Raw genomic sequence first — 72089 nt, 5'->3', positions numbered from 1 at the left:
AAAAAAGTGCACTTTTTAAAACTTTACTGAACTTTCCTGTCTTGCTGCTTCCAAACGAGCAAAAGCAAGTAAGCAACTCCAAAAGAAACGGACACAATTCCCCGACTCCCACAACACCAAAATCCTCCAAAAACGGTGATATTGTCGTACATCCCCCCTTTATGTGCACCTGAAAGGATGCAGGTACGTGCCATATTACTCCGATTTTTATTTCAAATTCTGAGGACTAATATGGTACAGTTCATCGGGACCCCACAGAGAGAAACAATACTGTCCAGCAGAAAGCTGGTGAGGGCACATATAAAATGAAACTATTGTGAAAGTAGTTGCATTCCTACAGGGGAACATAATTCAGTAGCTAGAAATCAATGAGAAAAAGCTAGAAAGCCAATCTTTTTTCTCCAACCTGCTTGCTTGCCTGGAAAAATATTGCCATACCACAAATGCTATACAGGTATACAAAACGGGGAACAGCTTGCATTTACTGATTTTTGTCCTGAGTAAAACATGTTTAACATTATTCCTGACTTTGATTAAACATGTAAATTAAAGAATTATTTTCAAACGTGTTGCCATTTTACACTACAAAATCTGCTTAACATTTGAAATAATACAGATTTTCAAAATACATAATAATGAAATATCCACACAGTACAAAGAGTATATCTATACTAATAAAAGGCAAAGCCTTCACTGACTGACTCACTGACTGACTGACTCACTCATCACTAATTCTCCAACTTCCCGTGTAGGTAGAAGGCTGAAATTTGGCAGGCTCATTCCTTACAGCTTACTTACAAAAGTTAGGCAGGTTTCATTTCGAAATTCTACGCATAATGGTCATAACTGGAACCTGTTTTTTGTCCATATACTCTAATGGAGGAGGCAGAGTCACATATCGCGTCATCACGCCTCCTACGTAATCACGTGAACTAAAAACAAGGAAGAGATTTACAGCACGAGTCAATTGCGGGAACGAAGGTAAATGACGTTAATTTTTGAGTGTCTTTTAATACTGTGTAAGCATACATATTAACACGTGCAATTAACGTGTGCATTTACGGGGTGATTTCTCAGGCTTAAAAGCTCGCCTTTTATTAAAAAGGTAAATGCTAACTGTTTTCATTCTGAAGGGCACAAACCACGTTAGATTTCAGCAGTTAAACGCACAAAAATGTCTGTACACCAGATAAATAAGCGCAACAAATTATCAGTTGTATTGTATGCTTACAATACATATAGAAATGTGTTAATCGTTAACTAATAGTATGGGATGGTGTTTTTCGACTTGCGCCTTGATTTAAACGATTCCATGTCTTGGTGGGTTTGCGTAGCTTATTGTCAATATCTTTACAGCTCTTTTTAAGACTTAATTTAAAAAGGTTTTCTTTTCTTCTTAATAAAAATTTAAAAGCAGTACTTCGCCGGTGCGAAGCGCTCACTTCACTCCCTTACGGGAATCGAACCTCGGACGTCAGCGCTAGAGGCGAAGCCCCTAAAATTGCGCCACGGCGTGTGGTTCATTTATTTGACAGCATGTAGATCGGGGTAATTACATTCACGGCATTCGTAGTCTGATTCACAATCTGACTGTATGGGTGGTTACCTACCAGGTAACACTTATGGTTAGCCAGCAAGTCAGCTCGAAGTGATCACTCGAGTAAAGGCAGCTTCACAAAAAAACAGATCCTTAACAAATCGTTATTGGTATATTTTCTCTCAATTTAAAAAGATTTTCTTTTCTTCTTAATAAAAATTTAAAAGCAGTACTTCGCCGGTGCGAAGCGCAGGGATTTGAGCGACTGACGCATACAGACATATTCATGAGTGCAGGTACTTCGGAAAGAAAGCACCGTGTAAACCTAAACTTTAAATTAAGTTCATAGACCTACAAAAGGTTGCCATTGATTTCAGGCAAGATTGCTTTTCTCCTGTACAACTATACGTTGCATTCTCAAGAGTGTGCTTGCACGGCTTGGTCATATTACAACCAGAGTTCTGAACTGACAACGTGGTATACAAACAGAACTATAACAATCGTAAAAAAAGAAAAAAAAAAAGCGAAGAACCCTTGGATTTAATAAAAAGGCTCCTTCCTTGGCGTTCATTTATAAAACAGCGGAAAAGCTGTGTTAAGGCTGCTTCACAAAAAAACTGATCCTTAATATAGATATAGATATATATAGATATAGATATATATATATATGTATGTATGTATGTCTATATATATATATATGTAAGCTTATAAGTACTGCCTTACTTCTCTTTAAGAAAGGAAGATGTAATGATACTTGATTTAAACGATTCCATATCTTGGTGGGTTTGCGTAGCTTATTGTCAATATCTTTACACCTGTTTTTAAGACTTATTGACTGAAACGGGCTTTCACGAAAAAAGTTAGGGCTTTGCTACAGGATACACCCTCCACAAGTTAAGGAAGTAAAAATAAAGGTATATATTTCTGTTTTATTTAAACCTTTTAAGTTCTTATGCATAGCCCCATTTGGCTGTTTTAGTTTTTTTTTTCTTTCTTCAGTAATATTTAATCTCCTTAAAGAAAAAGAACATATGCATTTTACTTTTTTTGTATCTCTTTAGTAATATTTTAGTGTAAAAGGATAACCAGTATTTAAACCTTTTATGTTACTTTATAAAGTTATTTTACACAATGTTGAAAAATTAATAAGAAAGCTACATATTTTGGCAGCTGCTGCTTTAATTTTCAATGAAATGAAAAAAGCTCTCCAAGAGAAAACCTCAATGAAGAAGAAACAGTTTGCACTATCTAAAAATGAGAAACCCTCATTTATAAAGGTTTGCTGCAGATGACTTGACTGAAAATAAATGAATAGTTCCTGTGTGTATAATACATATTTATCTATTTTACTTATGCCTTTATTCCAGCAACTTGCAACATCTGAGGTACAATTTGTTACATTACTTTTGTTTTTTGCAGCACAGGCAGGTGAAGTGACTTCCTCAGGGTCACACAGTGGTGTCAGTACCAGGATATGAACTGACAAGCTCCGGGTTTGCTGAAATATTACTGAAGAATGAAAAAAAATGAAAACGGGCAAATGAGGCTATGCATTCAAATGTCCATCCATCCATTATCCAACCCACTATATCCTAAATACAGGAGCCAATCCCTGCCAACACAGGGCACAAGGTAGGAAACAAACCCCGGGCAAGGTGCCAGCCCACCGCAGGGCGCACACACCCACACACACCCACACACCACGGACAATTTAGAATCATCAATGCACCTAACCTGCATGTCTTTGGACTGTGGGAGGAAACCGGAGTACCCGGAGGAAACCCAGACAGACATGGGGAGAACATTCAAACTCCACGCAGGGAAGTGAACCCGGGTCTCCTAACTGGCACCTTTCACTGCGCCACCATGCCGCCCGCATACAAACTTAAAAGGTTTAAATAAAACAGAAATATAAACCTTTATTTTTACTTCCTTAACTTGTGGAGGGTGTATCCTGTAGCAAAGCCCTAAGTTTTTTCATGAAAGCCCCTTTCAGTCAATAAGCCTTAAAAACAGGTGTAAAGCTAAACTTGCAGCACTGCTAATCAATTACACTTGCCTAACGCCTCTCCTAAGGGGAGATACTGTGGGATCTGGGCATCCGTCAAAGCACCAATCACAGGCCTGATTAGAAAGTGGGAAGCTGTGATTTGTCGTCTCCCTCCCATGTAACAATCACAGCCCGTGTTACAACGCACTATGTATGTATGTATATATGTATATATGAAGAGGATGGATGGATGGATGGATGTATATGTGTGTGTTTATGTATGTGTGTATATGTATATGTATATATATGTTGATATGTGTATATATATATATATGTATATATATATGTGGATGTGTATTTGTATGTATATATATGTATATGTAGATATGTGTATATGTAGATATGTACTGTATATATATGTATATGTATATATATGTTTACATAACCTCTTTAACACACTACTTCTCCGCTGCGAAGCGTGGGTATTTTGCTAGTTTCTCAATAAAATGATTTTAGTAATAACGATTTCCTTATTTTTATAAAAAGTAATTATTTTCATTTTTTGTTTAAAGAACTACCACAGGTAGAGGAATAGGTGTGATGGAGAGATGTTATTTGTGCTGAGGATGGTAACTGTGACATCCTGAGAGGTTCAGATGACTCAATGCAGTTTTAAACAGCCAAAGGGTTTCTTCTTTTCTGATAGTGTCTTTAGGACCAGGTCTGTCAAACCTGGGGCTGCTGCCCTTGAAACGTGACCGTGCAGCAAGTACAGGCTGGCCAATGTTTGTCAGTAACTTTCTAGTGGTATTAAAGTCATTTGGATCTAAGACACTTGCATAGAGGCTACATCTCTGAATGGGGTAAAGCAGATGTAAGTTGTTGAAAGGTTCACCACCCAATACTGAAGAGCAATACTTCATGGTTGCCCAAAAATGTTCTGTATGCTACCAGTGGAGTGGAAGGAGGTATCACTCAGCTTGTTTGAAGAAGGCAGCCAATGTACTGCCCTACTCTTGAAAGTACAGATTTGCTGTGATCTCCTGAAGACAAGTGACCGTTGAAGCTAACACTGATAAGAGTTAGACTTCAAAGTTAGTCCCCTTAGCCTGTGTACAACCCTGGAAGCCAAGCTCAGGGTGGGATGTGTTGGCAAAACAGGTAATTATGTTGAGAACCTTTGTCTTTTCAGCTTTGAATAAAATACATCAACACTTGGACTATTCAGCTATCCTAGGGAAGTGTTCATTCAGTAGGCTGGCATGGAGCCATGATTAGGATCACTCGGTGCAAGATTGAGAGGACACTTTGCCTGATTTATGAGCTCCTTTATAAACACCAGGCTTTCAGTTTGTTAAATAAGACTTATTATATGTTTTATTTTGTATATTTTTGTCTTTGGATTATTTAGGTCAGATTTAGCTTTTAGTTGAATGGACTGTGTGACTAAGATTATAACTATATTACAGAAATTACTACTATATAAATAAAACAATTAACATAAATCTGTCATTCATTTATATTGTTCCCTGTCTTCCCACTTCATCCAGCTCATTTAAAAAAAAAATTCCAGTCACATTTGTATTTGTTAATGACCAGCTTTGTAAGATGAGGCCAACTACTTGTGTACTGGACCCCAACCCCACCATGCTTCTCACATCCTGCCTTCATACCATAATCCTGACTATTACAATGATAATAAATACATCTCTTGACACTGGCTTTGTGCCGCTCACTTTTAAAATTGCTTCTGTAACCCCAGTGTTAAAAAAAAGTCTGGCCTTGATGCTGGCAGTCATAACAGTTTTTGGCCAATTTCCCATTTACTTTTTCTTTCAAACGTTCATGAGCATGTTGCAGCCTCCCAAATCACCAATTATTTAACTTCTAATAAATTGATGGAACCCTTTTAGTCTGGTTTCAGAGAGCAGCACAGCTGTGAAACCGCTTTGCTTCAGGTAACTAATGATTTGCTTATGGCAGCATACTCTTGACAAACCAGCATATTAATTTTGTTAGACCTCAGTGCCACATTTGATACTGTCAAACATGACATTTTACTGACCAGAGTGAAGAACATTCTGGGTATCTCTGACACTGTCCTCCAGTGGTTTAAGTCCTATCTGACTGATAGACAAGAGTTTGTTAGACTTGGCAACTGTAGATCCAGATCAGCACCATTCACACAAGGAGTTCCTCTGGGCTCTGTCCTTGGCCCTCTGCCCTTCAGATCTATATGCTTCCTCTTGGCCATATTATTTATAGCTTTGGTTATCAGATGGTATTCAACTCTATTTCAATGTTAAAAGCAAAACTTCATCAGAGCTTTCTTAGCTCACAACTTGCATCCTTGAAATTAAAACCTGGGTGGAACATAACTCTTTAAAATTAATTTGCAACAAAACTGAACTCCTGCAAATTGGCACTAAAAGTGCAACTTAAGAAAATTCGTTCCTTTTCCATCACTCTTAACAATGATCTCATCAGACCTTCTTCTAATGCAAGGAATCTTGGTGTAATTTTTTATTTCTCTCTTTCTTATTTCACCCACATAAACTACATTAAGAAACTTTATTAATTCCACCTCTGTAACATTCCCTGTGTTCGCTCTTTTGTCTCCTTATCTAATGCTGAGAAACTTGTCCATGCTTTCATCATATCCCACATCAATTATTGTAACTCCCTACTGGCAGGTGCCCATTCAAATCTTCTATCACAGCTCCAGTTGATTCAAAACTCTGCTGCAAGAGTCCTTACAAGAAGCTGCAATAATGAGCACATACTGTAACGCTCATCTTGCTTCACCTTCACTGGCTCCCTGTGTCTTACAGGACTGTATATAAATTTCTCTTAATAACCTACTTTGCTTTAAATAGCCTTGCACCAGACTACTTCAGTGACTACTTCCATCAATATGCTCCTGTTTGGCTAATAAGGTCCTCTGATTTTGGCAGTCTTGTTGTGCCTCACACTAACTTACACTCCGTGGGTGACAGGGCCTTCAGTTGTAGAGTGCAGAGACTTTGGAATGACCTTAAATTGATTAGATCAGCCGACTCAATTCATTCTTTTAAAAAACAACTTAAAACTCATTTGTTCAGGAAGGCTTTTAACTTAACCTAAAATTTGCCTCTTCCTTCAGTTTTGTGGTATTTATTCAGGCTTTTCTTCTGGTATTGAATTTAGTATTTTATTCTGGTTTATTGTCTTTAATTGTATTTAATGCTTTGTATATCCTGTTTTAGTGTTCTAAGCAGAAAACATTTGTATCCAATGTTACATATACCCTGCTGTTCTTTCTGAGACTCTGTGAAGCACCTTGAGCATGGGAAGGGTGCTATAAAAATCACATTTATTATTATTATTACTAATGTGATTGTGTGTATTCAAACAGGTGCCTCATTTGGACAGAAGGTTTGGAGAAAATCAAATACATGATTGTTTGTTCTGACAGGCAGACATTGATCTCACAGATTATGAGCAGCAAAAGGAAACTAATGATTTATTGGACATCATGCTCTTGTAGTATGGGAGAAGTCGCAGAAGGAGACGGAAAGTACAAGAGTCAATGAGAGAGAAGTAAACATTCTAAAGGACATTGTGGGCTAAAGCTGAGAGGACTTCGGAAAAAGGGGCAGTTAAATCTGTTTATCTTTTGAATCAGCAGCTAAACAAATTAACAGATATAACAATGTGTTAATGTGCTGCATTCTGGGATGCATTTATGAAAGTAGATTAAAGAATTTTGGGAGGATATGCACATATAACAGCTAATGTTAAACAAGTGTTTTTTATTTATTAGTGTATATGTTTAGGGTTACAAGTCTGTGCCTTAAGAAGATGCAAAACAAGGGCTCTGGAGTTTTTAAAATGTTTCTCAAAATCGGCTTAAAGTAACTCTGTTGACAAGTAGCAAGGTTGGGAGCATGTGCTGATAGCACGTTGCCACCCCCCCCCCTACCCCCCCCCCCCCCCTTACATGCAAGACCAAGAGAAATTCTCAATTGCTCAATTTTTGACTGATATCATTTATTAAAAAGCCATCAAGCCACAGTGTAAAAGAAAGCACCTCAATCTGTTTGATGCTGATCACATATGGCTTATGATATGAGAAATGTGAAACATGGTGTTGATATGAGAGAGAGGGAGAAGACAGTTGTGAAGATGCAATGAAACATCATGCTATCAGAGGATGAGTACAGCATCACCTACAAAATGAAAGTACACACCAAATGAGAAGTATAGAAAGGCTGCACAATGATGCATATGTTTAACACTAGAATCCCTGAAGCCTACAAAAAAACTTGCAATCCCGGACCACCTTAAATTCCTTCGCACCTTTCCATTAGTGTCTTTTGTTTTGCAAATGTGTTGATCAGCACCGGAAGCAGGCAGCCTGCTATCCCATCCCCCCCACTGACCCAGCTTGTCGTACACAAAGTTCTCCCAGCTGAAGACTTTTTATCTATGGTTTGAGGTGCCTTGAATTGTATAAGGTAAATAATATATCATTATTTGGAATACATACATTTCATGTATCTTCCGTGTCTACAATGATCTGTGTAAATGTAGGATGACAGGAAATGCAAGGCAAGAAACACTGACTGAACATATAACTAGAACAGAAACCTTTTTCATGTTCTACTAATAATTGGCTAAATGGTGACGTGAAGTGTATAACGTGTGAAGACTGAAGTCCAAAAATCAAATAAACACTTTCACAATAGACACAGATATAGCAACACGTGTGCTTTTTTCAAGAATTTAACCAAAGTAAGAGAAATTGGGATAAGGTACAACACACACACCCACATATACGTCTGCTTGGCTAGTGTAGAGGTAAGAACTGTGGCAGATTTGATCCCGGGGCTTTCGTGCATTAACTGTTTTGAGTAGTGGATGTCTATTTATTACTACTATTATAGAAATAAAACATATATTTGATTAATTTGAGTCTGTAACAGACAGTGCAAATATATGGTACTTGTAAAAGTTACTGTTTTGTTTCATTATTCACTTTTATTCTCAGTCACATTCATGCTCCCCACAATCTGACACTGTTAGTTTTCAAATAAAGATGTGCTATAACAGAGGTGAACTCAGATGAAGATGAGGGTTCTACATCGGAGAAAGAGAACAGAAGTCCTCCAGGCAATAAACGTCCACTCAAGCATAAGAACAACGCAGCTGCACCAGGCGTAAAGGTGAAAGATGGCACCATTTGGATGTAGCAAGAGGTCGGGCGTCATCCTGCCAGTGAATCTGCCACACGCATGTCCGTCAACGAAACAGCAAGGCTTACAGAGCTTGCCAAGGTATCGTGCAAAGTCCTGCTTGTGATTATGTTTTGTGATGGTCTTTATATAAAAAACATTTATATGTTACTTATATAAAAACCAGATTGAATATTATTTACCTTGATTTATTTACTTATCTTCCTACAGCGTAAAGTCACAAGTAGACTGCAGAGCTTCCTGTGTTTAATCAACACAGGCATGATGACAAAGTACATGTTCAATACCACCCCTTATTCAGGAAAAGACCCCAGTTGTCCAACGGGAGAGAGACTTTCTGAGACTAAGGTCATAAAGCTTATGGAGCTGTTTCTGGACAAAGGCAGAACTATAACAACAGTTGTATAAAGTGCGACAGAAGTTGCCACCTGCAACTAAAGTAATTCGCATACTGAAGTAGTATATTTGTCAGCATGCCCGTGTCGATCAAACACAGGAACTCTGCAGTCTACTTGTGACTTTACGCTGTAGGAGGACAAGTAAATAATTCAAGGTAAGTAACATTCGATCTGGCTTTCATGGGACACACTTTCCCTTCTGTCCAGATATGACATCATGTCATCAAGAGAATGGGAATGTGATGATGTATGGCCAACATGACATCATGTAAGTAAATAAAGCAAGAATGAAAGCAAATGTAAAACATCAATGAAATTTACACAAACACCCCAAATGAGACAAAAATATATGTACTGTATGTAGAAATGCCTCGATTATACAACTATCTGGTGGTTTCAGTATTGTTGTAGTTTAGTTTAATGTGTCTCTTGGGAGACTTATTGTTAAAAATTTTTACTCAGCTTTGAAAATTTTACTTGCCTTGATTTACAATATTCTTTTTTGATTTTCCTTTTAGTTTTTTTTTTTTAGTTTTTGGTAAGTGATCACTACTAATTATTTCAGTTTTTGAAATATTTCTTTTAGTAGGTTTATTATTCTTGTTTGTTGGTTGCTTTATTCTATTTCTTGCATTATGTTTTTTGTTTAAATGTTTTCCTTATCACTGGTTAATGGTTCTTTTGCTTTACTATTTAATTAAATATATGTTTAGTATCTGTTTTTGACTTTGGGGAGGATTTTCTTAGTTTCGATCTTCTTGTTTAGGATTAAAACATGACAAAAGCATACTGTTTCCAGTGAATATTCTTGTACATCCCTCTAAACTTAATCATTTTAGAACTGTATCAGGACAGTTCAGCTACAGTATCTAGGAGGTGTAGTTATAAAAGAATTCAAAGATCTGTTTAAGTTTTTTTTTTCTGATAAAAAGCACAAAACTAAATCTTCATACCTTATGTTATTTGGGAGAATTAATGTTTTTCCAAAGTGCCTATATTTTTCAGAAAAAAATTGTTTAATTAGATGCTATTAATTTGTTTATTTGGAACATAAAAGGGCCACACATCAAAAAGAACATTTTGCACAGACCTACAGTCAGTAACAGGAGACCGTAAAAGCAACATAATTTCCAATTTTAATAGTAATTTCTGTTAATAATATACTGCATATCTTTGTTGTTGTGGGGTACACAAAATGTACATTTTGGTTTATATTTCCATTATATTCTGTTCAAGACAAGACAACAGATGAACTACATTCAGGACAAATCAAAGCAGGTTTTCTTCCCAGTTATACCCCACTTTTAAAACAGCTGTTCCAACATAGAAAGTAAGACATGCTGGTGGCTCAATTACTTTATAACCTGAGAAAGGATGGACATCTAATTATTTTATAGCCTGGGAAAGGAAGACATAGTGACACCTCAGAGAACATAATTCATTCATCATATTGACAGCCAGCCAATCAGAATATCTAACAATCACATCTTGCAAAACCCCCTGGTAGGATTTTAGAATAAATATGCCTTGTCTGGGGAGGGATATAGTGAGTAATGAAGTAAGGAAGGAGGGAGGAAGAAGAAGGGATGAAGATGTCACTGGTCGTCAGAAAAGCATCATGAGCAACTACGAGTGTTAGATCACAAGCCGCCTGTGACATTCATACTTGTCATGTGTAACTTTTTCATAAGCTTTTTCTAAAGACCATATATATCCAGACTTTTCTATCCGTCCTATTTTCTATTATTCTTTGTTCCACTGGAATTATTTTTATTCTTGTAACAAATTCCAGTGCTGCTTTTTCCTTTCTGTGCTTTGTCTTAAAGTCTATAGAGTGATCGAAGTAATAAGTTAGATTTCTTTGAGCACCTGGTGTGACCAGAGGTTTGCCATTACCTCTGTGCTGTGAGGTTTATAAAGGCTGTGAGTAAGAGCTCCACTCAATAGTAGGGGACAGTACGTAAAGTAAGCCATTCTTGGCTGACAAATGACCTATAGTCAATGATGCTGAGCCTTTGTATTGTGGCACCCGGCTGGGATTCCAACCCGGCCGGGACGCCCGGGGAGACAGGAGAAGGGCTCATGCCTCCTCCAGACCACGAGGGGGCGACCGCCCTGGTTGTATTGGGGGCCACGGGTACAGGGCTTAGAAGCTCAACGCTGTAGGAGCCCGTGGTCACCGTCAGGGGGCTTCCCTGTCCCTGATGAACCCTGGTGAAGAAGTGAGGGAACACCCGGAGTGCTTCCGGGGAGACAGCCGGCACTTCCGCCACACTGGGGCGTGTCGGGTGGAAGATTGCCGGTGCACACCTGGAGCACATCCGGGCATGGATAAAAGGGGCCGCCTCCCTTCATTCGAGACTGGAGTCAGGTGGAAGAGGACAAGGTCTGAGAGAAGAGAGAAGGAGGCGGTCTGAAGCCATACTGTGGCTTTGGCCTGGACTGTTGGGGTGATTGGTGCTATGGCACTGGGTTTGTGCACTTATGGACATTGTAAATAGTGTAAATAAATGTGTGTTGGGACTTAAAATGGTGTCCGTCTATCTGTGTCCGGGCTGCTTCTCACAGTATGTTTAATTGTATTCTTGTAGACCAAAAGTAATATTTAGGTCTGAGATATCATTAAAACATCGTATGTTGTTCGTGCCGATAATAAGTCTCTTGAAGTGCTGAGAGAGTGACAGGCAGTGTTATTCCTAAAGCACTTGTGTGGTTTAAAGTGCTAGAGGTGAATCAGCATGTGTGTGTCATTCATGGGGCACTGTTGTGGTTAGGGTTTGTGTGTATGTGTATAGCTGTGTATGTGTGTGTTAATCTTAAAGTGCAACAGTAGACCATCCTGATAACGAACTTGACTAGTACACTTACCCTTGAAGAAAAACAGGTAAAGGGTAAGTAGAGGGAAATACTATGATAATACAATTGTAAAGTAAAAATAAAAGCTTAAAATGGGAATCAGAACACAAGCATCAGATTTTGGATTTCTGGGTGATTCAAAACTTTAGCCTATTTTAACCTTTTTTTATTTGCCAGTTTGACATACAGTATGTTTTTTTTTCTTTGAAACTGTGCCACTAAGACCAGCATTCCAGAATTGTCTTTTCTCTGTTGTAGATTACATTGGTATATGCCATGTATTTAAATGAAGGAGCCAACTTGAGGACCTGTAAGGTGTCTGTTTACCTTTAGGATATTGGAGTAATGGATGCTGAAATTGGAGTTTACAGTCATATGTGAATCATAAATTAGAAATCAGTCATTTCAAGCAGTAATAGCCATTAGAAACATAGCAATGTCTTGTCTTTTTAAAATCAATTTATTTGTATCTTGATTAAAAAGTATTACATTCTTTCAAATACATTACGATTTCTAGGTAATTTTGAGCTTTTGAATTCTAGTGTACTGTATGCGTGTATATTATCAGGCATACATACCCAGGGGATGTTTACAGGCTTAAGTAAGGTGGGGACAATGGAGGTTGAATGTGGTGTGAAACAGGTGTCAACAGCCTTTCCCTCTTTGCCTTTACAATGGAGCAAGAAATTCAGAAAGACTTGTGATTTTATTTCCCCTTCCACACTGAAACTTTTGCCCTTTCTGCTCCATTTGCTGCAGAAGAAAAAAACAGACGAGAAATTGGCGTTTCCTTGTTGTTTTATTGTGGAATTTCCTATGGTGACACCATTTTCCCCTTTAGGCTCTTTATTGTGTAGACCTTGCCAAGCTGGTCTGGTCTGATGTTCCATCCACCTCACCATAAATTACTCCTAAAAACTTTTTTTTTTGGATGATTAGGTAAACATCAAAGCATCTCAGTTCTCATCACTGAAGTAAACCTAAAACACTAATATTATATTTGCTTTGTCTAGTTTATAAATAAAGACATACAAAATATTTATCAACTTATATGCTAGAAATCAGTCCACCACACTTGTGAACCTGCATTTAAAGGAAGCAAGTCTACATCCTTGGGAACACCCACATTTTTCCAGTTTTAATGGAAGTTTAAACAGTTCAATTTCAGTGAATAACTGGAAATGGTGCAAAGGTCTGTGGTATACTCCCAGATGTTAAAAAAAAGTTTAATTTGCAAAAAACTGAAAAATAATGCTGTATTATCGTAGTATTTCCCTCTACTTACCCTTTACCTGTTTTCTCAAGGGTAAATGTTCTCGTCAGGTTCGTTATCGAGTTGGTCTACTGTTGCACTTTAAAATGAACACACACACACATAGATAAACACACACACACAGACCCTAACCACAACAGTGCCCCATGAATGACACACACACGCTGATTAACCCTTAGCACTTTAAAGCACACATCAGCCTGTCACTCAGCACTTCAAGACACTTACTTATTATCGGCACGAACAACATACGATGTTTTAGTGATATCTCAGACCTAAATATTACTTTTGGTCTACAAGAATACATTTAAACATACAAAGACTCAACACTCTTGACTATAGGCCATTTATCAGCCAAGAATACCTTCTACTTATCGTACTGTCCCTTCTTTTGAGTGGCGCCCTCACTCTCAGCCTTATAAACCTCACAGCACAGAAATAATGGCAAAAAATCTGGCTGTCACCAGGTGCTCACAGAAATCTAACTTATTAATTCAATCACTCTAGACATTAAGACAAAGCATAGAAAGTTAAAAGCAGCATGGTATTTATTACAAGAATAATAGAAAATAGGTACTGATAGTAAAGTCTGAATATATAGATAGTCTTTAGGAAAAGCTTACGAAAAAGTTGAAATGACAAGGATGAATGTCCCAGGGAGGCGTTTGATTTAGCAATGGATGTTCATGATGCCTTTCTGACGAGCAATGTCGTCTTCGTCTGTTCCTCTTCTTCTCCTCCTTCTCTTTGCTTCTTCTCCTTCCTCCTCCTCTTCTCTCTTTCCTCTTTCAAACCAAGGCATATTTATTATGAAATGTCATACCTTGGTTTCACAACACATGCACCTGATTGGCTGGCTGTCAATGTGATTGATGAATTTTGCTCAAACTCTTTCCCAGATAATAAAGTTCTTTGATATTGCCTCAATTTCCCTTTCCAGGCCATAAACCCCAAATGTTCTCCCAGATGTCCATCCATAAAGTAATCAATAGCCTGGGGTGTCAGCACAGCATCCTTTCCCAGGTTATAAAGTAATTGAACCACCAGAAATGTCTTCCTTTCAATGTTGGAAACAGCTGTTTTAAAAGTGAGGTGTAAGAAAACCTGCTTTGATCTGTCTTAGTTCATCTGTTGTCTTGTCTCGAACAAAATATAATGGAAACCAAAATGTACAGATTTTATACACCATAACAAATGCCATTTTCGGAAAATTTACAAAAAGTCTTTTTCAGGGAACAAGTAATGAGTTAACAGCATTTCTATAGCAATGAAAATGAATTAAGCCTTGAAAGATGAAGAAAACGATTACTACAGGTGTCCCAATTTTTGTTGATTACTTACAAACCCTCTGTTTATATAAAAGTTTGTATATAATTGTGTAGTGTGCACATATGTACATTTATATGTGTGTGTGTGTGTGTGTACATAAACACACTACCAGTCAAAAGTTTATATATACTGTAATAAGGCGCTATATTACACCCGACCTGGCACAGACTGATGCAGAGGCACGTGTAAAATCAACATACTTTTTTTCTCCAGCCGTGGGGCACGTCTTCCCCGTGTCCCACAGGTCCAACACAGTCCCAAAGCCCCTCAATACCAACACAGCAGACACTTTTTTTCTCTACCTTGGCACCACCACTCCTCCCTGGCAACCTCATCCTCTTCCTCCCAATTCTGGCTCCTGAGTGGTGGATGCTGACCCTTTTTATAGCCCACCCGGAAGGGCTCCAGGTGCTTGATCACCTGTGTCTAATTGCACTTCCAGGCGGGGCTGTAGAGGTGTCCATAAAGGCTCCAGGATCCATGCAGCACCCCCTGGCGGCCATCCCAGATCCCCACAGGGTTGTGGAGAACTCCATCTTCCATGGAACCTGCAGGAAACTGAGGCACCGTCGTCAGCCAGAGATGCTGCCACTAAGCGTCCCGGGGGAGGTAATGAGATGCCCATGGTTGCTCCCCCGGAATATATGTAGAAGGGGCGTCCCGGCCGGGCATGGGACCCAGCCGCCCGCCACAATACCCAGAAATGTTCATGTTTTTCATACCTCTTTTTTATCAGGGTAAAATTAAATTGATTTTAAAATATAGCCAAGACATTACTAGTGTTTCTAATGGCTCTTACTGCTTGAAATGAATCATTCTTAATTTATTATTCACTTATGACTGCAAAACCCCATTTTCTGCAGACATTCCTTCATTGTTCTAATAGCCAACTCCCTTAGCTTACCCTTAATTAGTATGTTTAAATGTTTACTGGTTATTAGAGAAATTGGTATAATTGCATTAGCATTACTTTCAAAACGAACAGCTTTTTCAAGAAATATGTCATTCTATTTATTTATTTTTTTTGCTTAATTACGGATATACCATGCAGAAGATTGCCAAGAAACTGAAGATTTCATACAAAGGTATCTATTACTGTCTTGAGAGAAGAGGGCAAACTGGATCTAACCAAGATAGAAAAAAAGGGCAAGGCCTAGATGGGCAGCTGCCTTCATTAAATGCACAGCAAGTATCAGTTCCATCTGTAGCAGACAAAAGATGATTCCAGGATGCTCGTGTCTGAGGCAGAGTTTCAAATTGACAAATATAAAGAAAGGTTAAAATAGACAAAATAACACAGACATTGGATGAGAATGACTGAAAAAGTGTATTATGGTCAGTATGCTGGAATCATCTTTCCTCTATTGTAGGTGACATTACAGGTTCTGATGTATTCACCCTCATATACAGTATATGTGTGTGTGTCTGCGTGTATACACATATATACAGATTGTCACACACGTACGATTGGGAGGCAGCTAAAGGGCCTGAATAATAGTAGTTCCACGTCAGACCAGGGGATGGCAAGGTGCACCGACTATCTCTTTCAATCCTCTGCAGACTATCCATGGTAAATCCTGCACAGTTCCAGCACCTTTGATGACATCACTTCCAGTTTCTGCCTCCACAGATGTCGTCACTTCTGGGGCCTCATGTATAAATGGTCAAATCGCGATGAATAAAACCTTAATTTGGCGTAAAGCCACGCACATTTCCACGGTAGCTCATACCCTGTTGTACGCAAGTTCTCTGCTCGATTTTGCAGACTGGCAGCACCCAGCGTCAAAGCAGTGCTACTGTTCTTGTGTGGTTACCCTTTCTTTCTTAGATCCACATTCCTGACGCGGCTTTATAAATACACTGAAACTAACTGCATATTGTTTATTAGTGTAATGCATCTGATTGTAATTAACCTGTAACAATATAATGGTCCAGGAAATAGCCATAGTATTCCAAATACCATAACTGCTTTAGCGTTGTTACCTTCTTTTTCTTCTTTCAGCTGCTCCCGTTAAGGGTTGCCACAGCGGATCATCTTTTTCCATATTACTCTCACTGCACCACTTGGAGTATTTATATCACTGTATCTGAGTTTGGAATCACAGCAGCAGCTGATCGGAAAGAGAATTATCGGGATACAGCATCAAGCACACGCTGCCTCAGCCATGGCAAAACGCTTCAGAGCCTTTCCTGTACGGACCTCGCGGTTCAGAAACAGTTTCATCCCAAGAAATTTAAACGCACTCAATCAGTCCATCAAGTGCTCCTTGTAGAACTGTTTGTACTTATAACTACAATTACCTCACTGTAAACTTGCACAACAGTTATAATATTGCACAATCTGCGCCACTTTATAAAGCGCGTATTTACATATGATGACGGTATCATTTTTAAGATGAAATGCAGCAAAATATGTTGATTATATTATACAGATAAAACTTTAACTTCATTTAAATAATCTATATTGTTAATAATCAAACATGTGAAGACACACAGCGCTAGCTAGTTCATGGATTATTCTATACCTCGTGCTTCATTCTTGCTGGGCTGACGCGACACTGGTAGGATAGATAGATAGAATAATTAAACACATACTACGAAGATATTTCAATGTTCCTTAAACGTTTTGAAGAATCGTCGTTCTAAGCTTACAAATGGCTTAACATCTATTACAGAGCTGATTGTGTGGCGATTGGGTATTTGGAGAAAGAAAAGTAAGGACAAGAATTGGAGGTTAGTATGTTTGAAAGAGACAGTACTGCTGCGATAAATTATTTCATTGAAGGTCGCGCATAGCGCAGCAAGCATCTTGCGTGAGACAAGCACTGCGCCACCGTGTTCCCATGTTTAATAACATGCTTTCATTCCTATCATCATGAAAAAGATATCCCATATACATCTCATTATTTTAATTATTCAGAGAGCTGTAATATCACAAATGTAATGGATTCTGTGTCCTGTCGGAGAAAGAGAAAGCAGGTAGTGATTCACACACATAGAGCACATAGAAGATCAAATACAGAACAATGCATTTAACGTGCTACTTTAGTTATGATGGGATTTGAGAAACTAGTAAATTAAATGATTTTAAGATGAAGTTTATGATGTTCTACTTTAATGGCAAAATAAAGTACGCGATTAAAGTGAAAATTTCGAGATTAAAGTTGACATTTCTTGCTTTTTTCCCCACTGTGTGCCTATTTATTTTTGTCTGTACCCTAATAAGCTTTCATATGACACTCAGACGGTGGGCTACGACTCGCCTTTTCATGGCAACTTTGATATGTGACTTCTTTTTTATTTCGGGCACTGTGCGACTTTGTGAACTTGAGCCTTCAAGTTTCTCCGACACTCTGTCACTCGATCAACTTCCTTTTGTTGATTATACCACTGTTTAAACGAACAAATAGTATGTTTTTCTTTGCCTCCACTTGGTATTCGCTGAAATTCTTATATTTTCCCCCGTGCTTTTCCCATTGTCTTTTCACAGAAAGCTGCGCTTAAGGGCTATTTATATTGATTTGCATATTCAAAGTGGCGTAATTCTGGGAGGAGTTGGGGCGGGGCAGCAGGCACGTGCACGTGCGTTACTTTTCATGCTGATCGGGATTTATGTAGTGGAAGAACGTGAAAGTTGGCGAACGCACAGATTCCTGCATCTGGATTTTTTTGGGCGTAAGTACATTTCCGCTTTAGTGCTTACGTCATGTTATAGTGCAAAGTCTATGCACGGCGTTATGCATGAGGCTCCTGGTCCTGATGACATCACTTCCAGGTCCTGCGCCATTGATGGCATCACTTCAAGTTCTGATAACGTCACTTTCTGTCTAGGCCTTTAAAGTCGCCATCTTTACAACCTTCAGTTCTGTTTTGGACTCAGACTTATGAACAGCTCACAAACGAATTACCCATTTGCAGCCAGGGCACAATATATGGGTGGCTGCCCCAAACCTTTTTTGATGTCTTTTGACTCTTATTGTGACAGTGGCGTAGTTGGCAGGATGCAAGAAGCACAGAAGAAACAGGGACAGACCTGAAAGATAACCAGGTGAGAGAATACTGGGGCCGAGATTCCGAGTGGGGGGTGGGTTCATCCCGTGGTCTGGAAATATACATAACCAGGCTATCAAAGAAACAAGGGGAATGTATGGTGGAGACACACAGGATTATTATGCTCTCTCGGAGGAGAGACCCTAGCTAAATGTGGGGCATACCCAGACCAGCAGGTGAAAAAAGTAAAAAACTGGATCTTAGACCCAGAGCAGCCGACCCAGGAGCAGGCCTTTGCTGTCTGGAAGAAAGTGGCACTATGGCTAAGGCCATTTCAATGTACCACCTTCCAGATAGTACAGCAGATAGCATGCTTTCTATTAATCAAGACCCTTCCTGAGCATGTCACCCAGCTGGTCTGAGAGAGTTTCAAAAATGGATGAACTCATCAAGCTCATTGAATCATCTATGACGGCCTTGCAATCAGGGAGAGCAGAACGGTCCTTTAGCGGACACCATGGGGATTACATCCCACCAAATCTGCCTCTTCCTTACAAGCCAGAGCCTGTTTTCGAAGTCCCTGGACCCGTAGGTGCGCAACTTACTCAGGAATGAGAAGGAGTGCAGGTGGAGTGAGAAGGGGGGGGGGTTATGTGCACTTACACATCCCCTGATGATATCACATAGGGGAGTAGTGATTGTAAATGGATTTAAAGTGGAAGCACTCTTTGATTCTGGCAGCAACATTTCCATTGTTGATTGCCGATATGTACTACTGTGACAGTGGGTGAAAGTAAAGACCAGTATAACTTGTATACACTGAGAAATCCGACAATATAAAGCCACCCTATGCTAAAAAAATTCCCTGTAGCGATCCTCCCAAAATCCACCTTTTTCGGTGATACTGGGGTGGGACTGGTCTAACAATAACTGCAGTTTAGCACTGACTACTCCCAAATATAATTTAGGCCTAGTTATAGACAGGAATGACCAATTTCAAGCTGTCTCCAAGCCATGTAATCAACCGGCGGAAAGAGATATGGAAGACTAAGATAGGGATGGGAAGGTTCTAGGACCGTCGCAGGAAGAAACATCATCACCCAGTGCCTTGACGAGTCGGGAAGAAACCCAGCCCCATAAAAGTCAGACCGGACCCTCTCTCCAATATACAATTTCAATTTAGAGAAACACCAGCTTCTTTCAAAAGGGAGCAGTGGAACGACGACTCCCTAAAATTAAGCTCTGATGTTATTGGCCGAGAATTAATGAGGAGGTTCACTGTTTTTGTATCTCTTGTCTAGAGTGTGAATTGCGGCAAATTCCTAGGAGGGACCGAGCTCCTCTCGTCCCCCTTCCCTTGATTGATATCCCCTTTGAAAGAATTGGGGTCGATATAGTAGGACCCCTAGAGCCCTCAGCCCAAGGGCATAAATATATATTAGTTTGCGTGAACTATGCTACCTGAGAGGCTGTTCCTTTGCACTCAGCCACATCTAAGGCTATCGCATGGGAGTTGGTAGGGGTCTTTGCGCAAGTTGGCATCCCTAAGGAAGTCCTTATAGATCAAGGGACGCCTTGTACCTTGCAGACGCTCAAGGAGACGGCTAAGTTACTTAAAATGAAACACTTAAAGACTGCGGGGTATCATTCTCAAACAGACAGTCTAGTTGAGCGGTTTAATCAGACTCTCAAGCAAATGCTTTGCAAGGTGGTCAGCAGAGACGGGAGAAGCTAGGATCAACTCCTTCCCCTCGTTCTTTTTGCCTATCGGGAAGTCCCACAAGCCTCTATGGGGTTCTCACCTTTTGAATTATTATATGGATGACAACCACAGGGCATATTGAATATTTTGAAAGAAGGATGGGAAGGAGAGGCTCTTCCCTCAACAAACGTATTGGAATATATTGCGTAGTTACACGATTGATTTGGGAAAATTCGGCCCATACTAAAAAGTCACATGGAAGAGGCACAAGCAGCATAGGCCTACTACTATGACCATGGTACAACTCTCCGAGAATTCCACCCGGGGGATCATGTCATGGTTTTAGTTCCTACCTCCCATTCTAAATTGCTAGTCCATTGGCAACACCCCTATGAAGTTAAAGAGAGGAAAGGACTCTTCCATTATTTGCTGAAACAAACCAATCATCAGCTAAGCAAATGGGTATATCATGCAAACTTGCTGAAGCCATGGAAGGAAAGGGATCCCTCCTCCTTCAGCCCTGCTAAGTCCTTGCTCAGAAAATATCCTTAACTCTGGTGCTGATTTAAATTCCAGACAGAGACAGGAGCTTGAGGCAGCTATCCTGTCTGTCTTGGAGGTAGTGAATGAAAAACCAGGAAGGACCTGTCTGATTGCACACAACATTGTGACAGAGCCCGGGGATATAGTTCGAGAGTGCCCCTATACAAAGAAAGTAGAGGTGGAGCTTGAAATCAAGTGCATGCTGGAACTAGGAGTTATAGAGGAAAGTCATAGTCCCTGGAGAAGTCCGATAGTCTTGGTTAGTAAGCCTGACGGAAGTTGGAGGTTTTGCAATGACTTCTGTTGACTTAATCAAGTCTCCCAATTTGATGCTTATCCAATGCCTCGAGTGGACGACGTCCTAAAGAGGCTTGGACAGGCAAATTATTTGACCACTCTTGACATAATGAAGGGGTACAGGCAGGTTCCTTTAATGGATTCTGCTAAGGTTAAGACCGTGTTTAGCACCCCTAGTGGACACTGGCAGTATTGTGTCCTTCCATTCGGTTTACATGGGGCTCCTGCGACTTTTCCGTGTCTGATGGATAAAGTGCTTCGACCTCATAATGCGTATAGTGCTGCCTACTTTGATGACTTAATCATTTATTCCAGAACATGGAAGTAAAACATACAGCCGGTTCGAGCGGTTTTGCAGACGCTGGGTGAAGCCAGGCTTCGGATCAATCCAAAAAATTTTTTTTTAGGTTTAAAGAAGCTAAATATTTAGGCTACCTGGTGGGTTGGGGAACCATAAAGCCACAATGTTCGAAGGTAGATGCCATATTGAAATGACCCTGTCTGCAAACCAAGCAGCAAGTCCAGGCATTTCTCAGTTTAGCCGGGTATTGCCACAGGTTTGTACCTCTGTTTTCTGAGAGGAAGGCACCCTTGAGTGATTTAACAAAGAAGAGGGCCCTCAACATTGCGGTTTGGACTGGTAAGACAGACGCTGCATTTGGTGACTTAAAACAGGCCCTTACATCAGTACTAGTGTTGAGAGCACCTAACTTTTCGCTTCCTCCAGACAGATGCTTTGGACACAGGCCTGGGAGCTGTGCTGAGCCAAAGTGTCGATGTTGTTGAACACCCCGTAATGTTCCTGAGCCGAAAACAGCTGCATTGAGAGACCAGGTATGTGGCGGTGAAAAGGGAAGCTCTTGCGATTAAGTGTGCGATTAGGCAGTTGAAGTAGTACCTCTTGGGCCGTGAGTTTACTCTTCCGTTTCCGCCCCCACTGATGATGTTACTTCTGGTCCCAAAGACATCACCTCCAGGACCTCTGTCATTGATGATGCCACTTCTGGTCCAGATGACATTCACTTCCGTTACAGGTCCCGATTACGTCACTTCCTGTCTAGGCCTTTACAGCTTTACAACCTTACATTCAGTTCTGTTTTGGACTCAGACTTGTGAACAACTCATAAATGAATTACCCATTTGCAGCCAGGGCACAAAATATAGGTGGCTGCCCCAAACCTTTTTCGATGTCTTTTGACTCTTATTGTGATAATATATACACACTGTGTGTGTATCTATAGATATAGACATATACTATAATTATATACTATATATACTGTATAATTACTAGCATCAGCCCTGTATCCTCCTTTTTATATAATAGGACCACATCTGCTACTTTCTCAGTGCACAGTGAGCTTCGAAAAGTGTACAGTAAGGGTTTATATTTGTAATCACTGATATCCGTAATCATTCTAGGATAAATGATATCCAGTCTCTGCAATTTAATTTGTTTTTGCCCTTTTTCATCTAAGTAGTACTTCTCTCTGCAATTTCTAAATCATCAAGCACCTCCATGAAGTCCTAGTAGTTATTGTAAGGTTTTTGACTTGTCTTTACAGACAATTTTAGAAAAGAATTAATTTTAGACCATTTACATTTTTTTTCTTTATATTTAATTTTGTCCTTACTGGTCTTAATATACCATGCCTCCTTCTTAAACATTTTTTACTACTAGAATACTGAAATACTTATTTACAGTACATCTTTCATTTTCCAAACTTGAAAGGTATTGGTTTGACTACCTCTACCCACTGAATTTTCTCATGATTTTTACAGAATATTAAATCTATTCAGCTTCTCCTCTAATTTTAGTTTTAACTTTGTGAATTAAAACCTCAGCAACGCACTTCCAATTTCAGGCCTCTACAATGTGTGCTTTCTGTTTGAATCCACATACAATCTCTGACAAGTGTCCAAACTTTTAGATTTTGCCTGCCTTTCTAAATAACATGAAAGCATTTATATTATACTCCTCCCCATTTTTATGATTTAGCTAGCTTTGTGTTACCGACATGCAAGATACCTTTATTGTCACTGTGCAATACAATGAAATATTGTTTGGAGCAAGCCTATAGGTGCCTTAAGTAAAAGTATATAAGAGTAGATAATAAACTATGTAAACCTTTAACTATGAGAAGCACAGTTATTATCAGTTCCAAATATACACAGAGTAAAAATAAAGTTAAACATGTAATCATAAATAGATAAACTAGGGGGTTCCCCTCTGCTTGCTTCGCTCGCCAGCCACTTTGCGTCACTGCTGCTTGCATTGTGAATAGGGGGGCTGAACCCACCCCAAAGAGATGCTGTCGCTCCTCCGAAACCCCCTCTTAAACGGTGATACAATGGGAAACAAATGTATTTTTTTTGTTTTATTTTTTATCTCCTCTTTCCTCGATCAGCTGCTGGCTTGCTGCTGCTGCCATGCTGTGTGATCTGCATCTCATGTGGCGCTTCAAACATTTAAAAGTCTGTACAGCTCCTGTCCTACTCTTTGTCTTTTATTTCTGGTCCCGGGCGTGGTTAAATCTCTTGGCACAAATTCTCGTCTTGCGGGATGTGTGTTCTTGATATTTCTTAGTTTATAATTTAAAAATGGAATAAGAATCTGAAAATCTGACAACATCACATTAAAGTTCGATAAATTCTGAAAAGAATAATACCAAACATATATATGTAGGTTTTAAAATAAGCCCGATTTAAAGCGTGACATAAAAGCATCACATAAAATCGTTGCACAAAATCATTGCACTTTTAGGCTTAGGATTTTATATATAGAGAGTAGATAATAAATGAAGTCACAAATAAAAGAAGTCACAGTGAAAATTAGTCAATGTAATGGTCATGGGTTGCACATACTGTAGGTCATTTATAAGTGTGGACTATGTGTGGTTGAGGCAGATGTTCAATTCAATCAGTGGTAGTTTCTGTTACAGGAAGGAGCAGTGATCTCTGTGCATTTAATAGGCTGATAGTTTTGGGGTAAAAGCTGTTCTTCAGCCTGGTAGTGGGGGTGTGCAGGGTTCTGAAGTGGCTGCCAGAGGGCAGAGGAGTAAAAATGCTATGGGCTGGATCTTTATAAATGTTCTTTGCTTTTCTGCTGAAGCGGGTAGTGAAGATATCTTCCAGTAATTCTCTGACCTGTTTTAATGGTATGCTGGAGGGTCTTCCTGTTCTCAGAGGTGCAGCCAGAGTACCACTCCGTAATGCAGTATGTGATGACAAACTTTATGGTGCACCTGTAGAAGTTAACCAGCAGCTGTTGTGGGAGTTTTGCTTTGTTCAGTCTCCTCCGAAAATGAAGCCTCAGAAAATCTTCCTTGGCCATTGCTGTAGAGTTTGTGCTCCATGACAGGTCCTGGTTGATGTGGACTCCCAAGAATCTGAAACTCTGGACTGTCTCCACCATCTCACTGTTAATGTTTATGGAATGGTGATCACTGTAGTTCAGTCTCCTGAAGTCCAGAATCAGTTCTTGGAACATAGTGCAAGGTTGTTGTTCTGGCTGCAACTCTTCAGATTCTCAACCTCTGCTCTATAAGCTGCTCTGTCGGACTATCGTCTTGGTGTCTTTGCAAACTTTATTATGATGTTAGTATCATGGATAGGTTTGCAGTTTTTCATGAAGAGGGAGTAATGGAGAGGCTCAGTACATATGCGGTACCCCAGTTTCAGTGTTACTGATGAAAAGAAATGCTTACCCATGCGCGCAGTTTGTGGTCTGTTAGTGAGAAAATCTAAAATGCAGTTACTCAGGAGACCCAAGTAGTTTACTTTGATAGCCAGTTTATTGGGGAGGATTGTTTTGAAGGCAGGGATGTATTCAATGATCTGCATCTGTCCCTGTGCTCCAAGTGTGATAAGGCAGTGTCAAGGGCAAGTGAGATAGCATCCTCCGTTGACCTATTTGCCCTGTAAGCGAACTGGTATTGGTATAGGGAGGTGGGGATGTTACTCTTAATGTGTGTGATGACAAGTCGTTCAAAACACTTCATAACAACAGGGATCAGGGCCACCAAGTGATAATTGCACAGGGACCTCACCACTGCCTGTTTTGGAATAGGGGCAATTGTAGTGGACTTGAGGCAAGTTGAGACAGTGGCCTGTTCTAAAGATATATTAAGAAGGCTGGTGAACACTGCTGTCAGCTGTTCCGCACAGTGCTTCAGGACCCATCAAGGAACTCCGTCAGGGCCAGCTGCCTTATTAGGGTTAATGTGGTTTAAAGCCCATCTCGCCTCGTGTGCTTTCAGTGGCAGAGTGCATAATGGGGCCTCTTGCTGGGTTAGTTTGGTAATAAGTTGGTTGCTGTCCTTGTCAAACCTATGCAAAGATAGATAGATAGATAGATAGATAGATAGATAGATAGATAGATAGATAGATAGATAGATAGATAGATAGATAGATAGATAGATAGATAGATAGATACTTTATTAATCTCCAAGGGGAAATTCACATAATTCACAAAGGAGTGATTGAGGTCATCAGGAAGAAATGAGTTTCCAGTGTTGATTGAGCACGTTTTACAATTGTAGTCTATGACAGACCTAATTCTCTGCCTCATGAATTGGGAATCAAAGCTGTTAAAATGCTCCTCTATTTTTGCTTTGTAGCATTGCTACAACATAGTTTTATGTATTTAACTATAGCACATACAACTGCAACTAATTTGTTTTATTTTTGGTACTTCTAGTTTTAAAGTAAGCAAGTCCTAGACAATCACTCATTTTATCTTGGCTAATTAACTCTAGGCTAGTCATTTTAAAGTTACCTTTTGTGTATTACTTGAAATGGCTGTTTGTTCCCTTATATGAATTTAAAACACCTGGTTCTTCACTTCCCATTCCTTTGTTTAAACAGTACTTGGCAAACTAATTCATTTTTCCAATACGTCAGTGTTCCTGATCATCCCACAGGTCTCATTTGTTCCAAGGATACCACAATGTGTTATAAGCCTATACTACTCTATCTAACACAAAGGTTTGTGCCACATGGTAACACTGCTGATCTCCTTGGTCTTGCCTGCACTGACAGAACTTCAGGGAACACATCCGGTCAGTTCTGCTCCTTGGCTAGGGCACATAGCTCTCTAAGTTTGTCTTGCAGAACATGACTGTGTCAGTGACTTTTGTAGCCACCCCAGCTCCCTGTCAGCATGCAGCCAGAAGCCAGAAAGAATTTGAAAGCATGTGTAACACAGTACCTGCATAGTGTAAAGCTGCTTAAAGTAATTGCATCTCTTCACTTATCAATATTGATGGTAACTATTTAGGCTAAGTACAGCAGAATCTGTAACTTGGTTTTTTTAGACCGTGTGCTTTTATTGTTTATGTATGCATTTAAGAAGTTAAAATGTTGTTGTAATTCTGATACAACAACCTTTTGTCACAGAGCATGAATAATGCAAGAGATGGACCCAGTAGGACCTCAGCTTTTTGTGTTATTAAAACTGTCTTTTGTACCTTTCAAGATATAAATGGAGTTACTAAAAATATGAAAAAAATCTTTAAATATAATATATAAACACTGTACTTTTAGGATCTTCTAGGGCTCATGTGAATTCCTTACACCTGATGGAAACCTAGCTCTAAACACAATTTTTTATGAGCAATGCATTTATTAGTAAAATGGTTACTAGCTGCAGGCAAAGCTACCTAGCAAGCTTTATACAAATAACCGTGGCATGAGACCACCAATTATTTCTTTTGTCACTTTTGAAAAAGACCTTTAATTTACCATCAGCAGAAACACATTTAACAAGGGAAAACAGAAGGCAAATGACAAAAACATGTATTATGTGTACACAGCAATGAGCTAGATCTGGACCATTTCTTCTTTGCTTGAGTTGAGAAACAACCAATAGTGGGAGCTAACAAGTCTGGTCAGGAGATAGACAAAGGGAACTTGCTAGTTAACCTTTAAGTAGAAATGTGAATAGGACTGATCAACACTTACAACCCAATAAATGAGCCAAGTCATGGTTTCTTTTTTCATTGTTACATCTCAAATGAAATATATTAAGATTCCAGATGTATTGTGATTATCAGAAAAATAGATCCAATATTTCTCTCAACTTGTTTAAGTATTTGAAATTCATATTATAATCATAGAAAGAAGTGAAGAATTGCAGTACCATTCTGGTTACTCTTTTTAATTAAACAACAATAGCAAAAAAGTGAGGAAAATTAACAGCCTCAGCCATGGATCAAATTGCTAATGCATTGCTACTGAGTGGGAGCTCTGTCTTTAGTGCAGGTCCTAAAATAAACAGTCACTTTCTGCAGACAGCCAGTATATATATCAGGTCCTTCCTGATCTGGAGGGGAAGTATGGTCAGGGCTCTTCTGGGTCTTGCCTCTCAGTACTGCAAAGAGAAAGTTGAAAAGCCGTTAGCAACAGCACCCTCACTCGTCCTGGGTTGGAATCGTTTTCCTTGTCAGAGCCTTGAAGGTGACCCCTAAGTGCATGTTTCCTTGTAAGGTTCTGCCATGCATACTGTTAATGATATTCTCATAAAATGTATTTCAAATGAAGTATCTCTGTTATTAGGGCATAGTCACCAGTAATCTATCAACCTATTGTTGATAATTCAGCTTACCAGTATCCCTTGCAGCGGTGATACAAGAAGCAACCAGACATATGCTCAAAGCTACCCTTACTTTAAGCACTCATGAATCATCAGTTATGTAGTCACCAGCACACTGACCCCTAATCAAATCAGACATCTGCAGTTCATATATAAAGCAACTGATTTACTGTAAAATCAAACAGAAATAATGCAACTATATTTGAATACCACACTATGGAATAAGAATGAGTAAAATTTCAAGAACACAAAAAACAGAAAAGGGTCCGATAATTTCAGTCTAACAGATTTGTAGCCGTGTTGGAAAGTTCAAGTTGAATCTTACGTTAGTTAGTTAATTATGAGGACACAATACAATGGAAGTTTTACCTGCATGTGTCCCCTAATCACAGTATACAGTAATAACAATTAATAAAAAGGCAATCACTACAACAACATGGACAGAATTCATCCATCCATCCATTGTCTCCCGCTTATCTGAGATCTGGTCGCGGGGGCAGCAGCTTGAGCAGAGATGCCCAGACTTCCCTCTCCCCGGCCACTTCTTCTAGCTCTTCCGGGGGAATCCCGAGGCGTTCCCAGGCCAGCCAAGAGACATAGTCCCTCCAGTGTGTCCTGGGTCTTCCCCGGGGCCTCCTCCCGGTTAGACGTGCCCGGAACACCTCACCACGGAGGCGTCCAGGAGGCATCCTGATCAGATGCCCGAGCCACCTCATCTGACTCCTCTCGATGCAGAGGAGCAGCGGCTCTACTCTGAGCCCCTCCGGGATGACTGAGCTTCTCACCCTATCTTTAAGGGAAAGCCCAGACACCCTGCGGAGGAAACTCATTTCAGCCTCTTGTATTCGCGATCTCGTTCTTTCGGTCACTACCCATAGCTCATGACCATAGGTGAGGGTAGGAACATAGATCGACTGGTAAATTGAGAGCCTTGCCTTATGGCTCAGCTCCTTTTTCACCACGACAGACCGATGCAGAGCCCGCATCACTGTGGATGCTGCACCGATCCGCCTGTCGATTTCACGCTCCATTCTTCCCTCACTCGTGAACAAGACCCCGAGATACTTGAACTCCTCCACTTGGGACAGGATCTCGCTACCAACCCTGAGAGGGCACTCCACCCTTTTCTGGCTGAGGACCATGGTCTCGGATTTGGAGGTGCTGATTCCCATCCCAGCCGCTTCACACTCGGCTGCGAACCGATCTAGAGAGAGCTGAAGATGACGGCCTGATGAAGCAAACAGGACAACATCATCTGCAAAAAGCAGTGACCCAATCCTGAGTCCACCAAACTGGACCCCCTCAACACCCTGGCTGCGCCTAGAAATTCTGTCTATAAAAGTTATGAGCAGAATCGGTGACAAAGGGCAGCCCTGGCGGAGTCCAACTCTCACTGGAAATGTGGACCAAGCTCTGGCACCGATCGTACAGGGACCAAACAGCCCTTATCAGGGGGTCCGGTACCCCATACTCTCGGAGTACCCCCCACAGGATTCCCCGAGGGACACGGTCGAATGCCTTTTCCAAGTCCACAAAACACATGTAGACTGGTTGGGCAAACTCCCATGCACCCTCCAGGACCCTGCTAAGGGTGTAGAGCTGGTCCATTGTTCCGCGACCAGGACGAAAACCACACTGTTCCTTCTGAATCTGAGGCTCGACTATCCGACAGACCCTCCTCTCCAGGACCCCTGAATAGACTTTTCCAGGGAGGCTGAGGAGTGTGATCCCTCTGTAGTTGGAACACACCCTCCGGTCCCCCTTCTTAAAGAGGGGGACCACCACCCCGGTCTGCCAATCCAGAGGCACTGTCCCTGATGTCCATGCGATGTTGCAGAGACGTGTCAACCAAGACAGCCCTACAACATCCAGAGCCTTGAGGAACTCCGGGCGCATCTCATCCACCCCCGGAGCCCTGCCACCAAGGAGTTTTTTGACCACCTCGGTGACCTCAGTCCCAGAGATGGGAGAGCCCACCTCTGAGTCCCCAGGCTCTGCTTCCTCATTGGAAGGCATGTTAGTGGGATTGAGGAGGTCTTCGAAGTACTCCCCCCACCGACCCACAACGTCCCGAGTCGAGGTCAGCAGCGCACCATCACCACCATATACAGTGTTGACACTGCACTGCTTCCCCCTCCTGAGACGCTGGACGGTGGACCAGAATCTCCTCGAAGCCGTCCGAAAGTCGTTCTCCATGGCCTCCCCAAACTCCTCCCACGCCCGAGTTTTTTGCCTCAGCAACCACCAAAGCCACATTCCGCTTGGCCTGCCAGTACCTATCAGCTGCCTCCAGAGTCCCACAGGACAAAAGGGTCCTGTAGGACTCCTTCTTCAGCTTGACGGCATCCCTCACCGCCAGTGTCCACCAGCGGGTTCGGGGATTGCCGCCACGACAGGCACCGACCACCTTACGGCCACAGCTCTGGTCAGCTGCCTCAACAATAGAGGCACGGAACATGGCCCATTCGGACTCAATGTCCCCCACTTCCCTCGGGATGTGGTCGAAGTTCTGCCGGAGGTGGGAGTTGAAGCTACTTCTGACAGGGGGCTCTGCCAGCCATTCCCAGCAGACCCTCACAACACGTTTGGGCCTACCACGCCTGACCGGCATCCTCCCCCACCATCGAAGCCAACTCACCACCAGGTGGTGATCAGTTGACAGCTCCGCCCCTCTCTTCACCCGAGTGTCCAAGACATGTGGCCGCAAGTCCGATGACATGACCACAAAGTCGATCATCGAACTGAGGCCTAGGGTGTCCTGGTGCCAAGTGCACATATGAACACCCCTATGCTTGAACATGGTGTTCGTTATGGACAATCCGTGACAAGCACAGAAGTCCAGTAACAAAACACTGCTCGGGTTCAGATCGGGGGGGCCATTCCTCCCAATCACGCCCTTCCAGGTCTCACTGTCATTGCCCACTTGAGCATTGAAGTCTCCCAGCAGAACGAGGGAGTCCCCAGAAGGTATGCCCTCTAGCACCCCCTCCAGGGACTCCAAAAAGGGTGGGTACTCCGAACTGCTGTTCGGTGCATACGCACAAACAACAGTTAGGACCCGTCCCCCCCACCCGAAGGCGGAGGGAGGCTACCCTCTCGTCTACCGGGGTAAACCCCAATGAACAGGCTCCAAGTCGGGGGGCAATAAGTATGCCCACACCCGCTCGGTGCAACTCCAGAGTGGTAGAGAGTCCAGCCCCTCTCAAGGAGATTGGTTCCAGAGTCCAAGCTGTGCGTCGAGGTGAGTCCGACTATATCTAGCCGGAACCTCTCAACCTCGCGCACTAGCTCAGGCTCCTTCCCCCTCAGAGAGGTGACATTCCACGTCCCAAGAGCCAGCTTCTGTAGCCGAGGATCGGACCGCCAAGGTCCCCACCTTCGGCCACCACCCAACTCACACAGCACCCGACCTCCTTGGCCCCTCTCATAGGTGGTGAGCCCATGGGAAGGGGGACCCACGTTGCCTCTTCGGGCTGTGCCCGGCCGAGCCCCATGGGTGCAGGCCCGGCCACCAGGCGCTCGCCATCGAGCCCCACCTCCAGGCCTGGCTCCAGAGGGGGACCCCGGTGACCCGCGTCCGGGCAAAGGAAAACGCCGTCCAAAGTTTTCATTCATCATAGGAGGTTTGAACCGCTCTTCGTCTCTTCCCTCACCTAGGACCAGTTTGCCTTGGGTGACCCTACCAGGGGCATAAAGCCCCGGACAACAGAGCTCCTAGGATCAATGGGACACGCAAACCCCTCCACCACGATAAGGTGGCAGTTAAAGGAGGGGGAATTGTGAGTGTTAATGATCCTGTATCATTTAACAGGACAGGGGAGTGTGATATAGCGGGTCCGTGGCACCAGAATAAAAGGCCAGTTTTTAAATAAATAATCGCTACACTCGCAGCTTATAGAGGGGGCGTGGTAGTGTGGCCAGAGCGGTTCTCGGACGCGATGTGCTGCGGATTTTTCCTTGGTTATGTGCACAGGTGAGGAATTGTCCGCATCCGTAATTGATGCCAGGAGCTGTTAATCGCCACACCTGTGCCACGTCCCCATGATATATAGTAGGAGTGCAAGTGCAGAGGGAAAAGAAAAAAAAATCTAAAGAAAAGAATGGAGGTTAAAGGAGGAAGAAAGGGAAGCTGGAAGTGAAGAAGCCAGTGCATGATTGAGTGGGCGAGCTATAAGAAGGACAGGCAGCTGGGAGAAGTGAGCCCTAGCAGGGTGTTTGGCCGGCACCCAGGGCAGTTTGATTGGGTCATTCCTGCTGAGTGTTTGAGAGGAGCAGGAGTGACTCCCCTGGTGCATAGGCCGGATGGGAGAAGCAGGGGAGATGCCAGTTGAAGAAGGCACCTGGTTTTGTTTTTAAAAGGACTGCTTCCAGCCAGTATTTTAACCTCGTTTTTAATGGAACTATTTATTGGATTTTAACTTCCACATTTCCATGTGTTTTAATGGATTATTAATTTATGGACATTTTAATTGCACTGCACTTATTTTGGGATTTTGTTTGGACTGGTTTTGTTTGCAATAAAAGCACTTTTGCACCTGTTCCCTTGCTTTGTTAGTGTTCTCATTGTCCTGCTCATCCGGTCACATTACCAACGGTGTGGGGTAAAGAGCTCCCGAAAAGTAAGAAGGGAGCATGGAGCTGAACCCGCATCATCACAGGTAGGAAGAAAAATGACAGTACAGGATGACTGAGATATTCAGCAGTACTGTTTGCCTTCCAAAGATCACATTTGCTGTTTATGTCCTGAACAGAAGGCAGGTGTTCTGTAGTCCTGTGCTCAGCAGATGCCATGTCAGGATTCACAGCATTCAGTGAATGTGGTCTCCACCAAGTGCCTGTTCAAATTTGTGAGCACAGATTTAGATATCTGGGCTTTCATTAGATGCTTAGGGAATTAAAGGATTTGGTGAGCCTTCAAATAAAACAGACTTAGGCCCACTTTGGTCAACAGTTATGGTTACTGCATGAAATTTAAAGCTGCTGACTTTCTCATCAGCATCACTTTTTGATGGAGATGAAAGTATGATCTGCTTCCGTGAAATCTATAACAGGCATCTTGGTTTTTCTGACATTAAAGGAAAGATCATAATTTTCCTTGCAGCAGTGTTACAGAAGGTACAACTCTTCTCTGTGAGATATCTCATTTTTGGTAATCATGTCTACAATGGTGTTTGCATCAGCAAATGTGATGATCTAGTTGGAACTTTGGAGGAAGTGAAGCTACCAGATAGGAGGTCCAAAAGCCAGCTGCAGGGGACAGCACTAAGTCCAAGTTAAGAAGCAGGGTGATCAGTTTTTAAAGGTACAACAATTAAATCATATGAAATGAATATTAATATTAAATCATTTTAAATCAGTGAGGCTGAGAGAGCCACTACATATGAAAAGCTATATCCCAGATCAGCAGCTGGTTAAGCACAGTTTTTCTTTGTCATGTTTCTGCACGTTTATGTTGTAGATTCTTTAAGTTCTTTTTATATATTTTTTTTGTTTAACCAAGTATTATCTTTATTATGTTTATTTACAGTATGTAATGTGTGTAATTCTTCATTATTGTATAGTTCTGTCTCTATGTGTGGTCATGTGTTCTCTTGGGTCCCTTGTGCTTTGTGAGTGGTTCACCAAAAGTCAGGGCCACCTGTCTGTCTTCAAGTTTGAACCTCCCCCAGCAGCTATAAGGGTAGCGAGACCCACTGGTCTAACGTGGTTCATTGTCATTAGTTTTTGGTGTTGGTAAGTTTGAGTTGTGATTATAGTATTGTTTATTTGATTTGCTGGATTTCTGACCTTTGCTCTTTTCTCTTTTGACATTGATTATTGGATTTTGTTTTGGGACTTTGTCAGATTGGGCGGCACGGTGGCGCAGTGGGTAGCGCTGCTGCCTCGCAGTTGGGAGACCTGGGGACCCGGGTTCGCTTCCCGGGTCCTCCCTGCGTGGAGTTTGCATGTTCTCCCCGTGTCTGCGTGGGTTTCCTCCGGGCACTCCGGTTTCCTCCCACAGTCCAAAGACATGCAGGTTAGGTGGATTGGTGATTCTAAATTGGCCCTAGTGTGTGCTTGGTGTGTGTGTGTGTTTGTGTGTGTCCTGCGGTGGGTTGGCACCCTGCCCGGGATTGGTTCCTGCCTTGTGCCCTGTGTTGGCTGGGATTGGCTCCAGCAGACCCCCGTGACCCTGTGTTCGGATTCAGCGGGTTGGAAAATGGATGGATGGATGGACTTTGTCAGATTGCCTTCAAGCATATTCATTTATGTACTTTGTGCTCTTTTGAGCATTTTGGATATTTAGAGCAGTTTTGAAATCTTTTATTGTATAAAGTTTCTTCGCCTGAGCCTTCTATACAGCCAAAGAGTGACAGTAATATTTTCTGTGTTGGACCATTTGCCAAGTATTTTTGGAATTCATAGTTATGTGGCCAGTCTCTCCATTTGTTCTCTTTGAGGCCAAAACTGTGGATTTCACTTGGAAGGAACTCCCGCATTATATCCACGTTTGAGTTGTCTTACTGACAATGCCACAGGATTGGCATGTGTCTGCTGAGAGGCAAGTCTTACTGGTGACTAGTCTAGTAGAAGTACTATTGCACAGTACTTTTGTCACTCAGGAGTCCCAGGATGGTATGGATTATAAGGTCATAAAGCACCTTCTATTTACTGATTTTGGTGATATGCAAACTGGAGATGGTCCCGATTCTCAGGAATAATTTCTTTTAATTTCTCTCAGCACCAGTTTCACACAGCATTTCATCACACTGGGAGTTAGTGTCATCAATCTGCAGTAATAGAGACCACCAACTTTTTTTTCTTTGGCACAATAATCATTGCTTTCTTTTGGAAGCAGATGGGGACAACATTTTAAAGGTGATATTGAAAATGCTAGCTAACTGGTCATTTACAGGTCTTTAGGTGTGCTCTTATATTACATTCAGCTAAGGTGCATTATGTGCATTGATTGTGTTAAAAAGGCTACTTACATCATCCACAGAGACACTGAATCATTTGGTGCTGCCTGCAATCCCATAGCAGGTAGCTTGTTATCGCAATCAAACTGGGTGTGGAAGAAAGTAGTAAAAAGCGTGGATGAATTTGTATTGAGCTTTAGTTTAGAATTAGTCATCTCTCTACAATGCCAAACTTTATCTACATCACTACATAAACTGTTTTGTTTATGGTGTTTAGCACCTTGTTAATTCGTGTCTTACAAATTTCTATATTACCATCTTGAAATGCCTTGCTGCGTGATTTTATTACATTTCCAGTCAAGGTTCAGGGTTTTTATTTAGTCAGGTTTATACAAGAAAACATTAAATTTGCCTTCTCAAGTGCATCCAATAACTTGCACAAATGAAATAAAAGAAACAAATAAAGACAAGACAGGTTAAAACCTTCAAAGAAATTCTAAAATATGTCTATTATTTGAAAAACAGATTCTTTTCTAATCATTTCTAATTCAACTTTTTTTTTACCCTAAAATGGTTACATGTTACATATGAAAATTCAGCACTTCTGCAAATTTTGATTATCTCTTTTATTTCTTATTAAAAAGGCTTATGGCACTAGGACACAATGGCGCAGTGGGTAGTGCTGCTGCCTCGCAGTTAGGAGACCCCGGGTTCTCTTCCCGGGTCCTCCCTGCGTGGAGTTTGCATGTTCTCCCTGTGTCTGCGTGGGTTTCCCCCAGGTACTCCGGTTTCCTCCTACAGTCCAAAGACATGCAGGTTAGGTGCATTGGCGATTCTAAATTGTCCCTAGTGTGTGCTTGGTGTCTGGGTGTGTGTGTGCGCCCTGCCCGGGGTTTGTTTCCTGCTTTGCGCCCTGTGTTGGATGGGATTGGCTCCAGCAGACCCCCGTGACCCTGTAGTTAGGATATAGTGGGTTGGACAATGGATGGATGGATGGCACTAAGAAGAAAGGAATTTCTAGAGTAGTTTATGTGTGTCTAAAAAAGTGACTCTGATTTACTGAAGCAAAGTTCTGAGTGCAAAGGTTTTTTGTCATAATTTCAGATGTTTTTCAACATTGCTCTCAGACAGGCACATTTTATATTATCTGTGTCAACCCAACCAACTTTAGCTGCATGTTTGGTAACTTGCTGGAGCTTTTTAAAATTTTACTACTGACCTAGGCAACGAAGCTGAAAGTGATGACAGACTGGCCACACCGTGATAAAACAACAGTATGAGGTCCTTGTCCACATTAAATAGTCTGAGTTTTTATTATTATCTAGGATACTTCCTAAGTATTTATATTCAGTCACTATTGCTACCTTCTCCTCCAGAACATTGATGGGTGAACATGCAGATTTCTGCATCTTAAACTCAAATTAATTTCTTTGGTGTTTTTGACATTCAGAGCAAGACGATTCTTATTGCATCAGTTTTAACAAACAGTCCTCTTGATTTAAGTAATAACTTGCATCCTCCCAAAATGTGTATTCTATCAGCATATTTGTTAATGGAAAAGTGGTAATTGTTCTGTCTCAGTTCACTTATATACAGTGTAAATAACAATGGAGACATAAGGCATCCTTGCAGAGTCCCTGTATTTGAAAGACTTGAAATACACAGTGCATCCGGAAAGTATTCACAGTGCATCACTATTTCCACATTTTGTTATGTTACACAGCCTTATTCCAAAATGGATTAAATTCATTTTTTTCCTCAGAATTCTACACACAACCCCCCATAATGACAACGTGAAAAAAGTTTACTTGAGGTTTTTGCACATTTATTAAAAATAAAAAAACTGAGAAATCCCATGTACATAAGTATTCACAGCCTTTGCTCAATACTTTGTCGATGCACCTTTGGCAGCAATTACAGCCTCAAGTCTTGTTGAATATGATGTCACAAGCTTGGCACACCTATCCTTGGCCAGTTTCGCCCATTCCTCTTTGCAGCACCTCTCAAGCTCCATCAGGTTAGATGGGAAGCGTCGGTGCAAAGCCATTTTAAGATCTCTCCAGAGATGTTCAATCGGATTCAAGTCTGGGCTCTGGCTGGGCCACTCAAGAACATTCACAGAGTTGTCCTGAAGCCACTCCTTTGATATCTTGGCTGTGTGCTTAGGGTCGTTTGTAGCGAACCCCCCTTTTGTTGAATAAGGAGCCCGTCACACACAAAATATCTCCTAAAAAAAAAATAATTCTATTAGGAACGGCAGCTGTCAGAACCTAAGCCTCAATTTGGAGTCCCCAGATGAAATGAACTTTTGTGAATTTATGCTTTATGAAATAATCACCCAATCAATCTTTTCATCAATCACAAAAACAATATATATTATAACTCAAATAACAATAAACCTCCTTTAAACAATTCTTATAAACACCAAACCTATACAAACCCCTGGAACACTCTAATATATTACCCAGCATTCGGCGCAACAGTAAAGAAAGCAAGAAGGAAAGAAAGAAAGAAATGAAAAAAGAAACATCCTATTTCTAAACAACCCACATATCTTCACATTTACTTAGATCTGTATTACATTTATATATAAATAACAAGCTTACACATACATACAATCCCCGCAATGTACCCCAGTCCCTTTTGTATTAACTTTGTTTAAAAAGTTTATCTTCACTCGGCCAGGGAAACTGCAGTAACTCTAGCGACCAATCCTGAGGTGATGCCGCTGATACTTTTACTGAACTTATTGATAACAAGAAGCGATCTCACCGGCTTAGTGTCAGTTCTTTTGAGGAGGGATGAAAATCTGTCACACCCGGGAGTCTCCGCGCTAGCATTCGTCCATGGCTGACGCCCGCTCCATAACAGCCAAGACAAGACGTGAACTCCGAAGGTCCTTTTAGGTTGAAAGGAAATCCTATCCGTGCACCCAACAGTCCTTATTCTAACTTGCTTGCTTGCTTTACTGCTTGCAGCTCCTTGTTAAATGCCTTCCCAGCTCCTTCTCTCTTGTACACCTTCCTCTCATTCTAGTTTTTTTTGTTTTTTTTTTCTTTTTTCCATACGCGCCTCCTTGCCTTTTTAAAGTCAGTTAACCTTTACGTCACACCAACGTACCGTTTGGCAAGGACCCACAGGCGTAGTTTGGCCCCCAACTCCCCTTAAAGAGATATCCCCAGTAAGTTATTCTCTAGGGCCCCTCTAAAAAGAAGCAAGAGGCAGATCAAGCTAAAAAGTACACAAAACATAATATGTGACAACCGTTACACGTTGTCCTGCTGAAAGATGAACCGTCGCCCCAGTCTGAGGTCAAGAGCACTTTGGAGCAGGTTTTCATCCAGGATGTCTCTGTACATTGCGGCAGTCATCTTTCCCTTTATCCTGACTAGTCTTCCAGTTCCTGCCGCTGAAAAACATCCCCACAGCATGATGCTGCCACCACCATGCTTCACTGTAGGGATGGTATTGGCCTGGTGATGAGCGGTGCCTGGTTTCCTCCAAACGTGACGCCTGGCACTCACACCAAAGAGTTCAATCTTTGTCTCATCAGACCAGAGAATTTTCTTTCTCATGGTCTGAGAGTCCTTCAGGTGCCTTTTGGCAAAATCCAGGCGGGCTGCCATGTGCCTTTTACTAAGGAGTGGCTTCCGTCTGGCCACTCTACCATACAGGCCTGATTGGTGGATTGCTGCAGAGATGGTTGTCCTTCTGGAAGGTTCTCCTCTGTCCACAGAGGACCTCTGGAGCTCTGACAGAGTGACCATCGGGTTCTTGGTCACCTCCCTGACTAAGGCCCTTCTCCCCCGATCGCTCAGTTTAGATGGCCGGCCAGCTCTAGGAAGAGTCCTGGTGGTTTCGAACTTCTTCCACTTACGGATGATGGAGGCCACTGTGCTCATTGGGACCTTCAAAGCAGCAGAAATTTTTCTGTAACCTTCCCCAGATTTGTGCTTCGAGACAATCCTGTCTCGGAGGTCTACCGACAATTCCTTTGACTTCATGCTTGGTTTGTGCTCTGATATGAACTGTCAACTGTGGGACCTTATATAGACAGGTGTGTGCCTTTCCAAATCATGTCCAGTCAACTGAATTTACCACAGGTGGACTCCAATTAAGCTGTAGAAAGATCTCAAGGATGATCAGGGGAAACAGGATGCACCTGAGCTCAATTTTGAGCTTCATGGTAAAGGCTGTGAATACTTATGTACATGTGCTTTCTCAATTTTTTTTATTTTTAATAAATTTCCAAAAACCTCAAGTAAACTTTTTTCACGTTGTCATTATGGGGTGTTGTGTGTAGAATTCTGAGGAAAAAAATGAATTTAATCCATTTTGGAATAAGGCTGTAACATAACAACATGTGGAAAAAGTGATGCGCTGTGAATACTTTCCGGATGCACTGTGTCACATACTTTCACTACCAGTGAACGATTTAAAAAAAAAAAAGCCCTGAATTGATAAAGTTATAAATGGGTTAACATTCATTCTGTTCAATTTCTTAATTAGTATGTGGGTCTGAATGATATTGAACACTGGGAAAAGTCCAGTCATAGTGCTGTGAGACAGGCTTATAGGAAATAGGCTTATCAAAAAAGTGGAGATTTGATGCAAGATAACTAAAAAAAGAATCTTCCACACTTGTGTTTCAACTATAAGTAAATTGGTGTTCATTTTGAAATGACATAGTCTCTGTCAATAAAATGTTTTACACCAAATGTTCAAAGCATTCCATTAAAATGGAAGTGAGCGCCATTGCTCATTGGTCATTCAGACTGCTTGGCTTGGAAAGCTTAGAAACTGGGGCAAAGATTGATTGTTTCCACAGCTCAGGACCAATTAAAAACCAAATGAAAAACAAGAGAGAGCTGTTTGAAACAGGACTTCAGGAGCCAACCTGATATTCTATCTGGCTCCACTGCCCTGTTGCAGAAATCTTTGCCACGGTTAAAAATTAGACCTCAGTGCAGCATTTGTCACTGTGAGACATGACATTCTACTGTCCAGAATGGAGAACATGCTGGGTATCTCTGTCCCACAATATTTGTTTTTAAGAGTTATTTATTTAACACTACACTTGTTTGTTTATTGGACACAGCATTATTCTAAATAAACTGCACAATACATTCTTTGCACTAATCTTGTTGTTTATGTATCCTCATTGCATTAGTCTATCCCTTGTCATGACTATCAGGTTCAAGAAGGTACCATGGCTGCAGGCAATCTCAGCATCAGAGTGTTAACCTGGTTTGTCAAAGATGAATATCCTGGTTTGTCTAACCAGAATAAGTGTATAAATGGCTTTTTTCAAACAGGATGTCTGTGAATAACAGATTATTAAAGCACATGTAAAAATACTCACTGTAACATTTGATCAAGGAGCTCTCCCACTTATATGGTTGATTGTGTGGTAAGAAAGAAATCTTTTGACCTCTGCAAAGCTGTACTTGTATTTGTAAAAGCCAGGGTGTAAGGCTTGTTTACAGTAATGAAATCCTCTAATTCTGTAAGGAGATGATGAGAGATTTGTGCAAACTCAGGCTATGAAACAGTGGTTAAACATTTCATCTGATCATGGATGTAAAGTATTGAAGCTGTCAGGTATCTGTGTGGTGTTTGATTGATTTTATCCCCAACATATTTGATCATATGCAACTCGTGGAGGTAAAACAGATGGAGCTGGTGATATTGTGTATGTGTTATAAATCATTTATTCTTGCAATTCATGTGTAAGTTTGCACTGAGCTTTTGATTTGGTATTTTCAGCAGTGTTTTGCTGTGTAATCGTGAAAATATTGTTTCTCTTGGTCAAATGGTGTGTATGACTAGATAGATAGATAGATAGATAGATAGATAGATAGATAGATACTTTATTAATCCCAAGGGGAAATTCACATTCTACAGCAGCAGCATACTGATACAATAAACAATATTAAATTAAAGATTGATAATAATGCAGGTAAAAAAACAGACAATAACTTTGTATAATGTTAAATGTTAACGTTTACCCCCCCCCGGGTGGAATTGAAGAGTCGCATAGTTTGGGGGAGGAACGATCTCCTCAATCTGTCAGTGGAGCAGGACAGTGACAGCAGTCTGTCGCTGAACCTGCTCTTCTGTCTGGAGATGATACTATTTAGTGGATGCAGTGGATTCTCCATAATTGATAGGAGCCTGCTGAGCGCCATCGCTCTGCCACAGATGTTAAACTGTCCAGCTCCATGCCAATGATAGAGCCTTCCTTCCTCACCAGTTTGTCCAGGCGTGAGGCGTCTTTCTTCTTAATGCTGCCTCCCTAGCACACCACTGCGTAGAAGAGGGCGCTCGCCACAACTGTCTGATAGAACATCTGCAGCATCTTATTGCAGATGTTGAAGGACGCCAGCCTTCTAAGGAAGTATAACCGGCTCTGTCCTCTCTTGCACAGAGCATCAGTATTGGCAGTCCAGTCTAATTTATCATCCAGCTGCACTCCCAGATATTTATAGGTCTGCACCATCTGCACACAGTCACCTCTGATGATCACGGGGTCCATGAGGGGTCTGGGCCTCCTAAAATCCACCACCAGCTCCTTGGTTTTGCTGGTGTTCAGGTGTAGGTGGTTTGAGTCGCACCATTTAACAAAGTCCTTGATTAGGTCCCTATACTCCTCCTCCTGCCCACTCTAATTCAAGTTAATGGAGTATAAGTTTGGATAGGTAGTTGTCAGTGTTTATCCTGCTTGCATTCCCTGCATTTGACGTGTGTGTTATTGCCATGTGGAATGTACTTCACTATTATGGGAGGTCGTGGGTGGAATTTGTTTTGAACTTGAGCCAAGTTTCCTTGTGCTCCTCAGAGTGGCTGTGCAATGTGTTTCACAGAGTTGTTTATAAGCACACAAATCTGTTCTATGTTCATGTCCAGACATGAGGCAACATTTAATTTTTGTGTCAGCTAAGTCATTCATGGATCCGTGTATTTCCTGTTGGGATGCATACTATTTCAACTTTGGTGGCCATGAGAAGGACTCGGAGCCAAATTTCAGGACTCCTCTGTGGTGGATATTGAAATCATGGGTCATGTTACATGCGTTTACTCCAAGATCAAGGTTCAAAGACCAGGGGTACATGAGTTTTTATGTGACAGACATACCACCCTTACAATTTTATATATATAGATATTAATGGTGTTGTGCAGTCAGTTTACTTCATGCCACTGTAATACCCAGTTGGCTCATGTAAAATGTTTTGAGTTTTGCCTTGAAATCAATGCTTTTGAGATCAAAAGTATCTTGGCAGCCATGCCCTTTGGCATTTGTATATATTGTCTGAGTCTGGTGCAATGACAGCTTGTTCGTAAGTAACTCCAGTTGTATGTATAAGTACAACAGAAATCCTGCTGCACAAATATGCCCTAATCTATTTTATCTCTTTCGTTTTAGATCAAATCTTTTTAAAACAACTTTAGTTATTCCTCTGGCACTGAAGCTGTCTATTTAATCTTACTGCTAATCCCATTTACTTTCTGTTCATTGTCTTAAATTAATTCCAGGACATTTTATTCTGCCCTCAAAAAAAGTATTTTGAGGCAAATATGATATTCTACTCACATTATGTCCCATGTGTCATTCCATAGAAGTAGAATTCTTTTTTTTTATCCAATTCAGTTGTGGTTGTTGAAAGTCCACTTCCCCTGTTTCACCATTAAAAAAGACAGACTTTTTATCTGTGTGTGCAATTAGGAAAATGAATCATGTCTACATTTGAAATAGAAGATGTACCCCAAAGACAGTAAATAGATATATACAAATAAGATATAGACTTATATATGACCCGGGGATTAGAATAATAAACAGCCACTCATACCAACATGTGTCATCGCACAAATATACATTTTAATTTATTCATTCTCTGTTGTTGATAATCTATGGCTGTCACCAGTCTGCTGGAACTGTACATGCTCAGTGTGAGGAAAACAGAGCTGAAACGGCTAAACAGATGCTGTGATGTGGGTGCTCATGCTATATGTGTAAGTGACCCGGATGGACAGATTTATCCATTGATATTTTGCAAAAAGGCTTTACCCATTCAAAAAACAATATGTTCACATGCTTCTCAAAATGTTGTCACAGGTGGCTGGGTGCGATCAGCAATCAGCCGCCTATTTAAGGAGCTGCCTCCCTGCAATCAGGGCTGGAGTCGGGTGAGGAGGAAGACGAAGTCGGTGCAGAGGAGGCGAGGAGAGGCCTGACGTGAGAGAGAGAGAGAAAGAGAAGAGGCTAGTGAGAGCCTGGACATTGGGAGACTGTGGGGCTTGGTGGCAGTGCACTTAGTGACTGTAAATAGTAATTGTGTATAATAAACGTGGTGATGAGTGGAAATGTGTCCTCTTGTGTGTGTCCGGGCCGTCCTATTTCACAGTGGCGTAGTCGGCAGGATGCTGCACCTGGCTCAAGGTGCGGACCTGCATTCCAAATAATATCTGTGAAAGGTCCGGCACAACAGGGGGGGTTCACCCACGTGCCGCAGGGGCAGCGTGCACCCAACCCCGAAGCTGCAGAGTGTATTGCGGACCATTGGCGGTCCGTTGGTGGACTTAAGAGTCAGGGGAGGATCACGAATGCGGCAGCATCGAGAGGAGCTGTCGGGAAGGAGAGGCTGCAGCTGGGAAAGCCGCAGCAGCAGCGGAGCTGCCCGGAGAATCGTTCTCCTGTGAGAGAGGAGAGTGAGTTGGCCGACAAGAAGTCCCTCCTCCTGACAGGCACGGGATTGGACAGCGTGTCCTGTGGTCTCGCCAGTGAGTGGTCGGAGGCGAGAGCAGGGAATGTCCATCTCGTGCCCCGAAGAAACCCGAGTGGGCCGCAGGGAAGGGCCCATAGAGAGCAGTCGGTAAGTGGTATTACATGCAAGGTAAGCCCACCACCGGCTGCTTCTCTCTCCTTGGCGGTGATTTTGCAGGGGCTGCAAGAACAGCTGCGCCTTGTGCTGTCACTGCTGGCCGAGCGATGTGCCCTCCGGGCGGAGACGCTGGAGTCAGGAGGGATGGCAGTGGCGTCGGATCGAGAGCCACAGGCAAAAGAGGATCGGCGCGCTGCAGAAGCTTCTGGACAGAGAGGCACAGCAGGGAAGGTAAGGGAGACCGACCCCGTGAAGCTCCGGACGCCAGCGGGGCTGGGTCTGCCCTTTTGCAATGGGCAGATCCGAACCGTCATGGCGTCCCAAAGAAAAAGGGGGAAGTGGCTGAGGAAAGCCAGTTCCTCCGATATGGGAGGACGTGCCGCTGGGTGCGCACGTCCCGCGAAGGGCCGTCCACTGCAGATGCAGAGGTGAAACCCGCAGCTTGGGAGGTGGAAACGGAGCATGATCCCACTGGTGGTCCCGTGGCGGGGATCGTGGATGTCGCCGAGGTGGAGGCCAGAAAAGGGAACATTGGGGTGCCGATCGGGGCCGAGAGCGTTGGCCCAAATGAGGACGAGCCATGGGGCTGCGTCAGTGCAACGCCTCCGCCCTTGTTTTTCCTTTTCATTTACAGGATCGGGCCCTATGCTACGGAGTGTTGGCTTGCCGCCGAGGGGTTCTTGTCCTCGCGGAACGGTACGCTGGTTCCTGGAGGTCTCAGCTAGCGGGGGTGTACTGTCACAGGTGGCTGGGTGCGGTAAGCAATCAGCCGCCTATTTAAGGAGCCGCCTCCCTGCAATCAGGGCTGGAGTCGGGTGAGGAGGAAGACGAGGTCGGTGCTGTATAATAAACGTGGTGATGAGTGGAAATGTGTCCTCCTGTGTGTGTCCGGGCCATCCTATTTCACAATGTCAACAAAGAAGCTGTCGTCATAGATTATTAGAACAATCTAGACAAGAACAGGCCATTTAGTCCAACAAAGTTAGACAATTTTATCAACTTAATTCTTCTAAATTACATTGTCTGTTTTTAAAAGTCCCTAAAGTCCTACTGTCTACCACACTACGTGGTATCTTATTACGTGTGTCTATAGTTCTCTGTGTAAAGAAAAACACCCTAATGTGTGTGTGAAATTTATCCTGATCAAGTTTCAATTGTGCTCCTGTGTTCTTGATGAACTCATTTGAAAATAACAGTCTTGATCCATTGTAGTAATTCCTTTCATAATTTTAAACAGTTCAATCCTTTCTTCTCTTAATCTTCTTTTGCTTAAACTGTATAGGCTCAGCTCTTTTAATCTTTCATCATAACTCATCCCCTGTAGTCCTGAAATCATTGCTCTTTCACTAGACTGCGCTGATATGTCCTTCTTGTAGCCTGGAGACCAAAACTGCACACAGTACTCAAGATGAAGCCTCACCAGTGCATTATAAAGCTTGAGCATAACCTCCTTGGACTTGTACTGGAAACATTGTGCTATATAACGTAATATTCTGTTAGCCTTCTTAATGGCTTCTGAACACTTTCAGGCAATTGATAGTGTCGAGTCCACTACTACTCCTGAATCCTTCTTATAAGATGTCCATTCACATTTCAGACCTCCCATTGGGTATTCAACTCTAACATTTATACTTCCTGCATGTGATACTTTACATTTACCTACATTAAATTTCATCTGCCATAAATCTGCCCAAGCATGTGTGCTGTCCAAGTTCCCCTGTAATGATTCAACAGATTTTAGGTTATCTGCCAATTCACCTACCTTAGTGTCATTTGCAAACTTAGCCAGTTTGGTACTTCTATTTATATCCAAATAATTTATATATAGTTAGGACCATAAATATTTGGACAGAGACAACTTTTTTCTAATTTTGGTTCTGTACATTACCACAATGAATTTTAAATGAAACAACTCAGATGCAGTTGAAGTGCAGAGTTTCAGCTTTAATTCAGTGGGGTGAACAAAACAATTGTATAAAAATGTGAGGCATTAAAGCATTTTTTTAACACAATCCCTTTATTTCAGGGGCTCAAAAGTAATTGAACAATTGACTCAAAGGCTATTTCATTGGCAGGTGTGGGCAAGTCCGTCGTTATGTCATTATCAATTAAGCAGATAAAAGGCCTGGAGTTGATTTGAGGTGTGGTGCGGTCAAAGGAGCTCTCCATGCAGGTGAAAGAAGCCATCCTTAAGTTGTGAAAACAGAAAAAACCCATCCGAGAAATTGCTACAATATTACAAGTGGCAAAATCTACAGTTTGGTACATCCTGAGAAAGAAAGCAAGCACTGGTGAACTCAGCAACGCAAAAAGACCTAGACGTCCGTGGAAGACAACAGTGGTGGATGATCGCAGAATCATTTCCATGGTGAAGAGAAACCCCTTCACAACAGCCAACCAAGTGAACAACACTCTCCAGGGGGTAGGTGTATCGACATCCAAGTCTACCATAAAGAGAAGATTGCATGAAAGTAAATACAGAGGGTGCACTGCAAGGTGCAGGCCACTCATAAGCCTCAAGAATAGAAAGGCTAGATTGGACTTTGCTAAAGAACATCTAAAAAAGTCAGCACAGTTCTGGAAAAACATTTTTTGGACAGATGAAACCAAGATCAACCTCTAACAGAATGATGGCAAGAAAAAAGTATGGAGAAGGCGTGGAACAGCATACCACATCATCTATAAAACACGGTGGAGGCAGTGTGATGGCTTGGGCGTGCATGGCTGCCAGTGGCACTGGGACACTAGTGTTTATTGATGATGTGACACAGGACAGAAGCAGCCGAATGAATTCTGAGGTGTTCAGAGACATACTGTCTGCCCAAATCCAGCTAAATGCAATCAAATTGATTGGGCGGCGTTTCATGATACAGATGGGCAATGACCCAAAACATACAGCCAAAGCAACACAGGAGTTTATTAAAGCAAAGAAGTGGAAAATTCTTGAATGGCCAAGTCAGTCACCTGATCTTAACCCAATTGAGCATGCATTTCACATGTTGAAGACTAAACTTCAGACAGAAATAAACAGCAACTGAAAGCCGCTGCAGTAAAGGCCTGGCAGAGCATTAAAAAGGGGGAAACCCAGCATCTCTGGTGATGTCCATGAGTTCAAGACTTCAGGCTGTCATTGCCAGCAAAGGGTTTTCAACCAAGTATTAGAAATGAACAGAAGCATGACCACGGGGGGGCTAGGGTGGGGGCACTGCCCCCCCCAGTGACAAGCCGTGCCCCCCCCTGCGAAATGCTCTGTCTGTCCAATGAAAACTCTGGAGAAGAACTTCTTTTGATTTTCAAAACTGAGTTGCTTTCCAATTGGCCCGTTTGAATTTGGGGCATAACCGTCAGTGCCTCCTCCACTAGACAGGCACCGTGCTGTTCACAGTTCACTTCGCCGCACATTTTGCAGCACGTTTTGAACTTGTTGACCACATTCTTTAATTAAAATAGTGTATATGTTCCATTCTTTTTTTATTTTCTGGTTGGTAACACCAAAGGCTATGCATAGGTGGCTTATTAAAAAGCAGACATCTTCAACCTCTGTCCCTCCGCAAGCTGCTGGCTCCACGGTTGAGCCCAGCGCCACTGCTACCAACACAGATCACAGCGCACCCACGTCGGGAACTGAAACTCCAAACGATGTAGATAAGCCTACACAATCCTCCAGCTCTGCGCCCGTGTCGGGTACTCCAAACCTCTGCCTTCAACAAAATATACAGTCCGGTCTGCCTGACTGAAATATGGATAGCCCATCCCAGCCCATTTTAATTAATTATCCCAAGCGCGCATTCGGAAAGACACTCAGATGTTTTAGTGCAAGCTAGTATCAGTCTCGACCATGGCTTGAATATTCTGTTGTCCGTGATGGCAGCTTTTGCTTTGCCTGCCATACATTTAGTGTTTCCAATTCAGACCGCGAGGACATATTCACCAAACACGGCTACACTAATTGGAAAAAAGCTCTAGAAAAAGACGGTGGTGGCTTCCACAAACACGTATCTAGTATCCCGCACGTCAGAGCCATGTCTGCATCACAGCACTCATCATTGGCGTGTCTTCAGCTGCATGCGAAAGCTCTTTCTCTACTTTGAACTGCATTCTCACTCTACTCCGCCGAACAATGCTGCATTCAAGGAAGAGAAATGTAGTCATTCTGGCACATGAGAAAAACATCACAGAAAATCTAGACATGAATGAATTTATTTCAGAATTTGCTAAGAGTAACCGCAGACTGGTCCTGTAGATAATATCCAGGTTAAACACTGGAAACTGGTGTCCTATAGCCTCCCATGACTACAATAAGCCACGTTTCTGTTCTTGCTCTCATATGTTGTATACATTTGACTTTATTGATATTTACCTTGTAGATGTAGTTCTATATTTGTTCACAAAAAATAATAATACAAGTTCCATTGCCTCTGTTAATTTAATTGAACAATAGGTTATGATTTATGCCACAATTTTTGCTTTTATATGTTATATAAAACTATGTTGTTATTATTATTTGACCCCCCTACAAAAATGGGGATGGATGGATATTTTGGATGGACATGCATTTCATGTGTGTTCTGTGTCTACAAAGATCTGGGTAAGTCTAGGATGAAAGGAAATGCGAGAAAGGCAAGAAATGCTGAACACATTCCTAAAGCAGAAACTATTTCCACGTTATACTAATAATGATCCCCTCCTTTAACCGCCGCCACCTTATCGTGGTGGAGGGGTTTGCGTGTCCCAATGATCCTAGGAGCTCTGTTGTCCGGGGCTTTATGCCCCTGGTAGGGCCACCCAAGGCAAACTGGTCCTAGGTGAGGGATGAGACAAAGAGCGGTTAAACAAACCTCCTATGATGGAAAACAATTTTGGACGGCATTTTCCCTTGCCCGGACGTGGGTCACCGGGGCCCCACTCTGGAGCCAGGCCTGGAGGTGGGGCTCGATGGCGAGCGCCTGGTGGCCGGGCCTGCACCCATGGGGCTCGGCCGGGCACAGCCCGAAGAGGCAACGTGGGTCCCCCTTCCCATGGGCTCACCACCTATGGGAGGGGCCAAGGAGGTCGGGTGCAGTGTGAGTTGGGTGGTGGCCGAAGGCAGGGACCTTGGCGGTCCGATCCTCGGCTACAGAAGCTGGCTCTTGGGACGTGGAATGTCACCTCTCTGAAGGGGAAGGAGCCTGAGCTAGTGCGCGAAGTTGAGAGGTTCCGGCTAGATATAGTCGGACTCACCTCGACGCACAGCTTGGACTCTGGAACCAATCTCCTTGAGAGGGGCTGGACTCTGTACCACTCTGGAGTTGCCCCCGGTGAGAGGCGCCGAGCGGGTGTGGGTATACTTATTGCCCCCCGACTTGGAGCCTGTACATTGGGGTTTACCCCGGTGGACGAGAGGGTAGCCTCCCTTCACCTTCGGGTGGGGGGACGGGTCCTAACTGTTGTTTGTGCGTATGCACCGAACAGCAGTTCGGAGTACCCACCCTTTTTGGAGTCCCTGGAGGGGGTGCTAGAGGGCATACCTTCTGGGGACTCCCACGTTCTGCTGGGAGACTTCAATGCTCACGTGGGCAATGACAGTGAGACCTGGAAGGGCGTGATTGGGAGGAATGGCCCCCCCGATCTGAACCCGAGTGGTGTTTTGTTATTGGACTTCTGTGCTTGTCACGGATTGTCCATAACGAACACCATGTTCAAGCATAGGGGTGTTCATATGTGCACTTGGCACCAGGACACCCTAGGCCTCAGTTCGATGATCGACTTTGTGGTCGTGTCGTCGGACTTGCGGCCACATGTCTTGGACACTCGGGTGAAGAGAAGGGCGGAGCTGTCAACTGATCACCACCTGGTGGTGAGTTGGCTTCGATGGTGGGGGGAGGATGCCGGTCAGGCGTGGTAGGCCCAAACGTGTTGTGAGGGTCTGCTGGGAACATCTGGCAGAGCCCCCTGTCAGAAGTAGCTTCAACTCCCACCTCCGGCAGAACTTCGACCACATCCCGAGGGAGGTGGGGGACATTGAGTCCGAATGGGCCATGTTCCGTGCCTATATTGTTGAGGCAGCTAACCGGAGCTGTGGCCGTAAGGTGGTCGGTGCCTGTCATGGCGGCAATCCCCGAACCCGTTGGTGGACACCGGCGGTGAAGGATGCCGTCAAGCTGAAGAAAGAGTCCTACCGGTCCCTTTTGTCCTGTGGGACCCTGGAGGCAGCTGATAGGTACCGGCAGGCCAAGCGGAATGAGGCTTTGGAGGTTGCTGAGGCAAAAACTCGGGCGTGGGAGGAGTTCGGGGAGGCCATGGAGAACGACTTTCGGACGGCTTCGAGGAGATTCTGGTCCACCATCCGGCGTCTCAGGAAGGGGAAGCAGTGCAGTGTCAACACTGTATATGGTGGTGATGGTGCGCTGCTGACCTCGACTCGGGACGTTGTGGGTCGGTGGGGGGGAGTACTTCGAGGACCTCCTCAATCCCATTAACATGCCTTCCTATGAGGAAGCAGAGCCTGGGGACTCAGGGGTGGGCTCCCCCATCTCTGGGACTGAGGTCACCGAGGTGGTCAAAAAACTCCTTGGTGGCAGGGCCCCGGGGGTGGATGAGATACGCCCGGAGTTCCTCAAGGCTCTGGATGTTGTAGGACTGTCTTGGTTGACACGCCTCTGCAACATCGCATGGACATCAGGGACAGTGCCTCTGGATTGGCAGACCGGGGTGGTGGTCCCCCTCTTTAAGAAAGGGGATCGGAGGGTGTGTTCCAACTACAGAGGGATCACACTCCTCAGCCTCCCTGGAAAAGTCTATTCAGGGGTCCTGGAGAGGAGGGTCTGTCGGATAGTCGAACCTCGGATTCAGGAGGAACAGTGTGGTTTTCGTCCTGGTCGCGGAACAGTGGACCAGCTCTATACCCTTAGCAGGGTCCTGGAGGGTGCATGAGAGTTTGCCCAACCAGTCTACATGTGTTTTGTGGACTTGGAAAAGGCATTCGACCGTGTCCCTCGGGGGAATCCTGTGGGGGGTACTCCGAGAGTATGGGGTACCGGCCCCCTTGATAAGGGCTGTTCGGTCCCTGTACGATCGTTGCCAGAGCCTGGTCCGCATTGCCGGCAGTAAGTCGAACACGTTTCCAGTGAGAGTTGGACTCCGCCAGGGCTGCCCTTTGTCACCGATTCTGTTCATAACTTTTATGGACAGAATTTCTAGGCGCAGCCAGGGCGTTGAGGGGGTCTGGTTTGGTGGGCTCAGGATTGGGTCACTGCTTTTTGCGGATGATGTTGTCCTGTTTGCTTCATCAGGCCGTGATCTTCAGCTCTCTCTGGATCGGTTCGCAGCCGAGTGTGAAGCGGCTGGGATGAGAATCAGCACCTCCAAATCCGAGACCATGGTCCTCAGCCGGAAAAGGGTGGAGTGCCCTCTCAGGGTTGGTAGCAAGATCCTGCCCCAAGTGGAGGAGTTCAAGTATCTCGGGGTCTTGTTCACGAGTGAGGGAAGAATGGAGCGTGAGATCGACAGGCAGATCGGTGCGGCATCCGCAATAATGCTCTCTACAATTCTAGGCACCTCACACCCAGATAAAGAGACTTTAGCTCTGAGAATCTTCTCTGCCACTCGAGCTGCGTTGGTTGTGGGGATGGGTGCTTGTGCAGATCGACACATTTATTTACTAATCAAAAGACGCTGATGGAGAGGTGCTCAGGAATTTGAGGTGGCCTGGGATTACGAGTTTTTCATGGGCTTCAGGGATTCTAGCGTTGACACTAGTCACCTGCCTATGTACCATGGCACCCTGCTCTTTACTACTTTGATGTCAGCCACTGCCTTTTTATTTTTGTTCTTCCTGAACTGCCATTTTTGATGCCAGAATTGTTCATATTGTGGGGAATCTTTTTTTTTTTGGGGTTGTGGTTGGGGTTGAGGTTGGGGGGGGGGGGGGGGGGTTCTTAGCTTAATAAAATAGAGATTTTGATTTACATTTTTAGCTGTGAAATTTTAGTTTTTTACTTTCTGTCAATGACCTTGCTACATTTTTGACAAGGTTTCTTCTATTTGATTCTTGGTTTGTTCTTCTTCTGTTCCTCAAAAATCCAACTTTTAACATATAAAGCCTTAAATGGTCAAGGTTATGCTTACTTATCTGAACTTATCATTACTTATAAACCAGAGTGCACATTAAGATCTCAAGATGCCAGTCTGCTTATGATTCCAAGGATAAATAAAATAACAGTGGGAGGTAAAGCTTTTAGTTACAGGGCCCCAAAACTGTGGAATGGTCTGCCTGCTACTATAAGAGATGCCCCTTCGGTCTCAGCTTTTAAATCCAGGCTGAAGACTCCCTACTTCAGTTTAGCATACCCTGAGTAGAGGTGCCGATTAGCTGTGCATACTGCATCTCTGCGGTTAGTAATTAGTACTATTATAAGAATTGTGATATTAATAAACTGTTCCTAACACTTAACTATTCTGTTTCTCTTCTTGGTACTCACATGTACCACTTGGTGCCACTGCTCTACAGCCAAGTTACTTGCATGCCATGGAAAACTCCTCTCACATAAAGGAGCACTTGAATCATTGGGTAGAAATGTCCTTTCATCAGATTGGTTGGCCCAGCACTGATTCAGCTGTGGAATGGCCAGTAGGGGGGAGGCGACGTGTTGGGCAAGATCTCCAGGACTCAAATGTGATAGTTGAGTATTTAGTGAGTGATAAATCTATTCTTGCATTTTGCTTTGTATTTTGTTCTCTTGTATTGCATGCCTGAATAGGCAATGATAGATTGTCCATCTAGCTCTGTGAAGAGGATTACTTGCGTTCTGTTTTGTGTATTGTATTTACCCTATTTTTTGACACCTACTGCACACCTAATCTACCTGGAAAAGAGAGTCTCTCTCTGAATTGCCTTTCCCAAGATTTCTTTTTTTTTCCTACAAGGGATATGGTTCTTGTCTTGGTAGGGAATCAAGGCTGGGGGGCTGTAAAAAAACATGGCCTGTTAAAGCCTATTGCAGCACTGCTTATGTGATTTTGGGCTGTATAAGAAATATGTTGCTGTTGTTCCTTATTTTTTTCAGTATTGATGGTACATAATCCTGAACCATTCTAAATGAGTGATCCCAAAATGAAAATAAATAAGACAAATATGATAAGATCAGTGGAGTCTTCAGAAATAAGTAAGTAATTTAATAGCCACATTCCAGCCAACAGTTATAGATTCTGGTACGATCGTTGCCAGAGCCTGGTCTGCATTGCCGGCAGTAAGTCGAACCCGTTTCCAGTGAGAGTTGGACTCCGCCAGGGCTGCCCTTTGTCACCGATTCTGTTCATAACTTTTATGGACAGAATTTCTAGGCGCAGCCAGGGCGTTGAGGGGGTCCGGTTTGGTGGGCTCAAGATTGGGTCACTGCTTTTTGCAGATGATGTTGTCCTGTTTGCTTCATCAGGCCGTCATCTTCAGCTCTCTCTGGATCAGTTCGCAGCCGAGTGTGAAGCAGCTGGGATGAGAATCAGCACCTCCAAATCCGAGACCATGGTCCTCAGCCGGAAAAGGGTGGAGTGCCCTCTCAGGGTTGGTAGCAAGATCCTGCCCCAAGTGGAGGAGTTCAAGTATCTCGGGGTCTTGTTCACGAGTGAGGGAAGAATGGAGCGCGAGATTGACAGGCGGATCGGTGCGGCATCCGCAGTAATGCGGGCTCTGCATCGGTCTGTCGTGGTGAAAAAGGAGCTGAGCCGCAAGGCGAAGCTCTCAATTTACCAGTCGATCTATGTTCCTACCCTCACCTATGGTCATGAGCTATGGGTAGTGACCGAAAGAACGAGATCACGAATACAAGCGGCTGAAATAAGTTTCCTCCGTAGGGTGTCTGGGCTCTCCCTTAAAGATAAGGTGAGAAGCTCAGTCATCCGGGAGGGGCTCAGAGTAGAGACGCTGCTCCTCCGCATCGAGAGGAGTCAGATGAGGTGGCTCGGGCATCTGATCAGGATGCCTCCTGGACGCCTCCCTGGTGAGGTGTTCCGGGCACGTCCAACCGGGAGGAGGCCCCGGGGAAGACCCAGGACACGCTGGAGGGACTATGTCTCTCAACTGGCCTGGGAACGCCTCGGGATTCTCCCGGAAGAGCTAGAAGAAGTGGCCGTGGAGAGGGAAGTCTGGGCATCTCTGCTCAAGCTGCTGCCCCCGCGACCCGACCTCGGATAAGCGGGAGACAATGGATGGATGGATGGATATAACAGAGGCTAGGCTTTCTTGCAAACCCACCTTCTTCTTTGGGCTAATGGTTTCCCTAGAGAACCTTCCTTACCTGAGTAGGTTCTTAGGAGATCCTAAAAGTTGCAAGGAAATTCTTAATAAATTTAAATTGGTTTTCGACCAGCAACTGTAAATTTACCCCACTCATAGTGTAATAATGCCACCTACAAAGTGCTGCCTTCCACGCTCAGCTGAGTTATGTAATAACTGCCTCGAAACGAGAAGAGACGCTTCCGCTAACTTTGTCACCTGTTTTTCTACCTCCACAGCTCCAAGCAAATGGCCAGTGAGGGCAACTGACACTGCCTCTTCCAAACCAAGTCCATTGAAGCCAGTCGCACCCTAGAAGGAGGCATCACACTTTTGAAGACAACATCCGCTCAACCGAGCAGGAGAATTGAATTATAGACTATAATTAGACTTGTAAGTCTACAGCCTGTGTCTAAGTTTTGCAGCACCATCATATATTTATTTTGGTTACTTTTGTTAAAAGAATTAAATGGGATGACCCACTTGGTATCCCAAAATTTCTTCTGAACCCAGGTTTTTCTTTTGTTTGACCTCACAAGGTCTGAGGCAAGGTTGGATCAAGAAAAGGCCAACACCCTCATCATTCTTCATTCTTGGCTGTTCCCTTCCTTTTACAAGAAATCCCTTGATGATATGCCAAAAAAAAATCAAGAACACTAATTGAAATATAACTGTTATAATAAGATATAAACAACATAAAATACATTTTAAACACAGCAATCCCCAACCATTGCACAAAACCATTAATTCCAATCTTTGAGACTGTTGCTTATGAAATTTTACTGTAAACTTAAAAAAAAAAGACAGACAGTGCAGTTAAAACAAGAAAATAATGTCCAGTTTACAAAAAACGATTGGAACGGTCTTTCTTTCTTCTTCTTACTTTATAGTCCTTTTAAAGGACTTCTGGTGGCTTCCAATGGCGCCAAAAGCAGTTTCCATGGAAACCCCTAACATCTGCCCAGTATCAATCATGGTAAAGGCCTGTTGTTAGATGCTGCCCCCCTTTCCCATACTGTATATCAGAACAGCCAAATAAAACAACAGTACAGGCAACAGAAAAAATCACTATAAAGTGGTGCTACAATAGGTCATTGGTGACATTCATTATTTTCTTACTACAATGGATAGGGTTTCAGGTTTTTATGACTCAAACAACTTTGCTGTTATTCTATAGAGGCCTTAATGGTGTAATTTAGGGCTATCGCTGACCATCCCAAAAGAAGGGATGGTCTATCAGCCAACTTTTAGATTTCAAACAGCCTGTACATGTTGGGGTCACATTGAAAGCTAGAGCTGTACATGTGGACTGGGAGAAATCCAGACTGGTCTTTATTTTTAAAAAGGGGTTTGCCTGATCTAATGAAACATGAGATGAGCTAGCTAGCAATGATGTAGGTAACACTCTGGACGAAATCATTAGCCTCACCCTAAAGATTGGAACTTGGCTTTGCAAACAGAAACTGAAATGAAGATCTGTTAGACCTGTTTCTATTAAACAGCTTACTGAATCTGGGAAGGGCCCTGTGCCAATGTGTTAGTTATGTTTCAGCCAGGGTTATTCCTGTCTTATGTATATTTTCTGGTTTTTTTTTTAATGTTGCATTTCATATTTCTATGTAATTTCTATGTTTATTTATTATGTAGTATATACATAATGTGTCTTTATTTATAAACAGTATGTTCTTTGTGTGTGACAGTGGAGCCCCAATGTTATGTTATGGCCAGAATTCCTTCCCTGGCTTTGTTTATGTTCCGTTTCCTTGTCTTTTCCATCCATTTTTCAATTCAAGTTATTTATTATTATTTCTGTTAATATTGTTTGGTTCATTGTCATTTAGTCAATATGTTTATTGCATTATTGCTTTTGTTATGCATACAAATTTTATATGCTGTTTCTTTCAATGCCTTTATGTTCCATGTATTTTGAAGATGGTTTCCTAAGAGATGGGGGCTACCTGTTAATCACCATTGACGGACTACTCCCAGCAATACAAAGGCTCATGGCATTTGCAGTCCCCCTGTGGTACATTGTGTATGCACTGGTGGTTTGGTGAGTTTTCCCCAGTTTTGCTATTGTTATTCTTTGTGTTTACTGGGTTTTTGCTCAGTTGGTTGCCTTCTTTAAGCAACTTTTTTTTGTTTCACCTCTTAGCATTTAGCTGTGTTTTACTTTCTGTTAATATATTTTAAGTTTATAATGATTTCTTGTGGGACTTTTTTTTTGCTTATTTTTAACTTTATGGCTTGTTTCCTATTTGAGGTCTAGTTGGATCTTAAACCTCCCATTTTCCTGGGTCAGGTTTGCCTTGGGTGAGATCTGTTTTGTGGGCTTTTAAGAGGCCTCATCTCCTTGCTGTTTTGTGGAGCCAGAATCATAACACACAAGAGGCAGGCCAAAGTCATGTCGCACCTGAGGGAACCACACTCCTTCTTTATACTCTGTTGGATGAGACACCTTCCTTCAGGTGGTCATTGAGTGTTGTATGAGGTTATTGTTGAGTATTGCTTATTTTTAATATTATTTGGTTCACCTGATTTTTCTTGCTTTTTTCTTGAAATTGCTAATGGATTTTGAATTGGGATTTGTTAGTTTCCTTTTCATTTTTGGACAAACCCTTTTTGCAGTCTGTTTTTTCAGTTTTTCTATTTTTATGTTCTTTTTCAATACATTTTCATTTTAAAAGATATGTATTGGGTTGTCTCGACATGCCAGAGGTTTATGGTCAGCCTTTCCCCTTGTAGGGCTTTTGTGCATATTTCTGGAACATTTGTTATATTTGGAACCTTTAAAGCCAGCACCTCATTTTTAGGTCTGTGTAGGCAGAAGCCTTCTGGCTGAAGTTGGGAGGTGCCCGAGGTAAGCCAAATCTGTACAGACAAATGAAGGCCCTGACTTGTTTATGGGGACTTTTAGCAGATCCTACACCCTGTTCACCATGTTTGTGTCCCCTCTATTAAACCTCCCTCCCTCCCCCCCCAAAAAAAAGACAGTATGGAAAATCCTAAAAACAAAAAGGAGTGATTTGTGAAATTACTTGTGTTCAAGCAAAACAAGGAATTTCATGTTTCACTTTATCAACTGCATTGTTTTTTGGATAGATAGATGGATGGATGTTAGGGACCTTTTGTAACCTGAATAGGGACCATTACATTGATAGAACTTTATTTGTCCCCAGGGGAAAATGTGTTTTTTTACAGAAGCTTTTAAATAAATAAATGTATATATATATATATATATATATATATATAATATATATATATATATGTATATATATATATATATATATATATATATATATATATATATATATATATATATATATATATATATATTTGCAGTTGGAGATCCACGAAGGGGAGAAAAAAACGAATCACGTATCATAAAATAATTTTATTCCTGAGCTTTCAACCCCTATCAGGGGTCTTCATCAGAGGATAATGCTTAGACTTACAAGAATCAAAGGCAATATATAGCAACACATTCAGTGGGGGGGAGGGGGATGTTTGGAGGTGACTAAGTCAGTATGATCAAGGGGGGTGGGGTGGGGTATTGTATAGTTTAATTATTGTGTACATGTCCTTCTTAAGTTGGCATATGCTGGATTTATGTAATGATGCTAACTGCCCGGAATTTTATGGACTCCCAAAAAATACACAAAACACCACTAAAATACAGACCAGTGGTTAGCCTAATAGGCGGACCATCATACAACTTGTCAAAAAGACTTTTCCAACTACTTAAACATTTAACTGACGACTCAGATTATTCCGTCAACAGCGCGGAGTCGGCATTACAGCGCTTGAAAGACGTATCCATCGCCGAGGACGAGATCATGGTCTCGTTTGATGTTGTATCGCTATACACCATGATCCCGATCCAACTGGCCACAGGAACACTACTAATGAAACTGGACAGTGACCCCACCATAGAGACAAGAACCAAACTGTCCATCAAAGACTTAATGCACCTAATATCACTTTGCCAAAAAACTCACTTTCATTTCAACGGCAAGTATTACACACAGAAAGAAGGCATGCCAATGGGATCACCGTTATCTGGACTCCTAGCTGAACTGGTAATGCAACGATTTGAAAACATAGCTTTATCCCAGATTACACCCAAAATTTGGATACGCTATGTAGACGACACATTCGTCATATTAAGAAAGAACCAGCTGAATGAGTTTTACAATCATATTAACACAATATTCCCTGCAATCCAGTTCACAATGGAAAAAGAAATCAATCGACACATCAACTTCCTGGACATTTACATCAAAAGAAATAGTGACGCCACCCTGACCACAAGTGTTTACCGCAAACAATGCTACGCAGACAAGATTCTACACTTCGCCAGCAACCACCCGGTATCTCATAAACGGAGCTGTGTGAAAACCATATTTAAACGAGTCCACACGCATTGTAATACCAAGGAAACAAAAATTAATGAGAGATGCTATCTCTTCCAACTTTTCACCTCGAACGGATATACAAAAACATTCATTAATCGGAGTCTACACAGCAGATGCCAAAGGACTCAGCATACAATCGACTTAAATCAGAACCCCCACCCCACCTTGCATTCACTCCCGTATCACCATAATGTGTCAGAAGGCACGGCACGCACCCTGACCAAGTGGGGCATCAGAATAGCACATAAACCCACGAACAATCTGTGCATGGTCCTGTTTAATGCTAAAAACAAGAAATCGACAGCCGAAACACGAAACGCAGTTTATAGTATTCCATGCAATTCTTGCTCAGCGGTATTAATAGGACAAACGTCAAAAAGAATCTCAACACGTGTACAGGAACATCGCAACGCCGTCAGAAGAAAGGACGCACTATCTTTGATATATGCACATACTAAATCGACAGGACACACATTCAACTGGGACAACGTAAAAGTAAAATTTAAGGCCAGTACTAAAAGTGCCAGAGAGTTGGCCGAGTCTTGGCTATCAGATGAAAACGCCATCAACAGACACTTGGACATAAATCCAGCATATGCCAACTTAAGAAGGACATGTACACAATAATTAAACTCAACCACCCCGCCCCCCCCTTGATCATACTGACTTAGTCACCTAAGTCTAAGCATTATCCTCTGATGAAGACCCCTGATAGGGGTTGAAAGCTCAGGAATAAAATTATTTTATGATACGTGATTCGTTTTTTTCTCCCTTCGTGGATCTCCAACTGCAAATATGCAAACCGTATCACAGACCTTCTCTTCCATTCATATATATATATATATATATATATATCTATTACTAGCAAAATACCCGCGCTTCGCAGCAGAGTAGTGTGTTAAAGAGGTTATGTAAACATATATATACATATACATATATACATATCTACATATACACATATCTACATATACCCGCGCTTTGCAGCGGAGAAGTAGTGTGTTAAAGAGGTTATGAAAAAAAAAAAAGGAAACATTTTAAAAATAACGTAACATGATTGTCAATGTAATTGTGTTGTCATTGTTATGAGTGTTGCTGTCTTTTATAAATATACTAGCAAAATACCCGCGCTTCGCAGCGGAGAAGTAGTGTGTTAAAGAGGTTATGAAAAAGTAAAGGAAACATTTTAAAAATAACGTAACATGATTGTCAATGTAATTGTGTTGTCATTGTTATGAGTGTTGCTGTCATATATATATACATATACACATATACACACATATACAAATATATTATATATACATATACACATATATTTTTTATATATATATATATATATATATATATATATACATGCATACATACATATACACACATAGATGCACTTACAATAACATAGAAATCAATATAAACAACATTAACATCATTATCATATGAGAATATGAAGTAATATATAAGAAGCACATTTCATATAAATATAAATTATTAAACAGTAAAATCTTCTTCTATAATTTGCTACCGTGGCTTTTCGTTGGTCTGTCCAGGATTTTAAATCACCTGTAGCTTGCAAACCGTTTCACCTATTGACTTGAAATCTGGTACACATATAATACGTCACGTCTGCTATCCGCTTTATGGGTGATGATTGTATTACTCTTTTTATGTTTATTTTATTTTAGAATCAACTCCTATCTGCGCACACCAGGGCGGCCGTGGGCAGATGCGTATGGTGTATTCACTCCATGTTATCGTGCATTGCGCTGTCACTGGTATTTTGATAAAAGAATTTGAACAATATATAAGAAGCGTATAAATTATTAAACAGTAAAACATTAACATTTAAGAAGTAAAGTTACATTGAGTACTACTGCAGTGCCTTCGGGTATACCTCATTTTTTGTTTGCCCATTACATGCTTAAATGTATACATTTTTTGGTTTACCTACCTGAGAACACGCGACATATAACCGAGCGTGGGAGAAGCATGGATTTTAAACACGCGTTGAGTTCATCTGCTGGTCTCCCTCGTGGAATAACTGGTAATGTTTGACTAAAATGTACAGCGAGTAAAACGACATTACCTCCTTTTTTTTTTTTTACGATCTCTGAGATCTTGCTTTTTTCGGTTCAAGGCTTCATAAGCTCTTTTATGTTCCATGGTGTACTTAATAAGTACTAATTATCCCAAACCATCATCTTTGAATGTTGCAAGACTTTCGCCTTGTATGTAGATCGGGGTAATTACATTCATTGCATTCCTAGTCTGAATCACAATCTGATTGTATGGGTGGTTACCTGGCACTGTAGGGTTGCCACCCGTCCTTTAAAATACGGAATCGTGCCGCGTTTGAGAATGAAATTGCACGTCCCGTTTTGAATCAATACTGGACGGGATTTATCCCGTATTTTTTTATCATTTTTTTTTTAAAGCAGCGTGTCATGCAAATCATCCCACACGCATTTTATGAAGATGCCTCCTTTCCTACTTTTGATTGGGTAATACTTGATGTCATCGTTAGTTTGATTGGTCTTTTTAACTGTCCAGTGAGGAGGGCGTGTCTTTTAAGTACAGTCTGCAGAGTGTTGGCACTGAGATGTGGCGTCAGCGCCATAGTTGAAGCCCCTAACGTTGCGGTCAGCAAGTCGGCTAACATCCGCCATGTGCCGTCTTTCAGTTGCGAGAAGCAGATCATAGAATGGTTGAAACTGTTGCCCTTAATGTTGCGCCACGGCGTGTGGTTCGTTTATACCTCGTGTCTTCTCATTAAACTTTTATCTCCCGAATATGTTATTGCAATCCGCAGCGGGAGCGTTTCTATAAACTTAATTTAAACTTACGTTTTACACCGTGCTTTGTTTCCCTTATGAACATGCTTGTATGCTTAACTCGCTCCGTTCTCAATTGTTTAATTAATTTTTTGCTCTTCGCTGTTTCCGGCTGTTCCTCCATTTCCCCCTACTTCGTTCTTTTATCTCGCGAATATGTTATTGCAATCCTTAACGGGAGCGTTTCAATAAACTGATTGAAAATAGTTTTGCATTTACCTTTTTAGTAAAAGGCGAGCTTTTAAGCCTGAGAAATCACCCCGTAAATGCACACGTTAATTGCACATGTGTTAATATGTATGCTTACACAGTATTAAAAGACAGTCAAAAATTAACGTCATTTACCTTCGTTCCCGCGTTTGACTCATGCTGTAAATCTCTTCCTTGTTTTTAGTTCACGTGATTACGTAGGAGGCGTGATGACGCGATACGTGACTCCGCTTCCTCCATTACAGTATATGTACAAAAAATATGTTCCAGTTATGACCATTACGCGTAGAATTTCGAAATGAAACCTGCCTAACTTTTGTAAGTAAGCTGTAAGGAATGAGCCTGCCAAATTTCAGCCTTCCACCTACACGGGAAGTTCGAGAATTAGTGATGAGTGAGTGAGTCAGTCAGTCAGTCAGTGAGTCAGTGAGGGCTTTGCCTTTTATTAATATGTATAGATAAAAGAAAATCTTGAGATGAGACTATTGCCAAGAGATTTTTTCAAGTCCCGCCCTCCTCTCAACCATTTTCAACCTCGCCCACAGTATTCTCACCTCTCATTCGTGTGAATGCTTTTGTCAGACATAGTTCCTGTGCTCTCAGCTCTTATAATTTTTTACGTTTTCCTCACTTTAAGTTCCCAATAAAAGAAGACTTATTATGTCCAAACCTTATTGGAGAATTTCATCCCGAAGGGTTATCAACAGAAGAAATGAGCACACAGGCAATCCTAGCACAGAGAAACAATGAAGTCAAACGAATTAATGTGAAAATTGTCGATCGGTTACACGGCAATGACATGTAAAATTTTAACAGGTGAGAAGAAAGGTAATGTAGTACATCTTCCGCGGATAACATTTGAAACCAAAGAAGATCTTGATAAGCTATTTGTATTAAAACATTTACAGTTTCCCCTTACAATAGCTTTTTCTATGACGATTAACAAATCACAGGGACAAACATTTGAAAAAGTCAGTTTATTTATTAGAGAGAAAGAAACGATATTCACTCATAGGTTCAATGCAATATTGACGAAAAGTTCATTAAAAAATTGTTTTTACTAAAATTTTAAGTAAAAGTGTACATTTAAAAAGTATTTGCGTGTTAATTTCAAAGCCAAACAGAATGAAAATGTATAACGCAACGAATATCTCTACTGCAACATGAAACATAATTTTCTTTCAATTTATTACGTTTTACTATGGTTAATTACTGTAATGTAAAATAGTTCTATTATGCATATGTAACAATCCCCATGAAAATTATAATCTGTTTAAACTGTACATCCGGTCCCCCATGAGCGAGTGGCAGAGCCGTGAAGTAGCTAGTGTGTAGCACCTGCCCGGGGGTTGGTGAGCCTCCTAGTATGTTTATATATATTTATCTATTTATTCTGAAATTGATGCCTGCAATATCTTCCAAAAAAGAGTAGACAGATATAGTTTAGAACTATTAACAATGTGACAAGTTAAAATAACAAAGTGATGTGAAACAGTTGAGGTTAAACAAATGAGGCAATAATGTTATAGTATATAAGGGGTGTGACGGTGCGGGTCCTGCTCTTCTAGTTTTGGGATCCTCTTGAACCTGACGCTGTCGGTCATGTAACCGGATGAACTGTGCAATGAGGACAAATTACTCATGGAGCAAGGGGATGGTGTAAAAAGTGTACAGTGCTTTTATTAAAACAAAACCAAAAATAGTGTCCAAATAAATTGTGCAGTGCTCAAAGTTAATAAATAAATAATCCATAAAAACCACAAGTGGTAAGTGGAGGTTAAAATCCAAAATAAATAAATCCTTTAAAACTAGGTTAAAATACTAGCTGGAAGCTGTCCTTTATAAAAACCTGGTGCCTTCTCCTTTTAACTGGCGGCTCCCCTGCTTCTCCCATACAGGCCTTGCAACAGGGGAGCCGCTCTAGCTGCAGGTGCAGCTGACCTTCTTCTGATCCGGCAGCCTTCTGTCCCCTGGCTATGCACAGTTCACTTGCCAGACGTAGACTCTGGTCCCCAGGGCACTCACACTGGGGCGCTCCATTCCAAGCCTCCTTCTGAACCGCTCGGCTGGAGCGACTACTTCCTACTGCCCCCACTGAGTGTTGGCCAAACACTCCTTCTGGAGCTCTACTCCCAGCTGCCTGCATTCACCAGCAAGCCTGCTCTCTCTCTCTCTCTCTCACTCGCTCACTCACTCACTTCTGCACCGGCTTTATCGGCTTCCTGCCTTATTCTGTCCTTAACCTCCGTATGTTTCTTTTACTTTTTCTTTCCTTTCCTTTCTCTTGTGCTGGCCCGTACTTGTATGGCTCTGTGGGCACAGCATCTTAATCACGCACAGCAGGAAGCAAATGAAGCAATTGAGAACGTGTCTGTTATGGTATGGGGGTGTGTCAGTGCCCATGGTATAGGTAACTTTCACATTTGTAAGGGCATCTGATATCTCGTGTAGTGAGAAAATGTCCCCAACCTACACTCTGATAGTTTATGAGCCGAACAGAATCAACAGAGAGAAGGGACACAGACCAAAATTGAAGGGTGAAAGGTGCAAGTTTATTTGCAAGAGTGCTGTACAACAAAAACACAGTAGTGTCAGGCAGGCTTTGTTTCACAGTCCTTCAGCGCTGACACTCCATCAAAAATTAAATAAAAACAAAAAGTCACACATTACCACAGGGCACCATTAAAATAGGGTATGTACAAGCTTAGCAGTAACGTATGCTTACTTCCAGATGCAGTCTTTTCCAGGGACATCCCTGCTTTTTCCATCAGGACAACCCCAAATGACATTCTTTCCAGATTATGAATGCATGGCTACATAAGCAGATTTTGGACACAGGCTTGGCTTATCTTCAGTCCTCAACTGTCTCTGATTGAGAATGTGTGGCACATTATGAAGTGCAAAATATGGCAATGAAGGTCCATACAACTGCTCAGCTGTAAACCTCTGTTATGGATTAATGGGGGGAAATTCCACTAAAACACCGGTAGTGGTGTTTCCAATATAGTTCAGGGTGAGTGGAACTTAGAAATCACTCCTTTTTGCTTTTATTAGTATTTATCACACTGTTCCAGATGTTTTCAAATTGGGGTTGTACAACACAATGGAGACAGGGAAGATATGTCTTTTTGAAAAGTTCTGCTTTTATCGTGCCAAGTCTGGATATATAGTAGGAAACTGTCCAACGTTGCAGGAATAGTAGAAAGATCACTCTATATTAGGGCTTGTGTGTGGGCACTTGTATTTAAACCCTTTCTGGCAAAAACTCTTAATTCTTGTTTTTTTTCTAGCTTAATCAAGAAATATATTGGTGCTCAGTTAATATCCTAGCTTGGCTTTCTCTTCAATCCCTGAATATTATCTCTTGATGGTATTCCCAGGGCAGCATGGTGGTGAAGTGATAGCACTGCTGCCTCAAAACAAGGTGGCAAGATTTTTCATCTCGGGTGGTCCAAGCATGAAGTTTTCTGCCTGTGAGTTTCCTCCCACATTCCAAAGACACGCAGGTTAGGCAGATACTATGCAGGCCTCTGATATGAGTGTATGTGTTCCCCTTATGATAGTCTGATGCCCTGCCCAGACATTGTTCTTGCTTTGTGCCCGATGCTTTCTGGGATTGGCTCCAGCTTCCTTGTGACCCTGCTCTGGATAAGAGATCTTAGAAAATGGATGGATGGATGGTAATCCTGTTGGAAATGAGGTTTTACAATACGTAACTTCTCCTTTTAAGATTCAGATAGAGAACCTGCGTTCAGAAGCAATTACCTTTTTTGTTATTTAGAGCAGAACTTCCCATCTTATTCTGAGTTACACTTGCCTTAGAAGTCATAATCTGCACATTAAATGGTTCTCTAAAGAATCTGAAGCACAAGGACAACTTTGTTTTAATTACCTTCAAAAGATCAACACTTTTTATTTTTGTGGAACAGAAACACTCCCTCCTTAGTACTGAGATCTTAGGGAAGTATTTGATAAGCAGAAGTCCACCCATAGGGAGTATAACTGCATAATTTATTTTTTACCTGGGGCGACATTTCCTAAAAGCAGGGTTTATAGCTTTTCAGAATACAAATGAAAAGCAGTGGAAGATTCCACTTAGAAGAATTAACAAAATGGATACATTGAACCATCCAGCAGTCTGACTGGATGGAACCCTTTGACCTTGCATATATTGTTACAAACTAAATAAGATCAAAATTAAGAATAATTACCCCCTTCTATCCCCTCCACTGTGTGAGCAATTTCTATAAAACTAGATTTAAGAAGTATATTAGGGAATGCGGACGAGTGGAAGACAAACTTCAGTATCGCAATAGGGCACTCTGAATATCAAGTTATGGCACTAGTCTTGCCCAGTGTATACTTGCAAATTATATTTTCTATTTTTGGGGGAATGTTGTTTTGTTTTATATTAACAATTTAAGATTTTTATTCAAGGGTCGGAGCAGCATGTCCAGAATGTTTGTGAGCTTTTGTGCACATTAGAGAAAAAAAATTTATTTGTAACATAAGAAAAATGTTAATTTTTAGGGGTATGAAATAACAAGGTCAGGGCTGAAGATTAGTCAGTCTAAGGTTAGTCCACTTTTAAATTGGAAGGTGCCAGAAAACCTGAAAGAGGTCTGATGTTTTATTGACTTTGCTTACTATTATATCTCTCTATTATAAAAAAAATTCTTGGGAGGGAGATGAGATGTGATGTTCTCTGAAGACGCTTTGACGTCCTGCGAGACAAAAGGACAGCTGCTGTACAGGCTTTTAAATGATCGACACGCAGCTCGCCAGCAGCAGCAGCAGCAGCAGCAGCAAGTGAGCAGATGATCCAAACGGATCTTCTTAGCATGTGATCAGCCCTCTAACCCCGCCCTCCCTTCACAACGCGAGCGGCAGAGACGTGGCAAAAGGACAGCTGCTGTACAGGCTTTTAAATGACCAATGTGCAGCGCGAAAAGAAGAAAACGCAGCTCTCAAGCAGCAGCAGAAAGACAGCAGCTGATCTGACCACATCTCCTTAGTGTGAGTTCAGCCCTCCCTTCACAATGCAAGCAGCGTAATACGACCCACGAGAAAGAGATTTAACCATGCCCAGGGCCGGAAATAAAGGACAAAGACTAGATGACAAAGTAGACCGTCGTAAAGAATTCAAAAATGTTGGCACTGTACATATGCACACCAGGACAGAGATAATGGACGTATGAAAATTCCAAAGTCTCAAAAAAAGGACAGGAAAGATTGCATTAGCGCAAACAAACGGAAATTATTACTCGGTGAAATAACAGAACAGCGAAAAGAGATTGAATATATTGTTCAGATTTAAACTTTAAGTCGACTTGTAGATCGTCTAATTCGTGTTGCCAGCGAGAATTAAAAGATTCCAAAACTGTTGGCGTGGTATGAAGTCCCATGAGACAGAGACTTTTAACATGAGATTCTTTAAAGTCACGCCCTACTTACAACTAATTTCAAACAAGACCACGGTCATCTAACCTCAGTCGTGTGAATGCTTTTGTCAAGACACGCTTCCTGCGCTCTCAGCTCTAATAAATTTTATCAGGACAATAATTTTATACGTTCAAGTTGACACATCAATGACAAAGTGAAGAAGAAAGAGCATGGACAAACATTCAAGAAAATTGTTCTATTTACTAGAGAGAAAGAAACGATATTCACTCACAGGCAATTATAAGTTGCGTTGTCACGATGTAAGTCCAAACACGGAATCAAAATTCAATGGGATCTTGAACAAAAGTTAATTCCAAATATTGTTTTTACAAAAGTAAAAGTGAAAATAATGCATATGTAACAATTCCCATGAAAATAACAATCTCTTTAAATTTTATATTTAGGAAACCAAACCCAGGGCTGGGCGAGCAAAGCGAGCATGGGGCAGAGCCCCCAGTACTTTTTTAAAAAACAAAATTTTAGCTTGGTTATTGCTATTGCTACTTCTCATTTCTTATTTGGTCCTTCTGACAGGCCATTATTTATTTTGAAATTCCATGCAGGGAATCCAGGACTTGTGACCTTATACACATTTGATTGGCTAGCTATCCTTCTGATGGATGACTCTCTTCAAATTCTTTTATCTTGTCCATGCCTCAGCCCTATTTTCCATTCCCAAGTTATAAACTAACTGAAACAGCTTTTGAACCTGTGGCATTCACTCTGTTTTCTGTTCCCTCTACCATTAAGTTATAAACTGACTGAAATAGACACATTAAAGTTACAAATAACTGGTGCATTACAGGAAGAGCATACAAGACAGAATGCTTTCAATGTGAATTGCCACAGTAATTAAGTTGCATTATGGTTCATCTTGGTTCATTTGAGCAAAATAAAAACTTAATGAATGCAGTCTACAGTTTTCAAAAAGTGAGGATTTTATTCTCCAGGACACAGTCTTAAGTCCACTATATTAATGACATTCATGATTTTAAACACTTCAATCATATAATCTCTTCATCTCCTTTTGCATAAAGTGAAAAGGCTCAGCTCTTTCCTTATATCTCATCCTCTCTAGCCCTAGAATCAGCCTCATCACACGTCTCTGGACTTTTTCTAGCGCTGCTATGTCCTTTTTGTAGCCTGCAGACCAAAATTGCACACGGTACTCGAGATGAGGCCTCACTAGTGCATTATAAAGGTTGAGCATAACCTCCTTGGACTTGTACTCCACACATCGTGCTACATAACCTAACATTCTGTTTGTCTTCTTAATGGCTTCTGAACACTGTCTGGCAGTTAATAGTGTCAAGTCCACTACGACTCCTAAATCCTTCAGATAAAGAAGTACTTTTGATTTTCAGAATTCCCATTGTCTATTCCAATCTAAAATGCTTATTTCTTATATGTAATACTTCACATTTACTTACATTAAATTTAATCAGCTACAAATCTGCCCAAGCCTGTATGCTGTCCAAGTCCCTTTGTAATTATTTAATGGATTCTAGATTATGTGCCAATACCCCTAGCTTGCCATCATCTGCAAACTTCACCAGTTTTTTATTTATATGTATATCCAAATCTTTATATATACTAATAATAGCAGTGGCCATAGCCCTGACCCCTGAGACACATCACTATTAACGTCACTTGACTCTGATAAAAATTTCTCGCACCATCAACCTCTGCTTCCTGTGTTTTATCCAATTTTACACACCTATACAAACAACACCCTGAACTCCCACCTTTTGTAGTTTGATGTCCAGCATCTCATGTGGGACCTTATGAAATGCTTTCTGAAAGTTCAGATAAATAGTATCATAAGCAGTACTCTGATTCCATCCTTTTGTTGCTTCCTCATAGAATTCCAAAATGTTGGTAAAACATGACATCCCTCATCTCAACCTGTGCTGATTGTTCAGTAAAACTCCTTTTCTTGCCATTAACCATAATTAATTTACCTGTGATGCACGTTAAGCTTACTGCTTTATAGTTACTTGAATCAGCCCAATCACTCTTTTTATTTTCCACTCCTTAGGAATTTTCCCAGTAGATATCAAAAATGGCCAGAAGCTCCCAATTATGCCAGTCCGCACCTGACCTGCATGTGGCAGGGTGCAGATTACAGTAGCCCAACAGATTCTAAAAGTGTCCTAAAATAATATGTGCAAACAACATATTTAAGCCACTTTATTTTCAGTATCTCAGCTTCATCCTGTAAAGAATACCAATAAACAGCTGGGCCATCCAGCCAGTCTTTTTCTCACCCATACAACAAACCAGTGATGGAGACACTGAACCAACAACTTGCATCTCACAGTGCACTTTTGGCATAGTAGAATACACTTCTTGTAAAATGCTAAGGTAAAATAAGCAAAAAAAGTCTGCTCAGCCCATCTGTCCATTTCCTTAACCCACTTAATACACATTTATGGGGGTGGGGTCACAGCCTAACCTGGGAGCCTTGGCTGCTTTTCAGGGACCAGCCATGGATAGTATGTCATTCCATCACAGAGCACCTTCACGTACACACACATTGTCTCTCACTCGCTTACACTGATCCAGTTTGAAGTTGCTAAGTACACACATCTTAGGAATTCAATAGCAATATACAAAGAAATAAATAAAAAGGAAATATAAAAATCATTGCGGGGAGATATAGGTGGGTAAGCCTGAGAAACAGTAAATGTGTCAGGTTAACATACCACATGGTAAGCAGGGCAGGGGAGTGACTGGTAGGCAGGTAGGTGGGGAGGGCAGAGGAACATGTGGCAGAAACTGGGAGTGGAGCCAGGGGAGTGTCTGAGGAACACAGTGGAGGTGGTGTTTCGGTATTGAAGTGAAAAGGCATTTTTTCCAGAAAGGTACAAGTGGAATATGCATTCATGCACACTCCTCTATCACTTGCCTGTATGGAGTGTCAAGCCATACCGCACTGTTTCTCATTTCATTTATTTCATTCGAAAGACCTGCTCGTACACAAATCTCTCTGTCAAAACATGATCAGCCTTGGCAAGAGTGCTTCCAAAATGCAGGTGTCTCCCAAGTAACAACATGATTGACTCCAGAATTTGTCTCACATCCACAAAAGAAAAGGCTAAGAGTGAAACTACTATGGGCATCAATGCAGCAGATCAACCAATGGAAGTAGAGGGAAAGTATCACTCATGCATTGGAAAGGAAAAATCCAGAAAAAAAGGCATAAGACATGCTGAAAGAACAAGACACTCATCAGAAGAAAGGAATGCCAGAGAAAGAAAGAGGGTGAAGATGGTCAATGCGGGCTTTGACCTTCTTCATAAAAAAATCCCACTACTCTCACCAATACGCAAGGTAAGCAAACTGCAAATACTTCGTGGGGCAAAATCATATATTATGCAGTTACAAGAGCTGCTTTTAGAACATAACTTTTCAGCTTCTCCAGCATCAGCAGAAGTCACTGAAGTGCCTGTATCACTTGCGGAGAGCATGGACGGCAGTTACATTAACCTTTATGACTCAGAAGCAAAGGTGCCAAATGAATTGTTACATTCTATTGAGAATGATAATAAACAGAAATTGTTAACAATTTCCAAAGATGTCAAGAAAACAACTCTCTCTGGAAAACCTTTACAAGTAGTATCTGGAGAATCGATTCAGGAGCCCAACACACCTGTGGCATTTCTGAAGACAGAGTAATAACTAAGTACTGTGGAGAATAGACTAGGCACCCATTGATTTTGAGAAAAGGGCAATCATTCTTTGTTATATATGTGTATCAAATACGAAGAAAAAGAGAATTGCATTCAAGCTGGAGAAGAGTTTCACAGGTGTCTACAGAGCTTTAGTGGAAGGCTCAGGATGGCCTCAAGATTTCTTTGCTGTTCCTCATGATACTTCAAGAGCTTTCATCATCAGAGATTCGTGTCAAACTTCCTCAGGTACCTGAAATGCAGTCTGCAGCGGAGTGGATAACCTAACCTAACCTAATCAGGATGTGCTGTCCTGATCAGCGGTACGTATACTTCAGACATTGCACACAAGCTAAACACAGAAGCAGAATGACAAGTAACACGTATCTTCTCCATTGATATTAACATTGATATTATTTAGCCTTGTTATTACTAACATATTAGATTTATTAAGAAGTTATTAGTTCCTGGGATCACTGAAATCAAAGCAGGAGCCTCTTTTTATATTTATTTAGTTTAATCACAGCACCAAGAGTCACAGAGTTTAGCATGGACACTAAATCAATTTTTTAAACTTACAGATCAACTGAAAACAGCTCCAGATCTTTCTACTTTTTGGCTTTAAGAAATGAAAGTGAATTTCCAAAGTGGAACATGTCTAATGATGATTTTATATATATATATATATATATATATATATATATATATATAAAATCATCATGGGGGGGGGGGGGGGGGCAGTGTCAAAATCCTTCATTACAGCAAAGTAGAACTGTGCAGACTCCATGGCTTGTTGTTCCTGTATTTCTGTTACATTTTCTTTTTCTTAATATTACCCTAGCAAGTGTCGTCGGAAGCCTGAAATTGGAAACTTGAACATGCCAAGGCATGTTGCTTGGCTTGGGATGGTCGGAGAGCATTCCTGAATAACTATCTTGGGAAACAAGTTTATCTGGAAAAAACGCCTGACTTGAATAATTGGGAGTCTGGAGTATCATATTAGACAAAAAGAAGGATAAAATCAATGGATGGAGCAGGCAGAAAAATGTGATCACTTCCAGCCAGGCCCAGGCTCAGGCTCTAATATGACCTTCTTTATTCTTTTACAGTTGTAATGAAAAAAAAAATCACAATATGCTGCAAGACAGTGAAGTCCATGCCAATGTCTTCTGCTAGAATTGTTTTTAGTTTGGATGAAATGTGTAATGAATGCAAAATAAACGATACAACAGCAGTGTAGTTCATGTTGCACTATAAAGTAGACAGCATGGGTGCAGAAGAGTTGGCTGATGTGACAACCAATGAAGACAAGTAAGCAAGCGTGCTCAAGACTCATCAGTGCTGATTTCCTTTAGCTGCAGGAGCCAAGTCAAGCCTGATGCCTTTTATGTTTCCACTTTGTTTTTATTAAAGGTTTTTGGAACCATCCATGAATTCTTACTCCACAGCTTGTTCTAGCTGCATATGTGCACTCCACCTAGACCTAAAAACACCTCCAGAAGATGTAAATGGAGACTTGGGGGGTATTTTTCGTACATGGATTACTCGTTTAGCCTGATGTAATTGTTGACGATTTGGCATGATCCTGGATCTGTCAGTTTTTCGAAACTCTTGCTGGATGTGTTGTCATAGCAATACACCCAAATCCTCAAACCTGCTCGGAGCAGATTTGTTTTATGTAAACAAGGATTAGCTCACACACTTAATCAGTGTCCGTGCGTGGAATTCATTCAGTCATGGCTTCACTGTTCATGAATGAGCAAC

The sequence above is a fragment of the Erpetoichthys calabaricus genome, chromosome 11 (genome assembly GCF_900747795.2).
Source record: "Erpetoichthys calabaricus chromosome 11, fErpCal1.3, whole genome shotgun sequence".
Lineage (NCBI taxonomy): Eukaryota > Metazoa > Chordata > Cladistia > Polypteriformes > Polypteridae > Erpetoichthys > Erpetoichthys calabaricus.
Note: the sequence above shows the minus strand (reverse complement) of the source record.